The sequence below is a fragment of the Trichomycterus rosablanca genome, chromosome 12, assembly GCF_030014385.1.
Source record: "Trichomycterus rosablanca isolate fTriRos1 chromosome 12, fTriRos1.hap1, whole genome shotgun sequence".
NCBI lineage: Eukaryota > Metazoa > Chordata > Actinopteri > Siluriformes > Trichomycteridae > Trichomycterus > Trichomycterus rosablanca.
The window spans coordinates 38,408,523-38,480,611 of NC_085999.1; the positions used below are offsets into that span (position 1 = coordinate 38,408,523).

General features: G+C 39.7%; 3 protein-coding genes across 5 annotated transcripts in view; 2 read left to right on the top strand and 1 right to left on the bottom strand.

Annotated features, from left to right (window-relative positions):
- The window catches only part of LOC134324073 (cell surface glycoprotein CD200 receptor 1-B-like), a 6,738-nt gene extending 5,799 nt beyond the window's left edge, over positions 1-939 (top strand). The window contains exons 5-6 of the mRNA XM_063005724.1: positions 226-283; positions 854-939. Coding sequence (XP_062861794.1) covers positions 226-283; positions 854-897 — 102 coding nt within the window. The 3' untranslated portion in view covers positions 898-939. The remainder of the gene's footprint in view (positions 1-225; positions 284-853) is intronic.
- Positions 940-17,731: 16,792 nt separating this feature from the next.
- On the top strand, positions 17,732-38,274 carry zgc:113337 (uncharacterized protein LOC503741 homolog). Of its 3 annotated transcripts, none has more exons than XM_063006290.1 (7): positions 17,732-17,891; positions 20,959-21,038; positions 21,120-21,440; positions 25,591-25,920; positions 29,064-29,348; positions 31,606-31,707; positions 37,916-38,274. In XM_063006290.1, exons 2-7 carry the CDS (start codon positions 20,969-20,971, stop codon positions 37,918-37,920), a joined length of 1,113 nt encoding a protein of 370 aa, XP_062862360.1. In that variant the 5' UTR covers positions 17,732-17,891; positions 20,959-20,968; the 3' UTR covers positions 37,921-38,274. The 3 variants fall into 3 exon arrangements, with proteins under 3 accessions (XP_062862360.1, XP_062862359.1, XP_062862358.1); XM_063006289.1 differs by lacking the exon at positions 37,916-38,274 and adding an exon at positions 37,018-37,095; XM_063006288.1 differs by lacking the exon at positions 37,916-38,274 and having other exon boundaries at positions 31,606-31,790.
- Positions 38,275-47,254: 8,980 nt separating this feature from the next.
- On the bottom strand, positions 47,255-56,079 carry si:ch211-214p13.8 (B- and T-lymphocyte attenuator). Its single transcript, XM_063005725.1, has 5 exons — positions 55,998-56,079; positions 49,689-50,024; positions 49,584-49,610; positions 47,813-47,950; positions 47,255-47,717 (listed from the first exon to the last, which is right to left on the bottom strand). Exons 1-5 carry the CDS (start codon positions 56,077-56,079, stop codon positions 47,359-47,361), a joined length of 942 nt encoding a protein of 313 aa, XP_062861795.1. The 3' UTR covers positions 47,255-47,358.
- Positions 56,080-72,089: the final 16,010 nt, after the last annotated feature.

The following is a 72,089-nucleotide window of genomic DNA, read 5'->3' on the forward strand; positions in this document are numbered from 1 at the left end:
CAGGAATAAACAAGAATCTGTCATTTGGTCTTAATTTACCTGAAAAAATATATTAAAAACAACGATTAGATGCTCAACTAATGGTAAATACTGATAAATACATAATGATACACAGATCCAGTCTATTTATTGAACCTAACACACTTCTAATAAAGTGTGTTTTAGCCAAGATGCTTTCTAAGATTTATATTTATTATTTTATAACCTTCTTTATGTGGTTCACAGGTTTTTGGAGTATTGAAAAGAATTTACCGCAAACCCAAAGAAATCGATGCTCCCGCAGGTATTTTCTAACGATCTTTATTTAAAGTTGAATCTTTTATAATCAGGCAATGCGGCTCAGGTGGCGCAGTGGTAAAGTACACCAGCGCACCAGAGTCAGGGTCTCGAATACATCGTATCTAATCTCAACTCTGCCTTTCCGACTGGGCTGGGCGGCAGCATGAACAACGATTGGCTGTTGTTCAGGGTAGGGGGTAAAAAGTCGGATCATAGGTCCTCATAACTGGTGCGACTGCGTCCCTTGCTGGCTGACTGATTGCGCCTGCACAGGGCTGAGGAATGATGCTGATGGGGGTGTGGCCCTCCGTACACGGTGCCCGTCAAGTATATGAACTTGACTCGTGCAAGTGAAAAATGCAGTCTGTACTGACTGTACGTGCTGGAGGGGGCGTATGTCAGTTGAGAGGCGTCCTCAGTCAGCGGTGAAGGGTCGAATCAGTATAGAGGAGCAATCAGAGTAACTGGACACGACTAGATTGGGGTAAAAAAAAGTGGGGGAAAAATATATTGGTAATATTTTAGTTTATTGTATGTAAGTGTTTAACAGTTTGTTGGTGTTGAATATTTTCAGTGCCAGATACACACAGAGAGGAACTACAACTACAGTCCTGTTAAGATCTTCAGAATGGAAAAAGGGATTCGATCATTAATCCTGGTGCTGTTTGAATGGTTTTATCAGATGTATATTTAAAATATGTATGTTTTTAAAATTTGGTATAATAAATCTTATTTTATTTACTATGCCACACAGTCCTTTCTTTGCAAACTACACAGATTAAAAAACGTGTTTAATTTAAGTTCGGCCGGTCACTGATTCTTAAGATAAGGGACAAATATCTTACATCACGTGTCAAACTCAGCGAGAGCTTAAAAGATGTACGATTGTCTTAAAATACGCTGTAAAATCGTACATAAACTGCATCTCTCACAATGCATGTCGATTTTCTGACCTGCATCCCTCATCTAGAGGGATCATCACTAGATGGCAGTGATTCCACATCAGCATTTATCTGAGGTGGTTTTCCATTAAGTGATGTTGAGAAATATTTACAAATAATCCCAAAATGTCCAAGAAGAGAAAATTGAAGCAGAAGGAGGAAATTTAATGAAAGATGTGAAAGTAAAAACAAGTTTGTACTTCAGGAAGAGAAACTGTTGCGTCTCTTGTGTTATGAGGCGTGTCTGTGGTAAAGGAGAACAATATAAATGTAGATATACATTATAAATATACAGAATAAATTTGGCATTTTGACACCAAACACAGAATTCAGCCTCCAAGAGAATCAACCAATTGTCCAGGACTTAAAAGGCAGATTGCAATCACAGCAGGATACGTTACAATCGGCTCTTTGAGGGCCAACATAATGCTGACGTGGCCCTCGGTGAAAATATGTTTGACACCCGTCTTACATCAATAATCTTAAATGCTGGGGGTGGTGGGTGGTGGGTTCTCCTTGAATCTCAGCTATGCTTATAAGCATCCCTATATATATATATATATATATATATATATACTGTATATATACAGTGGGGGAAATAAGTATTTGATCCCCTGCTGATTTTGTAAGTTTACCCCCTTACAAAGACTTGAACAGTCTATAATTTTTATGGAAGGTTTATTTTAACAGAGAGAGACAGAATATCAAAGGTTATAAATTAATTTGTATTTAATTAAGGGAAATAAGTATTTGATCCCCTACCAACCAGCAAGAATTCTGACCACCTCAGACCGGTTATGTGCCCATGAGGCACACAAATTAGTCCTGTCCCTGTATAAAAGACTCCTGTCACAGAATCAGTTTCTTCCATTCAAATATCTCCACCACCATGGGCAAGACCAAAGAGCTATCAAAGGACGTCAGGGACAAGATTGTAGACCTGCACAAGGCTGGAATGGGCTACAAGACCATCAGCAAGAAGCTTGGTGAGAAAGAGACCACTGTTGGTGCGATCATTCGAAAATGGAAGAAATACAAGATCACAGTCAATCACCCTCGCTCTGGAGCTCCATGCAAGATCTCACCTGGTGGGGTAAGAATGATTCTGAGAAAGGTGAGGTCAGTCCAGAATTACACGGGAGGAGCTTGTCAATGATCTCTCTGTTAAAATAAACCTTCCATAAAAATGATAGACTGTTCAAGTGTTTGTAAGGGGGGTAAACTTACAAAATCAGAAGGGGATCAAATACTTATTTTCCCCACTGTATATATATCCAAACCTCTGCAGTCTTCACCTTAAATCGTTTAAATTACATATGATTATATAAGTTAGATGAGCTACAAGCTTGAAGATAGATTATAAACAGCTTTAAAATGAATTACTTCAGATTAATACATTTTAATGCAGCACAATCACCACATTAAACACATTTACACCCACGACACACAGTTATTGCCTTTTTATTTATTATACATTTGAAAACAGAATGAATTTGTAATGGAAAACGCGAATAGATCAATGATCCCACTTAATAAATCATAACTTATTTGGACTTTAATAGCTGCTGTAATTTCTTTAAACCACCAGGTGTCTCGTTTCAGCCTGGAATGCTTCAGGAAACTTTTGTCTATCCCTCACCTCAATGTTCTTTACCTTCTCTGTATCTTTGGATTGGCAAAGTAATTTGTGAATAAAGTATGAGTTTAAATATTTAACAAATGCATTAATAACACAACTAACTATGTTATTGAAGTTTAATAATCAAACATCTACGCTTTATAAAGACAACTAACAATGCATTTATGGTCAGATAATCATCCATACAGCGTTTGGCCCTAAACATTAAAACATCAAATACAATAGTCCATCAGTAGAGCTATTTTGACAAAATGTGGCGCTATCACATCATTGACAAGAACCTCTGTCTTAGTTCACGCATTTGGAAATGTTTACGCTGTTTATGTTTCAGAATCAGGGAATGACTTTATAACAAGGCAGAAGTGCTGCAATCCATCGATCTGTAGCTGTTGATGTTAGTGATGTGAAATGCAAAAACTCCCTCTGCAGCAGTAGCAACATGTTCTGTTTTACCAGATCTCACAAGTTCATTTACCTGCTGATCTCTCTCCTTTAGCTGCAGTTTTGTGTTTTGCTATACTGGCACCTTTATTGGACACTTCTGTAGGGCAGTGATAGCTCAGTGGTTAAGGTTAGGGTACTGGACTAGTAATCAGAAGGTTGCTGGTTCAAGCCCCACCACTGCTAAGTTGCCACTGTTGGGCCGTTGAGCAAGACCCTTAACTGCTCAAAATCATGTTCATGTCATAATTGTAAGTCACTTTGGATAAAAGCGTCTGCTAAATGCCGAAAATGTAAAATGTAAATGTAAATGCTTCGCAAGGATCCCGGCCGAGACGAGAACACAGAATTTTTTTTTGTAAAAGAAGTGAGAGAAACCTAAAGAATAGCGCTGAATAACACTGACTAGAAAAGCTGAATCCTGTATATCTTTGGTGATTTAGAAATCCCGACCAATGCATTTTAGGTCCAAAAAAGGGGAAAAGAAGACGTATGGTCACCCTAGCTTTGCCCAGGTTTATTTTCTATTTTATTAATTAATTTTCTCCCAATTTATCGTAGTCAATCTGTCTTCCGCTGCTGGTGGATCCCCGATTGCAGTTGAGGTGGGTATCTTGCTGCTCACGCCTCCTCTGACTCTTTCACCCATGCATTCTGCACAGACGCCTCTCTATCTGCCAATCAGGGTTCTTACACAGCGTTTGAAGACCCCACCCACATAGTCCGGTCATCCCACCCAGCAGAAACGTGTCTGCTGTATGCACCGCCAATTATGCCAGCTTGATGGTGACCAGCCGACCGGTGGCAACGCCAAGTTTTGAACCGAGAAGATCAGAATCTTGGCGCTGGTGTGGCTTTGTCCAGGTTTTAATGGGTAATTAAATAGTGTAATTTAAAAAATATATAAAAATAGTTTTAGTAGATCATCAGATAGTAGGACTATAGATGCTTAAACCTTGTTTCAAGTCAAATGTGTAGCCTCCTCCTGTCCACTGTTTCTGGGTGACAACACAATGGGACAAATGGTTATTAAAAATGATCGAATGCTAAAGATATCATATTGGATCTTGTTATTTTTTCATTCTGGTTAAATGGTATGTTGTACTGGTCATATTTTAGCAATATTCACCCAAAACAGGTTTAAAAAGCAACAGTCCATTTGTGCTAAAATAATTAGACTGGTGAATAAAGCAGGTCTGAACACCTTCTGTAGGAGGAAGCTGCATATTTCCTTCCAAGTAAACCACTAAACCACATTTCCCTAAAATAGAGATGTGTGTCATTAATGTGTGCTTAATATTACCTTTTTTGTAATTAGTTAAGTTGAGGCAGGGCACGTTTACCACCGTAGTACGTCTTATTTTCTCATTCGTATTATTTTATAACCATTTAAGAACTGAGGACACCAGTTGTGCTAAAATATTTAATAATTATATTATTTCATTGTTAATAAATAGAGTTTTAAACATGCGGAAACTTTTTGGAGAACCCTCGTATTAAACACATCATTACTCACAGCTCATATTTAATGTCACTTTGCGAAGCACCATGGACAAGCAGAAATAGTCCACCAACATTTTTAGAATGATAAATTCAACTAGAATTCAACTGCCTTAAATTAGAAGCTGTCGGATCACAGGCGACTTTATCCACAGTCAAGTCATCTAGTGACTAAAGCTTAAAGGCCACTGCTGGACTAAATGTGGCTACTGATCACATGGACAAAGAAAAAGCTTCAGCAGGAGCTTCTATATTGCACCACTGCCTCTTCATTTAAGGTTATACAAGGATAACATGACTATCAAAAAAGTCATGTGAGGAAATTAAAACTACCCACTGACAGTGTGTCAATAACAGCTTCTGCTTTTCTAGGAGGGGGTTTCCATAAAACTTGGAAGGGGGTTTTGTCTGGGAGGATTTGTGCCTATTCAATCAAAAGAGCATTTGTGATGTTGGAGAAATGGCTGTGGCTAAAACACCTAAAGGGGTGGCACGGTGGCTCAGTGGGTAGCACTGTCGCTGTCACAGCAAGAAGGTCCTGGGTTCGATCCCCAGGCGGGGCGGTCCGTTCCTTTCTGTGCGGAGTCTGCGTGGGTTTCCTCCGGGAGCTCCGGTTTCAACCCACAGTCCAACATGCAGTCAGGTTAATTGGAGACACTGAATTGCCCTATAGGTGAATGTGTGTGAATGTGTGACTGTACGGGGTGTTACTGTGTGCCTTGCGCCCATAGAAATGACCCTAATTTGATAAGCGGTTAAGAAAGTGAGTAAACACTTAAAAGGAATAAAAAGGAGCAGTGTCTACATAGTTTTAGGAATATAGTGTTTTTAATTAAAAAATAAACAATAAAATGTGCTAAGATCTGGTGTGGCAACCCCTAAAGTATGTGAGCAGCCAGAATTAAAAAATACAAACTAATTAACTAAATAAATAACAATAAAAAAACAAAACGACACCCTGTAAACTGCACCTTTGTCTGTTAGCGACTGATGTGGCTGAAATAGACTAATGCTCCCTTTAAAAGTGTGTCCACAGTATTTTTAGTATTTAATGTATACCTAATGTTCCTTTTCTGACCTCCTACTGTACAAACATGCAGTTTTATATGCAGATTGATGCAGAATGAATAAGACATGAGAAATGCGTGCGATTCAGTTTCCTGTATAGGTGACACCCACAGCCCCACACATCACACTTGGAACGAAAATGCCAACACCACAGAACCACAGAGCTTCGTGCTGAACCTAAAAGGACTTGTATTGTTGTAAAATAGTGTAATAAAATAGTGTAATAAAGATGTAAACTGTGCATCAGATAGAATATGAAGATTCAGAACTACACAGTTATCATCTTCATGCTTTTCCTTCATGTTAAAGGTAAGATCATCAAGTTTATTTGCTGTCTTGGATGTTTTTCAACCAAACGTATTTAATGGAACATTGTCATATTTTACAGTGTTTACTGTTGTCTGTACTGCAGTTACAACTTGTCTTTAATCCTGTAAATATAAAACTTTAAATAGCTAAAAATGTGCAGACATTAAATTAGATATTAGAGAATATAAGAATACAAGAATTGTATTAGTAAAGTATTAAAAATCCTTTATTTGTGCAATTGTCAATGGAAAACCTTGTGTACAACCCCAGTCAACACATTTTATATTGATTAGAAAGTCTAATACAATGTCATGTTTGTTTATTAGGATTTTAACGTCATGTTTTACACTTTAGTTACATTCATGACAGGAACGGTAGTTACTCATTACACAAGGTTATATCGAACACAGTCATGGACAATTTTGTGTCTCCAATTCACCTCACTTGCATGTCTTTGGACTGTGGGAGGAAACCGGAGCTCCCGGAGTAAACCCACGCAGACACGGGGAGAACATGCAAACTCCACACAGAAAGGACACGGACCGCCCCACCTGGGGATCGAACCCAGGACCTTCTTGCTGTGAGGCAACAGTGCTACCCACTTAGCCACCGTGCCACCCCAATGTCATGTAAAATGATGTTTGGTTGGCATAGCTGTGTAATGCACTAGTCCACCAGCAGGGAGACCAAGGCTTGAGTTTTGGCATTGCCACCAGTTTAGTCCAGTCCTCCACAGACGCAACTGGTCACGTTGCAGAAGTGATTCCCACTGGTTGTTTGACGAGCTGTTTGGGTGTGTCTTAAACGTCTAACCTCAATAATTAGGAAAAGTATCCACAAACTTTTGGCAACCCTGAATATGATAAAGCGGGTGGTAAGACAGACAATGAATTTTGATCTTTTAATGAAGCGAGACTTTTCTTATTCAGTCTTCTTTATGAGTTAAACCTACAGTTCTGATCTATATCACATAAACAACCATGTGATCATCACAGACCCACAATGTCTCATATACGTAAACAATTTAAAAACCAAGCCATGAAGTCCCAGAAACTGTCTGTGGATAAGCGTGACTGGGGAAAAACATAGATCACTGATATAAGAACATAAAAAAATATCTAAGGCTTTAAGTGTTTTTAGATCAACAGTCTCTCAGCAGTTTAGAAATAGAAGAAGCTTTGTACAACTGGGAACATTCTTAGAATTGGTCAGGCAGGAAGAGGCTTTGGTCAGGAAGGTAAAAAAAGCTCTAAATGTCCTGTGCAGAGAAGAACCGCAATAGTATAATGCTGCCACCACCATGTTTCACTGTGGGTACGGAATTAGCCAAGTGATGTGTGTCATTGTGCTGCTCAAAAAAGTTCAGTTTTCATTACATTAGAGCAGATAATCTTTTTTTCCACATTTCTAAAATCCTTTCTATGCCATTTAGCAAACTCAAAGCACGCTTTTACATTCATTTTACTGATTTATTAGGTGCAGAGGCGGTTGTCTGTCCAACAGACCCTCTTGTCACCGTACAGAACTTTCGGAGCCCCTTTAAAGTGATTGTTGGGTTCTTAGTGGCCAATGCTCTTTTTACCTGGATGGCCAGTTGGACTGAATCGCCAATTCTTGGAAGGTTCAAAGTTGTACTAAGCCCCTTTCATTGTGTTTCTGAGAACACTCAAAGCTTTAGACACTGATCCACAGAGAGTTCATCGGACTTTATGGCTTGTTTTTTGTTATGGGCACTTAGATTAGATTAGATGGATGGATGGATGGATGGATGGAGTCAGTTATTACAGCAGCTCCAGGTACATCAAAGCAGAAAGTATTAAAGTACACAAGTAATGTTATACACACTATGTAATTGAATAAATAGAATAAAAAATTTACTATATCATATAAAAACTTAAGAAGTATCCTAGCAGTAAATATTTTAGATGAGATATGTAATATGTGATATACTAAACTGTTATAGAGTAACAGATATATAGTACAGTTTATAAACAGAGTACTAGAACATGCTCCATGAGTCTGTCCTGATGTCCCGAGCTAGTGAAGCAATATACAGTGAGATCGCTGCTGGTATAAACCATCTCCTGTACCGTTCCTTGTTACAACGAAGTTGGATGAGTCTGTTGCTGAAAGTGCTCCGCTGTCTGAATAACAGGTCATGCAGGGGGTGTGATGGGTTGTCACCCGTATATAGTTATAGACCCGGTATGTGCCTTTCTAAATTATAATTGATCGAATCAAATACAATAAGTGGACTACAGTTGTAGGAATCTCAAATCCATCCTGTCAACAATTGTTGGAACTATAAAATTAGTTCAAGGGTCTGAATTGTGTTAATGATTTAAGTACATAGCTTGTTGCTTCTTTAACACCTATATTTATTATATTGTAGGAATCGGTCAGTCATGCTGGACCTGACCAAAGAAAATACAAACCTCATGTACTGTTCTATCACTCTGTCCTTAAAGGTGTTACAGAATCCCAGGCTGTACAGAAGGGGGACGTGTTCGTCTTTCATCTTCCGGGTGAATTTAATAAATACAGCATCAACTCAGCTGAATGGATACACAAAAGCGCACTGCTCGCCATCATCAATATGAGCAGTAATAATGTTACTAAAATTCACCAGAGGAACAGACTGGAAATTATGGTCAATGGATCGATGTACATCAGAGACTTTCAACAAGAAGACGCCGGGAACTACACGTGCAACGTTATTTTAATAAATGGTACAACTAAAACCCACATCGTCAGTCTGACTCTGAACTCAGGCGAGTTTCACTTTGTTTACTATATATACAAAATGATTCATGAACACTAAAATGTTTGTTTGTTTATTAGGATTTTAACATCATGTTTTACACTTTGGTTACATTCATGACAGGAACGGTAGTTACTCATTACACAAGATTCATCAGTTCACAAGGTTATATTGAACAAATTTAGTGTCTCCAGTTCACCTCACTTGCACGTCTTTGGACTGTAGGAGGAAACCAGAGCACCCGGAGCAGACACGGGGAGAACATGCAAACTCCACACAGAAAGGACCCGGACCGCCCCACCTGAGGATCAAACCCAGGACCTTTTTGCTGTGAGGCGACAGTGCTACCGCTAAACATTAAAATAAAGTGATTTTTTTTTAAAGTAATTGATACACATGCACATAACCTTTTGTCTTTAAACTATATCTAGCTTCATTTTAATACTTTAGGGTAGCATTGTTGCGTCACAGCAGGTAAAGCTTACTGAGTCCTTTCTGTGTGGAGTTTGCATGTTGTATTTGTGTCTGCATGGGTTTTCTTATAGATGTTCCGGTTTCTTCCCACAGTCCAAAGACATGCAGTCAGGTTAATTGTAGATACTAAAACTGTTCTGTGTGTGTGTTTGCCCTATGATGGACTGGCGACCTGTCTGGGGTGTTTTCTACCTTTCGGCAGGGTGTAGCAGCCCGGGTCCTTTCTGTGTGGAGTTTGCATGTTCTCCCTGTGTCTACGTATGTTAGGAAGGAACCACTTAAAAATAGAAAATAGAGCTAGTATGAATAAATAACAAGAACCTTTAGGGTTTTTCCACCTTTTTCAGAGGCCTTATGAAGCATGCAGGTCATTTCTCTATGGAGGGAAACTAATGAACTGATATTTTATGTGACTCTTTGTCCCTGTTTTATTTACAGAAGTGGCAGAACAGAACAGAACTTTAAACTCCACGTCTGATGCATCAGGTGACAGTTTTGAACAGATACATGCAATAATAGATGCTCTGGATTATACTGATCGAGTAATCTAGTGTATCAAGTATCAAGAAGGTCCTTGGTTTGGTTTCCTCCCACAGTTCAAATATATGCAGTCAGGTTAATTGTAGATACTAAAACTGTCCTGTGTGTGTTTTTTACCCTGTGATGGACTGGCGACCTGTCCGGGTGTTTCCTACCTTTCAGCAGGGTGTAGCAGCCCGGGTTCTTTCTGTGTGGAGTTTGCATGTTCTCTTTGTGTCTATGTATGTTAGGAAAGCACTATGAGGCCTCATGAAGCTTGCTTGTCATTTCTCTACAGAGGGAAACTAACAGCACTGATATTTAATGGGACTTTTTGTCCCTGTTTTATTTACAGAAGTGGCAGAACAGAACAGAACTTTAAACTTCACGTCTGATGCATCAGGTAAGAGTTTTGATCAAATACATGCAATAATAAATGCTCTGGATATTACTGATCGAGTAATCTAGTGTGTTAAGTGTCTATTTTAATGCACTCGCTGTTGTTATGTCAATTAAATTAACATAAATAACTCAGGTGGTTTATACAGTAATATAACTACATATGTTTCAGCTTCTCACTTTACATTTTGGATCGTAACTGTGGGAGGATCGGCGTGTTCACTGTTGGTTCTGGTCATCATAGTTATAACCGTTTTAAGGTGCAGAAAGAAATGTATCGTGCAGGGTGAGCATCATTACACTTTTTATCATATTCTAAATTTTTAATTCTTTACATATCCTACATAGCCAAAAATATGTGGCCACATAGTTAAATCCAGAGTGTTCATACACTATTAAGAAACGTGAACATAGGACTATTCTCTCTACACCACTAAATTAATGAATCGAAGAAACTGCGCCATATTTTCAATTCAATTCAATTCAACTTTATTGTCATTATACAATACAGGGTTGTACAGTATAACGGAACACTGTCAGGCTACATCTCCAGTGCAGACAATGAAAGACAATAGTGCAAAGACAATGGGGGAGGGGATGGGGGAAGTTACCAAAAATTTCCATACATAAGGTGCATTGACAAGGTGCAAGAACAAAACAAGGTGCAAGAACAAAACAAGATGCATAGACAGACTGAGGTAGTGGATTTGGATTTAGCAGCTAGGTTTAGGTAAACAAAATTTGAGGTCGAAAAATGGATTTAGCAGCAAAAGTCCAGTAAAAGTGCGAGTGCAACAGTCATAGAGGTAGTAATGTCCTGGTAGTTGTTGTAGGAGTGACCAGTTTAACCGCTCGTGGGTAGAAACTGTTCTTAAGTCTGGTGGTTCTGGCTCGAATGGTCCGGTACCTCTTCCCAGATGGCAGTGGCTGGAACAGGAAGTGGCTGGGGTGTGTGGGGTCAGAGGAAATGTTCCTGGCTTTCCTCAGACATCTTTTATTGTAGATATCCAGTATGGGTGGGAGTGCGGTTGCAGTGATGTGCTGGGCAGTTTTCACCACCTTTTGAAGAGCCTTGTGTTCAGCAGCTGTGGCACTGCCGTACCAGACCGTGATGCAGCTTGTCATGATGCTCTCCACAGTGGATCTGTAGAAGTTACAGAGAAGCTGCTGTGGCAGGTTGACTCTCCTCAGTCATCAAAGGAAGTGGAGACGTTGTTGTGCCTTTTTGATGACATGTGATGTGTTGAGTGACCAGGTGAGATCCTCAGCTAGGTGGACGCCGAGGAACTTGAAGTTGCTCACTCTTTCCACCGTTGTCCCCTTGATGCTCAGTGGTGTGTTCACTCTACTCCCCCGTCTGAAGTCGATGACCATCTCCTTGGTCTTGCTAACATTGAGGGAGAGGTTGTTAGCAGTGCTCCACTCTGTGAGCATCCTCACTTCCTCCCTGTACAGCCTCTCATCATCGTTGGAGATTGATGTCGTCGGCAAACTTGACGACGGTGTTGGAGCTGTGATTTGTGATGCAGTCGTCTGTGTACAGCGTGTACAGCATAGGTGAGAGGACGCAACCTTGTGGGCATCCTGTGCTGAGTGTGAGGACAGGGGAGGTGTGGTCGCCCATCCTAACAGATTGTGGTCTGGAGGTAAGGAAGTCCATAATCCAGCTGCATATTGTGTGACTAATCCCAAGTGTGCTCAGTTTGGAGACCAGTCTAGATGGGATGATGGTGTTAAAGGCAGAACTGAAGTCAATAAACAACATCCTGACGTATGTGTTAACTCCATCCAGGTGACTGAGTGCGGTGTGCATTGCCAGAGAAACTGCATCATCAGTAGATCTGTTGGCGCGGTAGGCAAACTGATGAGTGTCCAGGGTGCTAGGAAGACTGCTCTTTATATTACCCAAGATCAGTCTCTCGAAGCACTTCATCACTATGGGTGTGAGAGCGATGGGGCAGTAGTCATTCATACATGTGATGCTGGACTTCTTTGGGACTGGTATGATGGTGGTGGTCTTGAAACAGGCAGGAACCTTAGACTGTGCCAGGGAAAGGTTAAAGATGTCTGTAAAGGTGGCAGCCAGCTGGTTGGCAAATGCCTTCAGGACCCGTCCTGGAATGCCATCTGGACCTGTTGCTTTCCGGGTTGGCACCCTCATCAGTGCTCTTCTCACCTCGTCTGTAGCTAGAATGAGTGCTGGCTCTTCTGTGGAAAGAGGCACGGCAGACGTGGTTGGTTGAGCCTGAGCAGTGGTCTCAAAGCGGGCATAGAAGGTGTTCAGTTGGGCAGGGAGTGAGGCGTCTGTAGTCTCCGAGTTACTGACTTTGCTCTTGTAGTCGGTGATTACTTGTATCCCTTGCCACATGCGTCGGGGGTCTGAATTGTTGTTGAAGTGGGCTGCAATTTTTGTGCTGTACTTGCGTTTAGCAGCCTTGATGCCGACCCTCAGGTTACGTCTGGCAGTCTTGAGTTCTTCGGGGTTGCCAGATTTAAAAGCTGCATCCCGTTCTTTCAGTAGACTGCGGACTTCGCTGTTCATCCATGGTCTTTGGTTTGGAAATGTGCGGATTTGCTTTGTTTGAGTCACATTATCTACACATTTCTGGATGAAGCCAGTGACAGATGATGCATATTCATTCACATCAGGCAGACAGTCACTGGTGGCTGCAGTTTTAAACATATCCCAGTCCGTGCACTCAAAACAGTCCTGCAATAATGATTCTGCCCCTTCAGGCCACACACGCACAGTTCTCACTGTAGTTTTAACCCGTTTCAGTAGCTGTTGGTATTCACATCAAATTTTTTTAAAAACTCACAATAAACTAAACTCAGATACGTCACTGTTTTTAGACGTGCTCGTGTTCCAATCATTCCATCATCGAATAAAACAATCATTCATTCATTTACAGTCTGTTTTACCACTGTTTTATCCTGGTCAGGGTTGCAGTGGGTCCGATTCACTGGCCAAAAGGCAGGAAACACCATGGACATGTCGCCTGTCCATCACAGTGCACACACACACACACACACAGGTACACACATACACCTCTAATTAACATACATACATCTCTAATTAACCCTGACTGAGAGTCTTTGGACTGTGGGAGGAAACCGGAGCTCCCGGAGGAAAACCACACAGACACAGGGGAGAACATGCAAACTCCACACAGAAACGACCCAGACCGCTCCACCTGGGAATCGAACCCTGGATCTTTTTTATGTGAAGCGACAGTGCTACCCTACATCTAAAATTATTGATTAATTATTAATGAATTGTGATTTATTGTGATTTTCTTTTTCAGATGAAGTTATCTACGAGAACACATTTCATATGCGTAAAGAAGATCCAGAAGCAAATAAGGACACATTAAGATGAGGATTAAATAAGTCGTCTTCTTTTGGACTTTATGGCTCAGATGTCCTCAGCTACTTCTGAACGTTTTACTACAGTAACTGAAATATTTTGAGGTTTACAGGTTATTATTTTAGATACTGTTCAGTTTTTGTGCAATTGCCAGGAAACTGTCTAGCTTGCATCGGTGGTGGGCACGGAAGTGTACCCTGCCTGTGGTTTTACTCTCGGTTGTTTTGTTTTTTCTTTCTTTTTCATTTTTACACTCGTAGAAACAAAGTCGGTTGTTTCCTGATTGTTTTAGAAATGATTTTACGATAAATAACTCTGTATGACTAATTGACCTGGAAGTCACATACCAGATTCAGGTAGGCGTCTGGGGGTGTGAGCTATGTAGGGTTTTTTTTAGAGGATTACAGACTGAGAATAACAGACCCACATAAACATTAGGTATGAAGACTTGAATACTGATTCCTCACTTCTTCTTCTGTGTGATGGAAATAAAGCCCACCTAAGGAGCATTAAAGGAGTTTTCACTTCCCTAAACAATTTAATATCACACCTCTGACTGAACCTTCTAAATATAAATAATAAATAAATAAATAAATAATAAACTGTTTCTCTGAGTGAGCGTTAAACTGAGTGAGCGTTACACTATTCCAGAACTATGAACATAATTAAAAAGTTGCCTCATCACTTCCTTTTGTGGTTATAACAGCCTCTACTCCTCTGGTGGGCATTTGACGAGATTGCTATGTGCCCATTTTGTCAAAAGAGCATTTGCAAGGTCAGGCACTAATGTTGGATAGCCTGAGTCACAGTCCACATTCCAGTTCATCCCGCAGGTTGTTCAGTGGAGTTGAGTCAGGTCAAGTTGATGAACAATAAACACCTCAAAGCAACTTTACAGATTTCAGGATCAACAACCTCTAATGAGCAAGTTGAGGGTAATGGGGGACGGAAGAACTTCCTAAATATTACAAGGAAGAAACCTTGAAAGGAATAAGACTCCACCTTAAGTGACCTGGAGGATCATTTGATTAAATTAGATTTAGAAATGAGATACTAGAAGGTGAAGATAAAATCAATTATGCTAAAAATAAAAGTAACTGGATCATCTTTCATTATCTGGTCAATATTTTTAGCATAAGTTGATGCTCCTTTATCCTGTATTGTCTTCTAGTTCTAATTTATAAAGCTATTTTTTTTTTTTTTTTATCCAGCTAATAAACTTAGTAATGTCAGTAGAACCCCAGTTTACAATACAGTCAAAAGTCTAAATTTGACAAATGTATAGTCATTCTAAATTTGATGGCTGCAACATTATTCATTCATTGTCTGTTTTACCACGACTTTATCCTGTTCAGGGTTGCAGTGGGTCAGACTCACCGGACGAAAGGTAAACCACACACAATTAGAACGAATTTGGTATCACCCTGCATGCCTTTGAAACCCACAGACACGGGGACAAACATGCTAACTCTACACAGAAAGGACCCGGACCTACTTCTGCAACATGACAGCCAGAGAGTTTGCTCTGAGAGCTCACATGGTGCCTAAATACATTAAAAAACAAATGACAGTAAAAAATCCTGCTTCTGTGTGAATCTGTGTTAAGCAGAATGCATGACTTGCAAAGTTGGCATGTGTGTGTGTGTGTTTGTGTGTGTGTGTTAGTGTCAAATAAAGGTGATACTGACCTAGAAGCATCTGTGGGAAACACAAACCTACAGCTAAAAGCACGGTGACCTGATTTTGGTTTCCAAAAAAGAGCACACTGAGAGGAAGATGGGTAGCACAACGTTTTAAAATGCACCATACAAATCAAATATTATAAATTATAATTCACACAGCTTCATTTTTGCATGAGCGTATTATACATTAGTTGCCTTAAAAATTCACCACCACACTACAGTTCAGTCCTATTAAAGCCATAAAGATTCAATTTTATCGAAACGTCCTTAATTTATAGTTAATTAATATTTAAATAAGCATAAAAGTATCCACAAGACATGTTTTAATTTGTATTCTGTACACGGAATCTTAGACGTTACTGAAGGTTTCTGCTTCATGCATTACTGTCACTAACGGGTGCAAATTTAGCAAATTTTTCTTTCAACCAGTAACTGACCATCATTAGTCAATCAGTTAACCATTAGTTAACCATCAGGCATAAACAGTAGTATCCCATCAAAATACTAATATTACTGGAAATGCTTTATAAGCTGCATATCAACAAGTCTATATGCCATACTGATTAATAGAACAGCTGATGAACTTAAAAATATGAGTAGGATTTGTGTAGTTTATTATTCTGAATGTAAAATGTACATAAAGTTGGTAGCGAACATTTCATTACAAGGTGAAGGTAAATATTTACAGCATTTAGAAGATGCTTTTTTGTATGCACACCTGTTTTAGTTTTCTCTTTGCACCCGTTTTCAGTTTCTCCCCAATTAAGTTGATGAGTTTCACCTGAGCCTTGTTTCTCTTCAGGTATTTAAGACTGTTTGTTCCCACAAAATGGGCAGTAATGAAAACTCTACTGTATGTCGTTTTTAAACGATTACTGTGTTTGTATTTTATATGATCTGTATTTTTCTAGATTATTGGAACACAATTGTTCTGTAGCTAGCAAAGATAAACACTAGATGTCAGAGCGGCCTTACAAATCTGTAATTATGTTCAGTATTACTTTACATTTCTCAGTTTTCTTTGCTCTTTGGATACAGAACCTATTATATACTGATACAAAACAAAAGCAAAACACAAACCACATGAGAACTATTTTATTTTACTTTATTTACCTTTATTTACCCAGAAAAGCCATTAAGAACAAGTGCTTGTTTACTATAACAGCCTAGCAAGTACCAAGGAGCATCTGTGGAAAGAAGAAAATAAGGAAAAGAGGGACAAATGGAAACATCACACATTACATAAAACAGTTAAATAAGCCTTTAATTACATCCTTAGAAGAAGCAAATGAAATGAATTTGTCTAGTTTCTTGTAAGAGTTCTTTGTAACATATTCCAATTATTGAAATCACCAAACTGAGATGATGTCTGACTGACACAAGACCAAAGTACATACCACCTAAAAGAAGACATCAGGACCATTCTAATGCATATTATCTGAAACTAAGTTTTTAATGCCATGACAGAACCTACAATTCTTTCCAATAACATAATTAATTTTATACACTACACTTTTATACACACATACTCTTTTGTACAACCATCTCCTACTTTAACATCTTGTTATGCACTAAAACCAAAACCTTTTCTTGTTAGCACAACTCCCAGGGAATAAAGTGAGTCTGATTCTGAAATTACATAAGGGTAGTTGCATAGTTTTGAAGGCATTTATCAACCCTGCCATCCACACACATATGCATTGCCACAGTGGGCTCCTGCCTGAATCACAATGCCCACCTCTCCCTCAGAGTCCTCTTTTAGAAAGACAAAATATTGTCTGTGGGTAGCACTGTTGCCTCACAGCAAGAAGGTCCTGGGTTTGATCCATAGGTGGAGCGGTCTGGATCCTTTCTGTGTGGAGTTTGCATGTTCTCCCCGTGTTCCGTGGGTTTCCTTTGCGTGCTCCAGTTTCCTCCCACAATCCAAAGACATACAGTCAGGTAATTGGAGCTGCTAGTGTGTCACAGTAGCCATACTGTTAATTTATATGCACTGGCTGATATTGTAATGACTCTGGCAGGATTGTGAAAAAAAAACAAAAACAGATTTGACAAATTAGTTCATGTTTATTTTAATAACAACATGTTTGCTTGGCTGCCAAAACTACATATTATGGGATTGTATGTGTGCACATTTCAGGGGACACCAAGGTTAAGGGCCACTGATTTGCACCATGTTGAGGTCTGAGCTCCACCAGTAGTTTTTTTTCCTGTCCTGGAACAAATGAACCTCTGTCCAGATTTTTTAGATGGGCGGGGCAGAAAAGGGCTGTGTTTCAAATTACAAGCATCTTCATCCCAGTACGGTCGAACTGCTTACTGGATAGTCTGACAGGCCCTGTTAGTAAGTGGATTGGCACGGAGCTGGAGCACAGCACACTAACACAGTGAGTTCTGTTGAGATGAACCAGTTAGATCTGTAGATTCCTCAGCTCTGGGAATACTGGGAATGACGGACAGACACACTGGTCAGATTCATGATGGATTAAGGATCTGTAACATTTAATAGAAGGTAAGAAAAGCTTCCAAATTGTCTTTCTGACACATTTTCTGAATCTTGTTTACATAAGTTCTAAGTACTGGAACTTTAAGTGGCTTTAAGTTCAGTTTTTTACCTACATAAGTACGATGAGGTTGGTTGGCACAGTTGATTTTTTAGGACTCGTTTACAAAAGAAAATCATTTATTTTAATACACAAAGGTTTGTTTTTTATACCTATAATAAGCACTACATGGTTAAAAGTATGTGGACACTTGACCATGAACTTGCTGGAGAGACCCCATTCTGAAACATTAGGCATTAATAATAAATATGGGGTCACCAACCTTCACTCTTATTGAAAGGCTTTTTAGGAGATGTACTGTATCTTTGAGAATTTATCCCAAAAGCTTTGAATGGGATTAAAGTCAGGGCTCTGTGCAGTCCTTCAAAGTATAAAATATAATATAATGCACTTTATCTAATTGATTTTATACACCTTGTAGCAATGGGTGAGTCAAAATACTTAAACTAAATAATCAGGAGTGGCAACATCCTGTTGGTCATGTTGTGTAGTTGTTATATATGAAATAAATGCAATGTTATAAAGTCTCAGGACAAAATTGGGGGCAGAATTGGGGGCAGATGTAGCCTAGTGGTTAAGGAACTGGACTAGTAATCAAAAAGTCGCAGGTTCAAGCCCCACCACTGCCAGGTTGCCACTGTTGGACCCTTGAGCAAGGCCCTCAATTGCTTAGACAAGTAATAGTACTGTAAGTTGCTTTGGATAAAAGCGTCACCTATGTGCCTTGCGCCCATTGAAAAGCTGGGATAGGCTCCAGCACCCCCTCCAACTGATCCTGATTGGATAAGCGGTTAAGAAAGTGTAAAAAAGTACCACAGGACAGTGTTGCAGCCATAACAATTACTAACAGGTGTAATAAATCAACTCTATACCAGGAAATTATATACCTCCAACCCCTTGCAGCAACAGTTTAGGGAAGCATTTGGACAACTGACCATGAACTTGTTGAACAATGTGACCTCTGTGTGATCTTTTCAGCTAAAACAACAGCCGCTCTTCTGAGAAGACTTTGTAGTATGTCTGTGTATGGGAATTTGTGCCCATTCAGTTCATATGGCTGGTTACTGATGTTGGTGTTCCAGTTCATCCCAGAGCTGTTGAGTGGGGCTGAGCACAATAGAGTTTCTTGTTTTTTAAACTGAGCTTTTCTTTATGTCTTTATAGATCTTGCTTTGTGCATAGTGGCACAGTCATGCTGGAACAGGAGCGTGCCTTCCCTAAACTGTTGCTGCAGTGTAGAGAATCAAAATAAAATGTTGCAGTTGAGGCTTGTAAGACTTGTATATTTGAAATAAAAGCATTATTGTTTCTCAGCTTAATGTGCGTCGCTTCTGCATTGTATTATTTTTCACTGATAAATATTAATTAGGGAACTGAATACATTAGCAGGAGCAGGAGCGTACTTTCTTTGTGTGAAAACAATCACCAGAATTCGAGCTCCTACACTGAAATAGTTAGTAAATACCAGCCTCAGATTTTGGCCGGTAAAGTGGCACCCGTTGGCAGAGTGGGTGCCACACAGCGATGTGTTCTGAGGACCTGGGATTGACCCTCGCCTCCACCCTCCATCTGTGTGAAGTCTTTCATACTCATTGTTTTGTTGTGGGTTGGCACCCTGTGCCGGGTGTGTTTAGGTGTTCGCCAGGCTCATTGTGATCCTGACCAATATTAGTGAAAATAAGCAGAAGTTTGTGTAGTTTTAAAGTAAATACAGTTTTATTGCATTTCCAAATTCCAGCACGTTGTACTGTTTATGTTCTTTGATTATTTTGGGGTTTGGGTGGTGTGGATTTAGCACCTTTTATGTGGAGTGCCTTTTATCAATAAGCTTTTACTCATGAATTTTGGTCGTGTTTATTATGTGACTGATGCTGTTCTTCATGAAATAACATTCCAGATTTAATCAAGCACCTTCTTAGTGCGGTGTTTCTGTTATTTTGTCCACCACCTACACAAGGTGACCACCCTGAATAAACTAGCTGTCCAAGAGGCGGTGTGATGCCCTATTTTCCGGTCTCATGTTTTCCAGCCTGGGTGCAGGCTACACCAGTTAGTGGGTTGAGGTGCTGCTCGTGCATTGCCACCCCGGCTAGATCTGAATATCTTGCCATATTATGACAACCAGTTTTAAGTTCTGCACTATCCCTGTCCTGTCCTTCTTCATTGCTGTGGGCTATGGATGTTTTTAAATCTTGTTTTGGTTTGTTCACAGCTTTTATTTTCCTGCTACCCTTTTTGTTTGTGGGTTTCCACCACAGTATTCTGCTTTGGTTAGACGTCCTGGAAATTGGGTTAATTTTTAATCCATTTTTCTAACTGAGACCGGAGCTACAGTCTCGAGTGGCACCGCAACCCATTAACTGGTATAGCCCACGGCCAGTGTAGGGCCAAACGTGAGGTGGCTCCGTAAATGAGCCATCACGCCACCACTGGGACAGAGCACTGATCTGCAACACACTGTCAGCTCATAGCAAGAAGGTCCTGGGTTCAATTACCAGGTGAAGTGATCTGGGTCCTTTCTGTGTGGGTTTTCTCCGGGTGCTCCGGTTTCCTCCCCCAGTTCAAAGACGTGCAAGTGAGGTGAATTGGAGCTACTAAATTGCCCCTAGGTGTTTGTGCGTTTGCCGTGTGATGGACTGGCGACCTGTACAGGGTGATTCCTGACCCACTGTGACCCTTAATCGGATAAAGCAGTAACCATGTACCGGATTCTTCTTTATTAATTATAATAATCTACATTCTGACCACTGAAGTGTTTCTACTCTTAGTGTTTGTTTTATTACTGTATCGTCACTATGCTGTGCTCTATTTATTAATTAAAGTATTAATTAAAGACTAAATTAAAGACTTAATTAAATATTAAAATATTTTTGTGTATTTTATTATTATAATTTCAGGCAATATTGTGATATATTCATCATATTTCTCACATGAAACTAAAACGAGCACCTTCGAAGTTAAACTATTTAAATACAATAATAGTTTATATATTGACATTATATTCGTTTCTCAAAGCCAGGTCAAGATGTTTGATGCCGCTCTCCCGAAATGCTTACAGCTCTGTGTGTGTCTGGCGATCGTGTCCAAAATAAACGGTATGGAATTCAAATTTAGAAATCCTCATTTCATGGCGTAAACTCTGTAGTCGTGCTTGATTCTCACGGCGTGATTCTCAGGCAGGGTCGTGTTTGTGAAAAGCGTGGAGGCGTTGGTGGATCTGCCCTTCAACCTGAGCTGCACCTTGGTGAAATCCAGAGGAGAATCTGTGAAACAGGTTCGCTGGCTGGACATGCAGAACCAGACGCTCATCTCATACACGCCGGGTGAGCCGGAGACTGTGAGCGGGCAGCATCACGTGGAGCAGGTCAGTGGCCGACCGGAGGCGAGCAACATCCTCATCAAGCGTGTTAGCCCTCGAGATGAAGGCTGCTACACCTGTATCTTTGACGTGAACCCCACTGGATCCAAGGAAGGACGGACGTGCCTCACGGTCACTGGTAGGTCAAGATGTCTTAAGTCAAATGTTTATATACACACACTCAAGTTTACTTCCAATGGCTTTTTTTAGGATTAAATGACTGCTATTGTAAATCTGTTGTGGGTTTCCTGAAAGCTACTAACCAGGGTCGCTTTCTTTTTTGTCCGGACTTTTCCCACCCAGCAGACTTAGTGGCTAATTTTGGCTGCTGAAGGGCGCCCAGCCAACCGGTAGCAGAGCTAAGATTTGAATTTGGAGGGTAGTTGCCCCTGAAAGCTATTTTTATTGTATTATGGGGGGTTTTTTTTAACCTCCTTCAGGTTTTTAAATAGCTGTTAATTTACATTTTTGGCTTTTAGCAGACACTTTTATCCCAAGCGACTTACAGTCTAAGAAACAGTGGCAACCTGGCAGTGGTGGGGTTTGAACCAGTGACCTTACTAGTCTAGTACCTTAACTGCTAGGCTACAACTGCAGTGTACAACTGTGGTTGGATTTTTGACCACATTAGTTAGCAGAAATCTGTTTCATCTGACCAAAAAACCTAACAGTCCTCCCTTATTGTCTGAGAGCCGCTGTAGGGTGCTGATTTTGGAACGTGGGCATATTGGTGGATTGAGACGAGCCTCATAGTGGTCATCACACTATTTTGATCCAAAATTTTCTGTCTTCAGTTGCAGCAGTACCAACAATCCTCACTCATGAACGACTGTGTCTACAAATCGCACAGAAAGCCTTGAACATTCCTCCTGGTAATCATGTAATAGACCACACCCTAAAGAAACCCGCACTCTAACATAATCTTTACTGCCTACAAATACAAACATTACAGATTCCCTTTCTAATTGTCTAGCATTGTGTAATACTGTGGTTACAAAACATACGTCCAAATTTTACCACATGTACCTTAAGGTATTAGAATAGTGCATTGTAGATAGTTTGTTGGTTTATATAAAAATGAGGAATTTTATGTGGTTGCATGGGTATGACACTCTGGAGGTGCTGCAGTAAAGCATGCTATCCCACGACTGCCGAGATCTCAGCTGTGCTATCAGCCAGTTGGGTGTATTCGTGGACATAAATGGCTTTGTCAAAGGGGAGAATGGGCAAAACCCAAACCCAGATAGAAATAACAGGACTGTATCAGGAACTGATACAACTATCCCAAGTCTGGTGTGTGTGCCCAAGAAAAAAATGTGGTTGCATGAGTAAATATTGAATTTGGGATGTAAATACAATTTTTTTCCTTTTTTAAGTTACACAGTAACACTAAAAACACACAAGAATGCGTGCAGAACGTCCAAAACCTGCTCCCAATAATATGTTTCAGTTTTCCACTGACATGGGTATGCATGGACTGCATGGACTGCATCACATCTGTGTAGAGTTTCTCACTTTATATGTGATGCCAAAGAAATATTCTTTTATAAATCATACAGATGAAAGTGAGCTCTCGTTTTCTGGGAAAACATTCTAATAACATTGAAATATTGTATGTATATCATATAGAGATGTTTGAGATTTATCTAAAGTAATCTGCATTTAAATGCTTGGTGTTTAAACTGTATGTTTATCCTTTAGAAGTGGTAAAATACGTTATTTTCATTCATTAAACACACATATTGCTAACAGATGAATGGATTCAACCATACACTTATACAAATGCAGTAAAATGCATAATTCTTTGTAGGTTAGTGACCGTTTTGCCCTAAATTCCCTAAACTCATTTGTGAATCTTTGCTCTATTAGAGCTGCCTTCAGGTTTTGCCTTTCTGCCATAATGCTGTTATATAATTTTCTGCTTTTTATTTAACAGTTAACTGTCTCATTAACATTTTTACATAAATACAGTTTAAAATGCCCTAATGGAAAAGCCAAGATCCATTAGGACTCCAAATGTTAGGTGTGGTCTAGAAGAACTTGAACCCTGTCCATCATTCGACATCAGTGACCAATCTTTAATGGTCTTGTGTCTTTTTATAAATCAAAATGAAGTAAACAGCAGCTATAAAGCAAACAACAAACCAGCTCTGTGTTAATGGCTGGAGTTATGGGCGTCTTCAAAAATGGCTTTAGACAGACTAGCCTTGTTTATGTAAAAGCAGAATTCACCATCAATTATAATCACTAATGATGAATTAGAAAGTCAAGCCACAAAGTTTAATGATATTACAGCAGTACCTTGTAACTCAACACCCTTCGGCGAGAAACTTGTACCCTTAAACTCAATGTTTCCCTTAAACTCAACATGTGTGCGACTGCTGCTTTGCTCAGCGTTGTGATAAAACATCATGCGAACATGAGACGAATCTGGATTTGTGTGAACTAAGCATCAAATTCACTCTGAAAGCTCCACATGTATCTGTGTTTAAACTTTTAAACTTGTGTTACAGCTCGAGCTTTTGAGAATTTTTAGGAGTCAGCTTTCCCGAGAGAGTCTAAAACGCTTACCGTTAAAAATAATAATGTAACTTAATATTATGTATTAAAAGAACAACATAGAAACACTAAACGTCTGTTAATTATTACTGCTTATTTGTTCTCTCCACTTAATAAGAAGCATAAGGAAACAATAAAGACGTAAAGCTAAAGTGCAGCTTTTATTGTATTTTTGATATATAAAAATATATTAATATATTGTGTTTATACTGTTTATTAAAAATATATACTAAAATATATGCAGTTCCATGGGCCATGGAACACATTAACAGGTTTCCCAAACATCTTTATGGGAAAAAATACCTTAAAACTCAACGTCTTTTAAACTCAACGCCACTCCCAGAGTTTCAAGGTACTGCTGTATTAGAATTTTATACAGCTAAATTAATAATATAAATAATATAAATTCTTGTATGTATGTTTATGACCCAGCATAATTTCTCATATTAAAAACAAACACCTCAGTAAACTTATGAACTGTTTGTTTGTAGAGAAATGTGTGCAAACTTTTGACCTGAGCTGTTTGGCTCACTGCATTCATCTCCATCACAGCTTTAAATGAGCTGTTGAGCTTTAGCAGACCTCTGAGAGAACGGAGATGTAGATGTAGCGATATTAACATGTCTGTTCCAGCATACAGTCAGTAGTTCATGATCCCTCAGTGGAGCGATGGAGAATATGAGTTATTAGAAATAGCTGCTGGGTTTAGGAGGTCCAGATATTCTTGAACATTTGCAGCATTTCAGATGCACTTTATCCAAAGCAACACACAACTGTGACTAAATGAATACACTGCAAGCAATTGATGGTCAAGGTTAATAGCCTTGCACAGGGTGGCCCAACAGGGGCATCTTGGCAGTGGTTGGACTTAAACTAGTGACTTTTTGATTGCCAGTCCAGTACATTGACCACTGAGCTACCTGTCACACACAAGAACAGAAAAGTCAGACGCTTGCAGATAGTGATGAGATGTTTAATAAAACCAAACAGGGTACAAAGGATAATCCAAAGAGTCGTCGGTAACGGGCATAAGGTCAACATGTTAATAAATGACATTCTCAGCACTGCAGTGACACTGACATGGTGCTGGTGTGTTAGTGTGTGTTGTGCTGGTATGAGTGAATCAGACACAGCAGCGCTGCTGGAGTTTTTAAACACCGTGTCCACTCACTGTCCACTCTATTAGACACTCCTACCTAGTCGGTCCACCTTGTAGATGTAAAGTCAGAGACGATCGCTCATCTATTGCTGCTGTTTGAGTCGCTCATCTTCTAGACCTTCATCAGTGGTCACAGGACGCTGCCCACGGGGCGCTGTTGGCTGGATATTTTTGGTTGGTGGACTATTCTCAGTCCAGCAGTGACAGTGAGGTGTTTAAAAACTCCAGCAGCGCTGCTGTGTCTGATCCACTCATACCAGCACAACACACACTAACACACCACCACCATGTCAGTGTCACTGCAGTGCTGAGAATCATCCACCACCTAAATAATACCTGCTCTGTGGGGGTCCTGACCATTAAAGAACAGGGTGAAAGGGGGCTAACAAAGCATGCAGAGAAACAGATGGACTACAGTCAGTAATTGTAGAACTACAAAGTGCTTCTATATGGTAAGTGGAGCTGATAAAATGGACAGTGAGTGTAGAAACAAGGAGGTGGTTTTAATGTTATGTCTGATTGTTGTATGTCTGTCTTTGTGTCTGAACACTTTCTCCATCTCTCCTTTCAGCCAGAGTGACCCATGAAGGTAATAAAACAGTGGTCAGCGGTAAGCAGGGGTCCCTGGCGTGTCACTACGGCCTGCCCGACAAGGTTCAGCAGGTGCTGTGGAAGAAAGTGGTCCAACGTGCCGTATTTCAGGAGGTGGCATCGTACGCCAAGCGCAGTGACCCCATGATCGAGGAGGAGTTCTCCGACAGAGCGAGTCTCACCCGTTCCCTGTCAGACTCAAAGCTTAGCTTCTGGCCCGTGAGGACAGAGGACGAGGGTTGCTACACCTGCCAGTATCACATGTACCCGGAGGGCACCAACAGCGCCACCGCGTGCCTCACTGTGTACGGTGAGTTTTGCAGCATCAACGATGCAAGTGTGTCAGGAAAAAGCAAAGCAGCGGTCAGATCAAACTATGACGCATTGGTTTATGAAGTGGGAAGGGTCGGGCAGGGAATAAGGAACATAAAACTGACATGTGGAACTATTACACAATATGTAAATACTTCTTTGATTTATTTTGGCAGTACGTCTGGTTTTAAAAGCTTTAATTTGGGGATTCAGGAATCACACCCTTTATGTAAGTTTATCAAATCAAATCAAGGTTTATTTGTCACGTACAGAGTCATACAGAGTACAACTGGCAGTGAAATGATTTAGTGACTGCTCGGCCACATTAGTTATAAAATACACAAAGTAGACAAAAATATATATTTATACAAAAAAATAGAAATGTTTTAAAATCTTAAAAGTGTAGAAAAGTTAGGAAATTTAAAAATAGAAATTAAAAAAGAAACTTAAAAATGTAATTTAAGGTGCCCAGGTGGAGCAGCGGGATATTCCGCTTGCACACCAGCACTGAGATTCTGAACTCCTCAGTTTGAAACTCGGTGTTGCCACCGGTCGGCTGGGCACCATCTAGCGGGTACGATTGGCAGTGCCTGCAGCAGATACTAAATGGCCACCGTAATTGCAGGGTGGGGGCCGGACTATGTGTAGGTGGGTGGGTCTTCATATGCTGTGTAAGGACCCTGATTGGCAGAAAGCAGGGGCGAGAAGAGGAGGGCTGGGCACCATCTGGCGGGCACAATTGGCAGTATTAATTGGCCACCGTATCTGCAGGGTGGGGACCGGACTATGTGTGGGTGGGTGGGATGTTCATACGCTGTGTAAAGGACCCTGATTGGCGGAAGAGACGCCTGTGCAGAATGCAGGGGCGAGAAGAGGAGGGCTGTGCACGTGTCGGAAGAGGCGTGTACAGCGACGTGCTCTCCTCGGATGCAATCTGGCATCTCTCAGCAGTGGAAGACAAAATTGAGTGTGCTAAATTGGGAGGAAAATGGGGAGAAAATGTATAAATATATATATATATATAATTTAAAAGTAGAAGCAATTTATTATACTGAATCTATATTGTGCAACAAAATGCAATGAGAGAATATTGCACACAAATACAAATCTATATAAATAAAAAACTGTATACATGCATATACATACTGTATATACACACATACATATACAGTCGAATCCGGTTAATTGGACCACCGGTTAATCGGACCAGCCGCTTATTCGGACCGAATCCTAAAGTACCGAAACAAATCCTCTTATGTACGTGTAATGTTATTCGCTTATTTGGACCAAAATTCCGTTTAATCGGACCAAAGAACGTGAGAGCGAATAAGAAAAAGAAGCCACAAGTCGCCACTTAGAGCGGATGCAAAGCGGGTCAGCGAGATATGGGAGGATTCCTGGGCTCCCCGGGAGAATTTATGCTTTTATCAAAGGTCAGGAAATCCGAAAAGTTGTGTTGACAAGAGCAAAACCAGCGGGAGGTGAACACGCCCACCACTTTCTTTGCCACAACGAAGCACCCAGTAGCCAGCAGCGTGGTTATTGGATCCATCTGCATCTCCGCTTTTCGGCGAAATGAAGTCAAGCGTAAACAAGAGTGTCCGGCAACACGTGCAAGGAATTCCCTCCTGTCAATCACGATTAAAGTCTACACGAGAAAGCTATCATTCCACTATCATTCCTTGTAACATAGGGCATGTTCGTGTAATCGGACCAGCCGGTTATTAGCACCAAAACGATCGCGTCCCGATGTGGTCCGATTAACCGGATTCGACTGTATCTATACATTTAGTCCTGATTGCTATTTTGGTTGAGGACCCGAATAGCTTGGGGGAAAAAGCTCCTTCTCATCCTCTCCGTTTTGGCTTTCAGGGCGTGAAAACGCTTCCCAGACTGCAACAGAGAAAAAAGTCCATTATTGGGGTGACTGGGGTCCTTTACTATCCTCCTGGCCCTTGTCCAGCACCGTTTCTTATATATGAACTGCAGGTCAGGAAGCTCGGTCCGGATGATGCACTCAGCTGAATGCACCACCCTCTGGCACACCGTATCGAATCTCAGCTCTGCCATCCGACTGGGCTGGGAGGCCACATGAACGACAATTGGCTGTTGTTTGGGGATGGGAAAGTCGGACCAGGGTTCCTCATAACTGGTGCAATTACAACCTCTACTGGCTGATTGATGGCGACTGCGCAGAGTTGGGGAATAATGCTGATCAGGGTGTGGCTCTCTGTGCACAAGGCTGATCCGCATATGAACTCGCCTCGTGCAGGTGAAAAGATGCAGTCGGTACTGAGCACGTGTCGGAGGGGGCGTGTGTCAGTTGCGAAGCTTCTCAGTCAGCAGTGGAGGGTTGTATCGTAGAGGTACGGGTAAATTCCAACAGTGTTTTATTGGATTGGACAGAGTAGTGCTGGTTAGCCTGGAAAAGAAATTCGCACTGGAGAGTTACAAGCAGGTCAAGTTTGATGTAGTTTTTTTTACCCCAAAGCACAAATCCACCCTGGTATCTACAACTGGAAGAAAAGGGGACTGGGAAGAATGGACAGTGAGAGAAATGCAGATGTGATGAAATTGAGATAGAAAGACAATGAGAGGCTTGTAAAAGTGAGCGATTGTAAGAAACGGTTGCGTCAGCTGCATTTCAGATCGCAGGCAAAATGCATGATTGTATCACACAATGTTCCACTATGTGCTTCCCACCGCCATCTAGAGCTTTTTCTATTCATCCTTTATTTAAACACACACACACACACACACTGCAAACTGGTGTGTTCAAAAGTGGCAGCTAGTGCCGTTATCGTTAGTGTCCTGATCCGTTCAATGACATGAGGTGCATTAAAAAAATTGGAAGCTAATCAGGACTTTGGTTCAGAAAGTTTCCACTCGTGCATGACTTTATATCATGAGCACAGATGAGGTAACACAGCGCAGGTTTATGATCGACTGTTGGATTCTCTGTGTTGTCAGAATAAACATAAAGCTTTGCTCGCTAACAGATACCAGACATTCCTCCCATCCTCCCTGCAGGGTCAGCCTGTCGAATAAACTGTTTTCTCTTTAAATATCAGCCCTTCAGCCCTTCATGAACTCCTCTTATGACAAGCGTGTGTTCTGTGTTTATTGTTTTATCCACTCTAGTCCTCCCGAAACCTCAAGTAAGCTACAAAACCACGTCCCCGGGTGTGATCGAGGCGAACTGCACCGCGGTGTCTCGTCCCAAGGCGGAGATCGTGTGGAACGTGGAGGGAAATAATAGGACGTTTGGGCCACCAGCGACCACGGAGGTACCGCAGAGCGACGGGACGACCATGGTCATCAGCACTCTCACCGTACAGTCCAGCTTGCTAAAGGACGTGTCCATCAAATGTCTCGTCCACCACAAAGGTCTGGAGTCGGCTATTGCCGTGTCCATGAACACCAAGAGTGAGTGAGCCATGACGCTCCAGTTCATTTATCAATCAACTTCTTAGTGAAATTATTAGGTAATTTCTAAGTGTTTATTGTTTTTTTTATCGTTCCTCCACCTGTACTGGTTATTTGGAAACCCACTTCCATCCACCACCCTCTAAAATAGGGAGAACTTCACAAAGAGAAAATCAAACCCAAGACCTTGCTGGGATTTCGAACACATCGTATCAAATCTCAGCTCTGCCATCCGGCTGGGCTGGGCAGCCACATGAACAACGATTGGCCAGGATTCCTCAAAACTGGTGCAGTTACGACCTCTGCTGGCTGATTGATGGCGCCTGCGCAGAGCTGAGGAATACTGCTGATCAGGGTGTGGCTCTCCGTACACAAAGCTGATCTGCATATGAACTCGCCTCGTGCAGGTGAAAAGAGGCACTCGGTACTGCTCTTGTGTCGGAGGGGGCGTGTGTCAGTTGCAAAGCTCCTCAGTCAGCAGTGGAGGGTTGTATCGTAGAGGTGAAGCGTAACGCAACCAGGGTGATTGGATATGACTAGATTAGGGAAGAAAATTGGGGGGAGAAATCAGAGAAAAAAATTCCCAAGACCTTCTTGCTGGAGGGCGACAGTTCTACCCACTGTTCCACCATGCCATCCTTAATGGATGTAGCCATGAAAATGATTCCTATGTGCCCAGATTTAGCTAAAGTTCTAGTAAACTGTCTGTAGATTCACTTAAATGGCAATATTTTGAATAATCTTGATATAAATAGGAATTTGTTAATAAAATTGTACTATGGTGCTGTTTGCAGCTACTTCATGGAATAAAAAGAACATTAAGTCCAGTAAATATTTTTCTTAGAAGGTCACAGATGAAAGACTTTGTGATATTAAACCCATCTACGTCCAGGAGTCTCAGAGATCATAATTGGGATAGCTGGCCTGGTTTTCGGGTGGGAAGGAAATTCCCTTTTAGCTATCATTTTAAATGAAACAGCTCAGCCTCGCCCAAAACGGCCTAGTCAATGGGAGGAAGCCCGGATAGATATAAGAGGGGTGTGTCAGGAAGGGCATCCGGCGTAAATATTGTGCCCAGTCTTCACTGTGGCAAAGAAATCAATCACTCAGACATTTTACTCAGTAAACATGAAGCTTAGATGCTATTTTGACTTGTATTTTTAATGACAACGTAGGCCTGGCTAAGCAGCTCAAACACAGTTCTCCACCTAGTATAGTCAGGCTTTTTAGTCCAGCCCTGGTCCCAGTACTTCAGATTTTCCTGCCAGCTTTTCCTGGCTCAGAACTATCGAGCTGAGAAACATCCAGAATAAGAACAAATAATGAGGGAATATCATGTGGATCCTACGTGCTGAGAAAGCGTCCAGAATAATTTCTCACACAGAACCGTTGGGTGGAGGGAGGTGGAGCGGTCTAAAGCACCAGCATGAAGACCCCAGATCAAATCTTATTGGTGCAACATGGTCCACCTTTTGATTATTTGTAAATATTAACCAATAATTTAGTTAAATAAAGGCTGGAAACTAGTTTTGTTGCTTTAACTTTAGGTTTGGCAGCACTTTTTCCAGTCAGAACGCTTCATCTACTGTATATCTTTAGCTGTATTGCTGAGAGAAGTTGCCAGTTTTCCATTTATCCTGCAAATTTGGATCAGCTTTTTAATCTGATTTACATTTATATTTTTACGTTTTATCCCTGATGTATCTTGTCAGGATGGACAGGATGCCAATCCATGTCCCAGACAGTGCCAGTCACTTCTTTATGTAGACACCCGATTGGCCGATAGCACCGGTGCAGATTGGAACCCTAGATCCCAGCGGTAAAGGGCTTGAGTAATTTACCTCAACACCACCTGAGTGCCTTAGAGATTTATGTGCATTTATAAATTATTATACAGTTTTAAAATGATAATAATAATAAAGAGAAAGTGTGATTCTAAAACATCTAATGCTTTGGACTGTTTTGGAGGGATTGTCTTGCAAATCTGGCAACAACCCAGAACTCACTACCACAACCTACTTTGTCTCCATGCCATCCTTAATAAATGTAATATAATAATGTAATGAAATATAGGTAAATATATGTGTAAGATATAAAAATAGTTTAGTGACAGCTAATTTGTGTAAAACAATGTGAGGTCATATGACTGGTGGACTGTTATCACAGGCTGACGCATCTGCTGTATGTTCATTCTTAATAAAACACTATTATTATTCAGATAAACATAAATAAGTGATTTATTTTCCGTCTCTTTCAGTTGGAACAGCTCTGGCCATCTTGATCTCAGTGACTGCAGTAGCACTTCTGCTGATCATCTGCATGTGTGTTTGCCTGTGGAAGTGTGTTCTGCGTAATGAGAGTGAGTCTCTGTGTGTGTGTGTCTAAATATCATTCCCTTGTGAGCATCATTCGGATAAAATCCTGTTAGAAATGAATATTTGTAGGGACAAAGTACTTAAAAAGTTTAATGAAAAAAAGTGTGTTTACGGTTGAGTGGTTCAGAAACGTGTATACAATGACTATACAGTGCCCTCTAGTGGCTGGAGCATGTAATGACATGAAGTGCGTCTTTGCTTGAGGTAAATTAGGAAAATAAAACTATTTTTTAATGTTTATGAAGCTGCTGGATTTCTAAAATGGTTTGGGTACCTACAGGTTACGTGGGCGCTCAGGTGAATGGTGTTCCCTAAACCATGACTTAACATTTAGATATACTATGTGTTACTACAAACTGTATAGAAATAACCCAGTTAAAATTTACACTTGTTATGCCTAGTTCACACTACACGATTAATGCCCTGATTTTCGCTCAGCGCTAGATTTGCCGGCTCGGGAGCTCGGCGATCGAAACTCGGTTCTCAATCGCTGTGTGTGAACTACTCAACAACTCGATCTGAGCAGCTTGTGTGCTCGGCGACCGAAGACAGATTTCTAGCTTGTCTAATATCTGGATCTGAGTTGCCCGACTGGCAATGAGTGCTATGTCGAACAGCCAGTGAGAACGCAAGATACGGTGTGAGGGGAAACGCAGGGAAGAAGTTGTAAAAAGGTGGGACAGGGGCGAAATATAGTTTATATCAGAATACACCGGCACACACACAAGCTTTACAGTATTTCTGACCTTATCGTTCTCTACAAACCAAAACACCAACGCTGCACTGCAAAAAATATTTATTAACCTCCAACTCACTACAGAACAATCCATGCTGTTCCTATTTTTTCTCCTTGATTTTACGCTGCACATCAGAGCATTAACAACTTTGATCGCTTGCTACTTGTTGACGTGCATTTTTGGACGTGGTATCATTAACAAATGACAAAACGTAGTTTGGAAGACCAGAGAAGCTCGCTTGCGATTCCAGTTAGATCGTGATTAGGGATGCATCGATACCATTTTTTCCCAACCGAGTACGAGTACAAGTACATGTATTTTTTGCACTCGCCGATACCGATACCTATTTAGAATGATGCAATCTGGAGCATTATGGAATAGTGTAGTTTTTAGTGTAAAATAGTGCAGTGGAACAGACATCATTGAGAAAGCTTCTGACAAGCTAACGTTAACGTTCATTAATAAACGCACGTCATTAACGTTGTGCACATCATACATGTGATGCGATTCTGCTGATTGAAATATTTACTTTAAAAGGATAATACAGTCCGATCCCATCTGAGCCGATTCTATCAGCACATACATTCGTGGTTCACCTCGGTAAATCGTAAACGACTCTTTGTCGGCTCCCGCTCTGTGGTAATAACCAGTATAATTAAGCCTGAGCTTTATAATGTAAGCGAGTCACACAAAATGTTCTGTAGTAGTTGGTGTTTATTTACAACCGCAACATTCATTATAACAGTAAACACGGAGAGATGACTGAGAAAAGAAACTTACGCTGCGCTTAAAATGAGTCGACTCCTGCATCACTTGTATCGATACTGTGAACAGAGTATTGAACACACACACGTCCTATAACAGCGGTCGCTGCTTTTGTAACCGGTTATCTTCGCTGTTAGCTCTATTTTGAAGGGTTTTTTTTGTCAAACGGAACTAAATAACTAAATTAAACGTGCGTGTGAGCGTGGTCAGTGAGAATAATTCAATCTGTCTCCCGTGGGTGAAAAATGAATTGCTTTAGTTTTAGAAGTAAAAAAATCTCGTAATGTCACGTCCCCCCCCCCCCCCCCCCCCCCAGACAAGCACTGCCGCCCCACAGGTTGAAAATCCCTGTGTTAACGCAGCAACGTGCACTAGGCACAAGGTATCGGATGTTTAGTATCGGAGCCTCGTTTGCGAGTACGAGTACGAGTTAATGAGCGCGGTATCGGGCTAATACCCGATACTAGTATCGGTACTCATGCATCTCTAATCGAATCGTGATAGATGGTGTAGTGTGAGACCCCCTATCGCCGATCAGTCGTGTAGTGTGAAAGCCACACCGACTTGAAAGACTCACGATTTTTCCCAATCCGTTTCGGAATTGGAAAAACACGCCATTAAGTAACCGCTGCGTTATTCTGTGTGAACTGAAGTGACCTTTTGTGCTCCGTGGCAAAGAGGACAATTACAGTGATTCTCCACAATTGGACTCATGTCCTGATGTCAGTCACAGACTAAGAACTGGGTTTTTTGTGTGTTTGCCTGTGGTCACCGGGCCTTTATTAAGACTAATACACATAATAATAATAATAATTTTAACTATTTACAAAGTAAAAGGATCTATGCCCCTCAAAAATGAGGTCACATAAGAGGTTTTGTTAAGTATCTGACATAAAATTCATGATGTTGTGCACAGTAGACACTGGAGATTGTCCATGATTTTGCAGGAAGGAATGGGAGTGAACTCCTGTTTATTTATTTCCTGTTTCTTATTAATGCTTATTAATGCCCTGCTAATTTCTCCACGTCCCACCCACAACTGACTTTGTCCAACTGAGTCTCTCATCATGCAGTCAGCTGCACAATCTTTATTATTTTCCTTAGCAAAGACTTATAAGAGAGCAACCCAACCTTTAATTAAAGTAAATTTATAAAGACAATTAACACAATTATTCTGCTACTAGAAATCACTGTGGATGAAGTGTAACTAAGGCATGTTCGTAGTGTTGATCATCATACCGTGCACCTTGGTACCATTTCTTTCCCATGTAAATGACACACACGTACCCGCCTGTCCACATGATCTAGAAGGAAATGGAATCGTCTGACTGGTCGACCACTTTCATTGCTCTGTTGTCCAGTTTCCATGCCTGTGTTCCCATGAAGCGTTAAACACTGAATTATTTAAATGAGTGGATTAAGTGTATGTAAACTTCTGACTTCAGCTGTAGGATACTTGGATGCTTGGATATATCCTAATAAAGAGGTCACTGATATTATGCCCACGTCCTCCTGCCAGCCAAACATCACAGCAAGTAATTTAGAATTTTATAAAGACTAAAAATCTATAGAGGCTTTCGTGACCTCACTGATGCTGTGGTAATGTAAAGTATGTCAGTCACAGGGGGTTGCTGGGAAATCAGGGTTCTACCAAACTGGGGAAGTCACACAAAAACCACAAAGCCCCTTAAACTAAGAGATTAGAGGTAAGAGTAAGTGGAAACTATTCTTAAATTTAATTGTTTAGTTGTTTTAGCCACAACCAAGTGAACTGGTACATTTGCTGTTTATTTATTAAGTATTTTTTAAGCCTTTAAAGCATTCACTGAATCAGGGAGGTGGGATACATCTATAGGTGATAAATGCAGTACTGTGCAAAAATCTTAGGCCACTATTAGATTTGTTGTTTTATCAGTGGTGTTATAAACATATATTATTATTATTATTATTATATAGGCTAAACTGGCGAGTATTTAGTCTGACCCTCCTACGCTTGAGCAATAGCATTATCAAGACTCTCTAAAACCTCCTTGTTTCTACACACATTTCCATTTTATCAGCTCCACTTACCATATTGAAGCACTTTGTAGTTCGACAATTACTGACTGTAGTCCATCTGTTTCTATTCATGCTTTTTTTAACCTGCTTTCATGCTGTTCCTCAATGGTCAGGACCCCCACAGGACCCCCACAGAGCAGGTATTATTTAGGTGGTGGATGATTCTCAGCACTGCAGTGACACTGACATGGTGGTGGTGTGTTAGTGTGTGTTGTGCTGGTATGAGTGGATCGGACACAGCAGCGCTGCTGGAGTTTTTAATCACCTCACTGTCACTGCTGGACTGAGAATCGTCCACCAACCAAAAATATCCAGCCAACAGCGCCCCGTGGGCAGCGTCCTGTGACCACTGATGAAGGTCTAGAAGATGAGCGACTCAAACAGCAGCAATAGATGAGCGATCGTCTCTGACTTTACATCTACAAGGTGGACCGACTAGGTAGGAGTGTCTAATAGAGTGGACAGTGAGTGGACACGGTGTTTAAAAACTCCAGCAGCGCTGCTGTGTCTGATCCACTCATAACAGCACAACACACACTAACACACCACCACCATGTCAGTGTCACGTCAGTGTCACTGCAGTGCTGAGAATCATCCACCACCTAAATAATACCTGCTCTGTGGGGGTCCTGACTATTGAAGAACAGCATGTAGAGAAACAGCTGGACTACAGTCAGTAATTGTAGAACTACAAAGTGCTTCTATATGGTAAGTGGAGCTGATAAAATGGACAGTGAGTATAGAAACAAGGAGGTGGTTTTTATGTCATGGCTGATCAGTGTATGTCACACTGTTCTGAAATGTTCTGTAACTTATAAACATATATTATTATGTTTATAATAACGCTCCGGTTTCCTCCCACAGTCCAAAAACATGCAGTCAGGTTAATTGGAGATACTAAATTGCCCTATAGGTGAATGGGTGTGTGTATGTGTGTGTGTCTGCCCTGCGATGAACTGGCTGTTGGGTGTTGATGTGTGCATACTTTTGCATCAGCAAGGCCTCTTAAACTGGTACTGATAGTCAAGCTGTGGTATTCAAGCTGTTATAAAAAATTTAGAAGAATCAAGAGCGGTCAGGGATAAAAAATCTGATGAGAAGTTTCTCAGAGTTTTTTCTTTGAGAGACCAGAAGAAGGTGATCATTGAAACTTTGCTAAAACAGCAAAGCTAAGAGTGGCCTAAGACTTTTGCACAGTACTGCTTATTAAATAATCTCCTCAATGTTTTTACCTCTAACAACGGTTACGGTTTCATTTCTGTCACTGCAAAGAAGTCTAAATGATTTGCTTATGGTTTTGTCGACAAAATATCAGGATCTGTGCTGATTTATGTTGAAATAAACCTGACTGATCTGTGCGTGCGGAAACGCTGGTGTGATCTGCATGTGACTGAACTTTTTTACCTCACTTGCTGATGTAACAGGAAATCAAGGTGACACACGAAACAATGAACGTCTGTGGTTTGTTCTGTGGAAAAATCAGCTGAACTTGAACAGCGTCTCAGGAGCTGATAGAAACTATAGAAACTATAGAAACTAGACTGTGTGGTGGACTCTCAGCTGACGGTGTGTGTAATGAGGGGGTATGAGGGGGTATGAGGTGGGTTTAAAAGGTTAAATGGAATTGTTTGCTTGTGTTGTTCTCAGGTTTTAATGTTGTAACATGTTATGATGTCAGTAGTGAGGAGTTATGAGCTACATTTGCTTAAATTCCTGTGTGCTTCTGTGCTCCAGTGTGCCACACCCCTCTCTCCTGATTCTCCAGCCAACGCCCCCTTTTTGATTGGTTCCCTCAGTTAATCTGCCCCAGCTGCTCCTAATTTGGGAGCAGTTATAAGGAGAGATGAGGAACAGGTTAGTTGGGAATTATTTGTCCTTATTTGACTTCTGTTTAGGACTCTGTTTTTGGTAGCTTTCTGTACCCTGTTTTGCGCCTTGTTGTCCGTCTCATCCGGTCTGTTGGTCTTGTTTATTTTGTTTGTTATATTAGCCTAGTTAGTCTTTGTTAGCCCTGTTTAGTTCTTGTTTACCCTGGTTAGCTCTTGTTAACCCTGTTTAGTCCTTGTTTACTCTGTTTAGTCCTTGTTTACCCTGTTTAGTCCTTGTTAGCTCTGTTTAGTCACTGTTAGCTCTGTTTAGTCCTTGTTTGCTCTGTTTAGTCCTTGTTTGCTCTGTTTAGTCCTTGTTTGCTCTGTTTAGTCCTTGTTTACCATGTTTAGTTAGTTAGTTAGCTTAGCTTAGGTCGTGTGTTCATTTGTCTTGTTAGTGTTATCTGTCTTGTCTTTGTAATTTTTAATAAATACTCCTTTGGTTTTGCACATCTCTGTGTCCGCCCTCCTTGGTCTCCGCTTTAGCCCCACCGTGACACTTTTTTAATAGTTTTAATAAAACTGCTCGGCTGCCTGGTGGCCTAAAAACACTGAGAACACAAAACAGTATAAATTAAATGAATAAAATAAAACATAAGCTTTGTTTCTCACAGTTTTTCTTTTACATAAATACATTTTAATGTAAATTAGTTGTACGTCATTAATATGACCACTTGTTCTGAAATAAGATCATGTATAATATGTTTTATTATAATTAGATACTAATTTTAATTAATTTTATTGTCTCTTATTTGTATTTACAGAGTGACACACCTCACAGTGATGAGTTCGGATATGGACAAGCAATCCTGTACCCATAATTCCTTCGGCTCACCAACCACCGGTTTACATGTAACCTGGTAGATTATATAGGAGTGACTCCGACCAAACACGGTCCAGAGATTTTGACCGAGGGGAACACTATCAGCATGAATCTTTACCAACACCTATTTTTACACTTTCATCGTCTGCTTTTTTTTTATGGGTGTCTTTTGTCTTACAGCTTCTGTTTCCAATTGCATAGACTACCCAAAATCCTATAAGGTGTCAACATGAGGTGCAGAATTAATGTACATATGACCTACACAGTTCAGTTAACAGAGTATAATATAATACAATACAATTTACCCTTTGATCCATATTATTGTTCGTATTTGGTCTGATTAATTACAATCAATGTTATGTACATTTTAGTTTTGTGAACGCACCCCAACCAACAGTATTTTATTCTTTGCATTTGATTGGCTATTTTGTAACACCCTGAGCTCTGCTGAACTTTAGCCTTGCCAGCTTTGGCCACGGTTCACCACCCTGCAACCGTTATGAACCACACATCTCTAGGTCGGCTCTTCATTGATCTAAATAAGGTGCAACCCACAAGCCATTCAGCATCGGAATACGTTCCGGCTTTTTATATGAGTGTGTAAAGTCTGCGTACAAAAACGTGTGTAATGTACAAACAAAACTGATTTGCACCTTTTGCATAATAGTGTGTTTGAGAAAAAAAGCCAAACCGATTGTGTTGTAGTGTGGTCTTGGTGTGGTTTCAACAATACCAAGTCCTGAAAATTGGGCCACTGGCCAAAATAGGTTTAAACACCTTTAAGAAACTTGACATGCAGTTTTTTTTTATATATTTTAAGTGTTTTTAACTAACACACGTGGGATTTTGTGCCAACTTAAGGTTTCTTTACACTAGTGAGTAGCTACCTCAGAAAAAGAGACCAATAAGTAAACACTAGTTGTGACTCCAACTAACGACGTTTGATTGTGATTGTTAGTTTAGCTTAAATTAACTTAATGACAAATCTCACGAACACAAAACAGTGCAAGAAACGTCAGAATGTAACATGCAGAGTGTAAACAGTTCTAAATAATGTATTTTCTATACAGTATTAGTTTTATTATCAGTATTCGAACATGCGCTGTGGTGCCTTTTGAAGATTTTGGCAGCGGGCCTTGATGCATTCCGGCCACATCTGATCTGATTTAAAGCAGAACATAGTTTAGGATTTTACAGATTCCAGACATTCAGGCTTCGCGCCCGCTGCTTTCTGCCCTGTTTGAAATTAACGTGCTCTGAAAACCACAATATGCCAAACATCCACCTCAAAGCTTCTGTAAGAGCCGAGTATTCTGAAGGACGTGGTACAAAATAGGCATTTCGTAAACAAATGATCCAGCTTTATTTATGTGATATAACTATATTTCCTCGGCTGCTCCCGTTAGGGGTCGCCGGCGGATCGTGACCTGCATTATTGATCTAGCACAGTTTTTACGCCGGATGCCCTTCCTGACACGACCCTCCCTATTTATCCGGGCGCGGGACCTGCACTACAATACACTGGTTTATGCATCCTAATATGCATCCAATTCAGTGTCTTCAATTAGCCTGGCTGCATGTTTTTGGACTGTGGGAGGAAACCGGAGCACCCGGAGCAAACCCACGCAGACACAGGGAGAACATGCAAACTCCACACAGAAAGGACCCGGACCGCCCCCCCTGGGGATCGAACCCAGGACCTTCTTGCTGTTAGCCACCGTGCTGCCCATTTATGTGATATATGTGAGTGTTAAAAAGTATTTGTCACCTTTTACGAATTTCTGAAGGTAGGTACTGTATACCCGACTATATATTTGTATATGTGAGCACACAGACAACCAAAATTACTAAGATTAAGTTGGCACCCCCCGTGATGATGAAGTGGTCACGGTCCTGATTTTATGGAAACACGGCCTATAAAGTAGGAACACGCCGCAGACAGGGTGCGAATTCAATAGCGGGGCTTTGACCATATATCTCACCCCACCCTCACCCCAATTTCACACCTAGCCTGTAATGTCTGTGTAGGCATCCGGCTGGTCGATAGGACTCGCAGAGATTCAAACCCAGATCGCAGCAGTAGTGGACTGGCATAATTTACCCCTGTGCCACTAGAACACCTGCTTCACATGATTATAAAATAGTAAATCGCTTAATAAATGCGTTTATTTGTGCATGTAAATGTATAGAATCCGACTGAGTGACTTATGTTCACTGATATTGTGATATTTTAATAGCATGTTTAGGTTCAAATGTTTCCGTCCCTCTTTCCATTACCTTGCTTTTATTTTTTATTTAAAATGGGGGAAACTGGTTGTTCTTGACTGCAGATCTTGACCAATACAACACATTCTGTTACAGTTCCAGTGTAGAAATGTGGGAATGTAAACTTCTGTCCAGGTTTAATCATAATAACACTGCCCCCCACACTCTCTCATCTCACCCTTCACCCAAACAGTTCAACCCCTCTTTCTCATTTCTTTCCATTCGCTTCAACAATAAGATGACATTTAATAAAAGAAACCAGCTTAAGAAAAAATCCCTGTATGTGGCAAATAAGCGATCTCTGTAGGCAGTCATTTACATGCTGAGTTTAACAGAACATCTAAAATCATCTCAAATTAATCATCTGTGTACTAGAAATATTAAAATAATTTAGCATGTACAATAATACTAATTTAACTGCTGCTACAGCAAAAACACAAACACCATATTCATAAAGAGGAGTTTATTTACTCAAATGTTCAGATTTGGAGCCTGTATACATGAATATATGAATATATTTGACTCATTAAGGCCTTTTATAAATAAATAATTTATTATTAATTAGTACTGACTGCAGTTTCTGTAAAGTGGGATTCTGCCGGGGAGTGGGAACACCGAGCTAGTTAAATTGGGAGTGATGATATATTATAAACACACATTTTCAAATGTTTAAAATGTAAATATCACATATTCTGACAGAATGGTGATAATAAAATGCCTTCTCTTGTTTAAACACATTATTGTGCTGTTGTTTTAGAAATATGCATGCAGAGCTTAACATTAATGATCATATTATTTATTACATTTATACTATTTATTATATTATTTATTGTACAGTATTATTTATTATATGTACAGAGGAGACCAGAAAAAGTCAATCTCATCCCGAAGCCTCACCGGTGTCGCTGATCCTCTACAATACACCACATCCTTTAGGGTCCACCATATAGGCCCAGGGGTATTAAATAAGAGAATGTGGTTTAATAAATGATTGTGGCCTCTTCTGTATGTTACACACTGTGTAAACATTTATTAGTTGTATTTTTGAGGATGAATTTTATTTTATTATTGAACAACTACCAATTCAAAATGTTAATAAACCTCAAACCTGAATATTTAAGAAAGTGAAAGTGAGGTTTTGGCTTTCTTAGGGAAATTAGTGTGCAGAATTATTATGCAACTAAATAAAAAACTAACATTTTCCCATCTCACTTGTTTATTTTTATCTGTTAAAGTGAGAATAATAAACAAACAACTTTAAATTTACAAATAAACATTTCTGACATTTAAAAAAGTGACCAATATAGTCACCCTTCTTTCGAATAACAGCCACTCCATTCATGGAGTCTGTCAGTTTCTTGATCTGTTGATGATCAGCTTTTTTTGTGCAGCAGAAACCACATCCTCCCCGACACTGTTCAGAGAGGTGTACTGTTTTCCTTCACCGTAAGTCTCCTGTTTAAGAAGGGCCCACAAGTTCTCAATAGGGTTTAGGTCAGGTGAAGAAGGGGGCCATGTCATTATTCTTTCATATTTAAGGCCTTTACTGGCTAGCCACTCAGTGGAGTACTTCCATGCATGCGATTGAGCATTATCCTGCATAAAAATCATGGTCTTCTTGAAAGACTTCCTGTACCACTGCTTGAAGAAAGTGTCTTCTAAAAACTGGCAGTAGGTTTGGGACTTGATTTTGACTCCATCTTCAAACCGAAAAGGTCCAACTAGCTCATCTTTAATAATATCAGCCCATAGCAGAACCCCACCTCCACCGTGCTGGCGTCTGAGTCGAAGAGGAGCTCTGAGCCCGTTACTGATCCACCCACGGGCCCGTCCATCTGGTCCGTCAAGAGTCACTCTCATCTCTGTCTTCAGATATTTCTTGGCCCAGTCTTATGTGTCTTGTTCATTGGTGGTCTGATTTCAGCCTTCCTTACCTTGGCCATGTCTCTGAGCACTGAACATCTTGTACTTCTGGGCACTCCAAATAGGTTTCAGTTCTGGAATATGACAGCACTGGAGGATAATGGTTCCTGGTAGCTTCACGTTTGATTCTTCCCAAATCTTTGACAGTTAATTTGCATCTTTTTTTCTTAACACGTTTCTTTTGACCCTCTTGACTATTTGCAACAAAATGTTTGATGGTTGTGTGATCACGGCCCAATATCTTAGCAATTTCCAGAATTCTGCATCCCTCTGAAAGACATTTTACAATTTTTGACTTTTCAGAGTCACTTAAATCTCTTTTTTTGGCCCATTTAGCCTGAGAAAAAGAAGCTGCCTAATAATTATGCACATCTTGATATAGGGTGTTGATCTCCTTAGGCCACACCCTCCCTCATTACACAAATACACATCACCTGATATGCTTAAATACAATAAGCATTCAAGTTTATACAGCTTGGAGTTGGAAAAGATGCATAAAAATTATGATGTGGTCAAAATACTCACTTGCCTAATAATTGTGCACACAGTGTAAATGTATTTGGGCACCAAAATAATACAGTCTTCTAAAATACATTCTACTTTATTTTATTTTTTATGCTATTTTAATTTGCTTACTTCTGTGTGTACTTGTGTTATGTGTCTGTAAGCTGCTGGAACACTCTAATTTCCCCTCTGGGATTAAAAAAAGTGTTATTTATTATCACAGATTTATCAACACTGGTCTTGGTTAGTTTCTAAACTCATGGTTAAGTGTGAGAATCTTATTCTTTAATTATTTAACCACTACCACAGCTGTACTGGCCTGTCTGGACCTTTATTCAGTGGCTGGTAAATATTCTTGTAATCATTTTAAAGCAAGACATCAATTCTGCCCAGTTACACCCAGTCCACCATATATCAGATTTTTCTCTCTGATTTTTGAGTGACTGATGTGAAAAGTTAAATAAACCATAATTGTTGCCAAACAGAATGCAGAAAAAACGTTCATCATCAGGGCTTTATCACAAGACAGGCAGACACAAGTGGTACCAAGACCAAGTGGGTACAAGTGAAACTATTATTATTAGTCACTGCTGGAATGAGAATAGTCCACCAACCAAAAACATCCAGCCAACAGCGCCCCGTGGGCAGCGTCCTGTGACCACTGATGAAGGTCTAGAAGATGACCGACTCAAACAGCAGCAATAGATGAGCGATCGTCTCTGACTTTACATCTACAAGGTGGACCAACTAGGTAGGAGTGTCTAATAGAGTGGACAGTGAGCGGACACGGTAATTAAAAACTCCAGCAGCACTGCTGTGTCTGATCCACTCATACCAGCACAACACAAACTAACACACCACCACCATGTCAGTGTCACTGCAGTGCTGAGAATCATCCAGCACCTAAATAATACCTGCTCTGTGGGGGTAACAAAGTATGCAGAGAAGCAGATGGACTACAGTCAGTAACTGTAGAACTACAAAGTGGAGCTGATAAAATGGACAGTGAGTGTAGAAACAAGGAGGTGGTTTTAATGTTATGGCTGATCATTTGTATGTATATACAAATATATTACAGTAAAAAGGAGTGATTTTCTAAATCAGTTCATTATTTTATTTTTGTTTTGTAAACGAGTGATTTTTTCTTCCATGCAGAACCGTGAGCTCACAGATCTTCTCATCAGTTAGTGATTGTATTGTAATCTTGCTCTGCAACAACTTGCACAACCTGGAAACTTTTGCATCAGTCGGTACGTGAACCTGCTGTATATTTTAAATGAGATCTGAACCATGCTGGGCTGCTTTCTCTTTCACTGTGTAATGGTGTGAAGAGAGAGGGGGTGAAAGTCACTCTGATGTGTTTTACAAAAGACCCCGACTGCAGCCCAAATGACTAAAATTAGAGAAGTGGTGACATTACTCAGTGTTTCCATGATGCTGGTACGTCTCACACACCATCTAGTTCATTATTTAGTCCTGGTCTTTTTTATATATTGTTCTTAATGCTTATAGGTACAATTATTTTGGTTTAGATTTATACATAATAAATTACAAGGTGTAAATTATGTGAGTAAATATATGGAACACTCTAATTTCTCTTCTGGGATTAGTGTTATTTATTATCACAGATTTATGAACACTGGTCTTAGTTTCTAAACTCAAGCTTAAGTGTAAGAATATGATTGTATTGATTTATATTTTAACCACTAACACAGTTGTACTGGACTTTTTTTTTTTAATGATCCCTAATTTCCTGGCTATTAAAGTATTATTTTTTAAAAAGAACATGTAGGTTTACAGTTGCTAAATGTATAGCCCGTTTATTCCTATACAGGGCAGCATGTTGGTGCAGTGGGTAGCACTGTTTCCTTTTTCTTTGTGGAGTTTGCATGTTCTCCCTGTGTCTGGGTGCTCTGGTTTTCTACCACAAGTCCAAAGACGTGCAGTCAGGTCAACTGGAGCTACTTAAAATCACCCTGGGTTTGTGTGTTTGCCCTGTGATGGACTGGCAACCTGTCTGGGGTGTTTCCTGTTTTTCACCCAGTAAACCAGACCCACCATGACCCTAAATAAAATAAAAAGGTGGTAAAAACAGACAGTGAATGAATATATTTTCATATGCACACTTTGTTAGCCCATAGTTGCATCACTGAGCTCACATTGTTTAAGTGATAGACCATAATCTTCAGATCAGACATCAACCACAGACCACCGCTGGCCTTTTGTAAACTGTTCACAAAACCCAAAGAACAGTGCTGTTGCTGACACACCATTACAGATACCACACACTTGCTGTGCTGAGAACGTTCCAGCATCTGAATCAAATCTGCTAGCTACATGAGAATAAAATCACACTGGGTTCACACTGTCAGCCTAGGACAGAAATATGATGTTACGATGGGAATCCAGACAAATAGAGGAAAATTCTGACTGCAGAACTGCCGCTTACTGGATGTTTTGTTACGTGCTATAAAGCAAACTGGTTTCTGACATAATAAAACCAGTTTGTCTGGCCTCAACAACAATGCCATGGATGATCAAGATCACGATTGGTGCGATTTTATGCATCATTTATTACATAATTGCTTAAATAAGCAGGTAAATGGCTTTTGAGTTTATTTTTCCTGATAAACCCGAAACACACACCGATCAGTCATAACATTAAAACCACCTCCTTGTTTCTACACTCACTGTCCATTTTATCAGCTCCACTCACCATATAGAAGCACTTTGTAGTTCTACAATTACTGACTGTAGTCCATCTGTTTCTTTGCATGCTTTGTTACCCCCTTTCATGCTGTTCTTCAATGGTCAGGACCCCCACAGGACCACCACAGAGCAGGTATTATTTAGGTGGTGGATCATTCTCAGCACTGCAGCGCTGCTGGAGTTTTTAAACACCGTGTCCACTCACTGTCCACTCTATTAGACACTCCTACCTAGTCGGTCCACCTTGTAGATGTAAAGTCAGAGACGATCGCTCATCTATTGCTGCTGTTTGAGTCGGTCATCTTCTAGACCTTCTTCAGTGGTCACAGGACGCTGCCCACGGGGCGCTGTTGGCTGGATGTTTTTGGTTGATGGACTATTCTCAGTCCAGCAGTGACAGTGAGGTGTTTAAAAACTCCAGCAGCGATGCTGTGTCTGATCCAATCATACCAGCACAACACACACTAACATACCACCACCATGTCAGTGTCACTGCAGTGCTGAGAATGATCCACCACCTAAATAATACCTGCTCTGTGGGGGTCCTGTGGGGGTCCTGACCATTGAAGAACAGGGTGAAAGGGGGTAACAAAGCATGCAGAGAAACAGATGGACTACAGTCAGTAATTGTAGAACTAGAAAGTGCTTCTATATGGTAAGTGGAGCTGATCAAATGGACAGTGAGTGTAGAAACAAAGAGGTGGTTTTAATGTTATGGCTGATCGGTGTATTTTAAGAGAACACATTTTATTCAATATTAAGTTTAATTACAGAAGAAAATCATAAAATCGTATTTTTAGAAGTATTAAAACTGGAAACACCGCTTACACATCTTTAATCGTTTACCCTTTTCCACCCGGTAGCCTCGTCTGTACTGTGTAAGGTCTGATTACGCAAGGTGGAAATTACTTGACTTTTCTACTCGTGATTTTATGATACAAGAACATCCGTCGTACATTTTACTAACTCAGATTTTTTCAATCAGATTAACAGCTTTTACTTTTTCTTGAAATCCCCTGTGATTTATATATATCAAAACTTTCTTGTATGACTCATTCCTATTGTGGGAGGTTTCAAAAGGCTGTAACTTTAATATTCTATTCTATTAAAATGTTCTGTCCCAACTTTTTGAGTGTGTTGAAGGCATTAAATTCTAAATATGTTTAAATTTACAAGCTACAATGAAGTTTTAATTCAACTTTTATCAGTTGAATTAAGTTTCAAAAGAATTAACAAATTAAGGGCACTTTTATTAATGCGAAATGTCCCAACTTTTTAGGAAATGAGGTTTGTAAAACATGTAATTTACCAAACTTTTTAAACGTTACTTTTATTTTCATTTAAATATAAAAAACAAAACGACTGCTAACCCAAGAGTCTGAGCTTTATACCCAACGCGGACAATTAAACATCTTTTAAAAGGGAAGGAATCTAAACAAACAAGCTGCCGCAATAATTAAAGACACTGAGTTAAAAAGACATATTTATATTAGTTTATACTAAATTTTATAGTAAATTATTTGAGACAGGACATACTTTACAGTCAAATCCATCTAATTTTATCAGCATGCTCCTAGAACAGCCTCAGGTCTTTGTGTTTGGATTCCACAAGGTGTTTAGGATTTCAGTCGATGCTGTCATGCTCCATTCCCCCTTTCTACCACATTCCAAAGGTGGGCTATTGGATTTAGATCTGGTGAAGTGGAAATACCAAGCGTGTAGCTGGAGTCTTTATGGAACCATATTTGCTTTGTGTCATGGTCCATTATCATGCCAAATATAGCCAACTGGACTTTGGTCAATAGTGGATATAAAGAGATCCACATGGTCACCAACAATACTCAGATTGGCTTTGGTGTTTAAACAGTGCTTGATGATTTTTAAGGAGCCCGATGCTCCAACACCCTTGACAAAAACACATCCAGTTAGACTTCAGGAGCAGGAAACACTGTAGAAATGTTCATAAACCATTCCTAGATTCATTCAGCTTATCCGGATGGCAGCATACTCCGTCAGATCTTCTCTCGATGGCTGGCGGAGTGCAGAAGGTTCTCTCGGTGTGAGATGTTCTAGTGTTGCGTACACAATCTGCTGTGAACAACCGCCACTGTTCCTGTTATTTGCTGGATAAAGTGAGTCCTGGTCAGACTGAAGTAAATCCATGGACGCATTGTGGTTGGTCAGTCTCTGTTTGGACATTTTCTGGGCGCTGGGACATTCGTGAAACTCTGATATGTTGGAGCTTGGAGGTGTCTGACAGGATGTCACACACTGTAAGGTAGAATCAGCCAGTGCATTTGTGTGCCTTACTTTCTTCTTGCAGGTCTTAGATCTTCTTGAACCTGAGAAAAAAACATTTAAAACACATTTTAATAATAGGAGTTATAAAATAAAATAGTATAACTTTTTAAGATCAGATGAGTGATTTGATACGTACAGCCGAATATGAACAGGAACGAGACTGACATCACAATGCCAACCAGACCGAGAATCCCTAAACAGATGAAGATGTAGGAAGCATGGTCTGGAAAGCTCGGCTGATGTTTCGGTGCAGTGACCAAGGAGCTAGCTGTGACTAAAATAAGAAAGAAAATAATAGAAGATAAGGAAACATTGCACCAGGGTCCCAGAGACTGATAAGATAAATTTAGGAAAAAAGCTTTTAATAAAATAAATAAGTAGAAAGATGACTTATAGTTTAAAAGCCTTTATGATACTGTTAAACCTAGAATAGAAACATCCTGAAGCCTTAGCTCTTATGGCCTTGAGTCCCAGAAGATGTCCAGCATCATTTTAGAAGATTACAATGAACCAGAAGATGTCCAGCGTAAAAGATTAGAATTTGCTAACATGATTATTGTATTTTTAACTAAATAAAACTGTTGGTTGGAGATAAAGGTGGTCAAACTGGTCAGGGTGATGATGTCTAAAAATAGTTTTATAAATTTAATGGTACTCAGATTTCAAGATGAGATAAAGACAAAGGCCAGGGGATTAACTTCCCAGTGTTGAAAAAGGAAACATATAAAAATATTTGGGTCATTCCTACAATTCTGTGCTTTTTGTGTCCCCAGTACTGATCAGTGCATTTATTAAGTAAATTTTAAACGATACAATTTCTAAACATCTTACTGTAATAATTAAAACTTTTAAATACTAAACACAATGTTTTCTACCCCCCCCCCCCCCCCCCCCCAAAATACAATGACTGTATACACACTGTTTTTATCTCTTAGATAGCAGAGGTTTTCCCATGATCCCCAGTGCTGTACATTCTGATTTAGTGATGATATATGAGGTTTAATCATGAAAATATCTCAGTCTTTCAGAACTGTTTAAAAGCTTTGATTAAGTCCCTCTAAACCCTGGATTTATTTTCTTTATGAGTTTGATTTTATTGCTGATTATGAGGGTTTTTCCACTCGTGCCTCAGGTTTCTGTCCACCCTGTTATTTCTTACTACTGTCTCTTATAATGAAGAGCTGTTTTACATACTGACATCATTTCCTGGAGCTCACATGATCTTTTTAGAAAGAAAACAACAGTGGAAGATGAGCTGCTTATTAAACTCCTCATTTTAATGTTGTTTTTTCCACATTTTATACTACAAGCCTTATATGGTCAACCATAACATGTCCACCCTGTTATGGGATATATGAGAAAAAGCAATACGATTTGATTATTTTAAAAATTATCACACTAAAAAGCAGATAATTCTGTGTCTGAATTCACTTTTATGCTAGCATGGTTTTGCTCACTCACTAGCTAATGGCTAATTTTAAGTCAGAATGTCCACCCTGTTATGGTCCACCCTGTTACAGCCTGATACGTAACAGGCTGGACGTCACAGTGTATATGAGGTGCGTGTGTAATTTAGCTTGACCAATATTAGTTTGGAAAAGTAGAACACGTCCTTTTTATAATAAAACATGAAAAACAAATTAAAACAGTGTTTCATTTTCAAAAAGTTTTAAGGTCCAAAAGGCACCGAATCCCAGGAACGACCCTTTTATTTCAGATGGAGCGTAGATCGCAAGCCAGACTTTTTCACTCCACATCAGTTCTCATCCTCACAAAGCCTGTTTTGACTGAATATGTGCAAATTCCACCAACTGAACATCTTGTTGAGCACATTATGAGCTTTATACACAAAACAAACATTATAAAACATCCAAAAATGATCAAAATGATAAAAAAAGTTGTCTTACTTCCATCCGCAGAATCCATGAAAGAATCTGTAAAAGAAGGAACAATTCAAATACAAAAATAACTAAATAATACGAGTTAAAATTGTTTCTGACTCCTTTTCTTACCTGAAACAGTGACATTAATGCTGTGGCTTTCAAGTGAAAAGTTTGATACAGAAATCCCACATCTGTAGAGTCCATCATCATCTGCTGATATGTTCTTAAAGATCAGATATGCAATGACATGATTGAATCCTATCTTAAATTCTTCCTGTGTGATTATTTGATTTGTTGGCTCGACTGGTACCATCTTGTTCGTCTCATCAATTTTAGTCCATTTAATTACTGGTATCTCTTTACAGAACACCACAGGGCAGGAAATATTTAACAAGCGTTTACTGGACGTTCTGTATAAAGTGTTTTTCCGAAGCTTTACTATTGGTTCACATGATGAAGTAAAACCTGCAGAAAAAACAGAGAATTTCAGTTTACATTTCATGGGCCAAGAAAAATGCACAAAACTAAAGCAAATATGACGAGGACTGCAAAGTCAAATAGTTTATTTCTTTTTACTTATACATTACCACATATATGACCAAATATTGCATTTTTTGCTTTATAATCTTTATGTTAAATGCTTTTTATGGAAATTATACACTATTCCATGTGCACACTTAATACTTTACTAATAGTTTCATTTAAAAGTTGATTTGTTTTTGAAAGCAACACACGTATGAATTACATTCTTTTAAGTTTGGTTCATCATTTTCTATACAGATGAACCAGACAGCCACATTAACATAAAATATGTTCAAATTATCATTTTATTTAGTAAAGAAAAACATTCATTACCAGCTGATCGATTTAATAGATTTAGAAAATGTGATTTAAATTGAACAGTTTCAACAATGTAAAGTAGGTTAAACAGTTTTAATTAGCACGATGCAGCTATTAAAATGAATTTCAGCAGAAGTACTGGAGCAGATCGGTCTAAAAAGCCATAAGGCCATTATGAAGCCAAGGTTATGAAGCCATAAGGCTGAAGGAGTTCACTTTAATAAGAGACTAAGCAGAAGTGCTTTCTACAAGAGCTGTAAATAAAGACCACTGCTAACAAGATAAACATAAAGTCGTCTTATATAGTAGACCCTTGAGTTATGAATGGTTTACCATACAAACATTTCGGGTTACGAGCGATCTTTTTCAACTTAACGTACAAACAAATTTTGGATTACAAACAGAAATTCACAAAACACGTGACGTCACGACCAAGTTGACTCTGACCGTCTCTCTCTCTCTCTCTCTCTCTCTATATATATATATATTCAGTAAGCGAACATTCGGACAGTGGACGGTGTTTTTCCGGTGTTTTCTTTATATTTTGTAAAATTCAATATTGAAATGACCTCAAAGAAGCTGCAGAGAAAGCGTAGTGGTGAGAAATTAAAAATTCTATTACATTTGTTGTATAATTACTCCTACCAGTAAGTGTTACTGTGTATCAGACAGAGGGGACAGTGAGTGAGCGAGAAGAAGGAAATCGGCTGAGTAAAGTATTCTTTCTTTCGTGCAATTACACCTACAAAATACAACACTACTGAAATAAAGAAGGAAATAATAGAGAAATATGAGAGTTATTGTTGTTTCTGGTAGATACATTTTATATAAAAGAAGGAAATGCATTATGGTGTATGATACAGCACACGTACTGTACTGAAATGTGATGTGGTGTTTATGTGCAGTACAGTACTACTGTGTATTGTTGTTTATTATTGTTTATTACAGGAATGTATATTCTATTATTTAAGATTAAGGGAAAATATACGTGTATTTATAACAAAAAAGAGCATTTAAGACATTAGAGAGGTTAGGTAAGGGGAGGTTTGGGAGGTCTGGCACAGATTAATTCTGTTTACGTTATTTCTTATGGGAAAAATAGGTTTAACTAACGAACATTCTGACTTCAGAACAGAACTTTGGAACCAATTAAATTCGTAAGTCAAGGGTCTACTGTACTAATCTTATAAAGAGCCCAAAAAGCCCTTGGTTATTAAAATTTCTTTCTGTTTTACCATATATTTTGACAACCTAGTGAAAGAAACATATGCCGACTTCAGGATTTCACAATATTAACATCAAACATGGTGTTAGTGTATTAACATTGGGGATGCTTCACTTCTAATCTTTGCCATAAATAGCAAAACCATTAATTTTGCTCTCTGCCAAAAAATACTTCAGTTTGTTAGGTTGTCAGGGTCAGTCGATGGTGCGAAGTGCAAACCCGAATTCACATCAAGTCAAGTTTATTTACATAGCGCTTTTTACAATAGACATTGTCTCAAAGCAACTTTACAGAATCCAGGACCAACAGACACAAAAACAAAAAACCCCTGTTGAGCAAGCCGAGGGCGACAGTGGCAAGGAAAAACTCCCTTAAAATTACAGGAAAAAACTTTGAGAGGAACCAGACTCAGCAGGGCCCGTCCTTCTTGGGTGGCCTGGAGGATACTTTAAATAAATAGGACACATCAGAATATTTACTCAGAGGAAATAAAATAAACTGGGCTTCTTCAGAACTCTGATGCTGTGGTTGTTTGTGATCGAAAACCCTCCACTGTGGTTAAATCAAAGCAATGCTGCAAAGATGAGGTGGTCAAAAATTTCCAGCATCTGGTGCTAAATGTAATTGTAACCGTTATTGAGTTTTATTGAGGCTGTGTTTTAAAATGCTAAAACCGACAACAAACAAATTAAAATTGCATATAAATTAGATTTCAGTCTTCTGGGAAGTGATCACCATTTGTGTGCAGCCAGAACACTTATTATCACATTTGTTAAACATAAAGAACAATAATATTTCCTAATGTAATACATTATGAAAATAAATCTTGTCTTGTGCATCTCAGTGTAAGACTGATAAGATTAGTCTCATTATTGTGTGCTAGACCAACCAAATTACTCCTTGATTAATCACTAACTGGAGTGACATTACTAATCACAATACACTGATCACTCCCATCACTCAGGGTTGTGTACCTTATGATTATCAAGCTAATTTATTCTAATAATACAAAAGTACTAGTGTTTTATCATCTTGGTATTATACGTATATGTAACATTTCCAAAGCTACATGTTTTATTAAAAAAAACAGCTAAATAAAACATTATTCCTTCATTATGCTTACAAACCTCTGGATGTTTTGTTACCTTTTAATTACATTATAGAAATGCAGTGCTAGATTTTTTTCTTCAGATCTTTGTTGTTGTTAAGCCTTGGAGAATCAAGCTGGACCACTTCTGGGTAGATTTACCACCGTTTCGACTATGTTTATTATTTGGTGATATTATATTTATTGTGTTTTGTGGATTCCTTATTTAAATATAAATCTAAACAATCTCCTTTCTCTTTTTACCACTTTATCTTGGTCAGAGTCGTGGTGGGTCTGGTTTCCCCTGCACTCGTACCCAAGATTCCAGCGGTGGTTGGGTTTATTATTAGATTATTGTTCCAGTAAAGACTTCAAGCTGACTGCATTCTTAACTCTGATGATCTAGAATCAATAGGATTTTTTCTACACAGCTGCTAAAATCAAATCTGTCTGCATTTTATTGGTTTAACTGGCTGATTGAGCAACCAAATGTGAGGTTTACTTTTTACATGGGTGTCATTAGTTTTTACTTAAATATAACTACTTCTCTTACACTTAGTGACTATATTATCAATCGTATTTTTTATGGCAGCTATGGTATTTTATTATCCAATATATCTGCTTCTATACAAACCCTACTCACCTTCCCTTACTTTATATTTACTCAGTTACATGTACTGGCTAGCATCACACTTATATTTTGGACCCCTTTACTTTTTAGGTCTGAAAATATCCCCTATATTTATATTTATCTGTATAGGTCTTTGTTTTTGTCTGTACTCATATTGTGTTGTTTTTACTTAAGTTCTGTGTTGCACCCTGGTCCTGGTCCTGGAGGAACGCTGTTTATTTTTAATATGTACTTGTATAGAGCCAAAATGACAATAAATCCTCTTGAATCTTGAAAACAATTAGTTTTTTTTTAAATCACATGTTCTGTTGACAACATTTCTAACTAGATTTCTAACTAATGAAATATCACATTTAATTTATGGACAAAAGTATTGAGACCCCTTTAAATATTTTAGTTTGTGAATAAACAGTTGCTAACAGGTGTAATGAATTATATAAAGGAAATGATAAGCTTTCAGCTTTGTTTAAAACAACTCCAGCTTGCACTGGAGCCCTGACCTACTTGGAGATTCACTAAACAGCTCTGGGATGAACTGGCGTTCTTGACCAGCCATACAAATGCTGTCATCTTTTGACTGAATAGGCACAAATTCCCACAGACTGGGACTTCAAAATCTGGTGAGAAGCCTTCTCAGAAGAGTGGAAGAGTACAAATGTACTTGTATAGAGCCAAAATGACAATAAATCCTCTTGAATCTTGAAAACAATTAGGTTTTCTTTAATCTAAGTTAATTCCCTTTGGGTTTTTTTTATCAAGTTTTGTTTAATAATCCAAAGTCATTTAGTCATTAATACACAATAATATTGAATAATTAGAAAATGCCCAGTTGCATTTTCACTTCACTGTAAAAAGCTTTAAAAGTTATAGGTATTTTTTTGTTTGTGTTTTGTCTCTCTGTGGTTTAACACATTTATTTTTCACACATGTAAAGATGTATAATAGAAACAGACAGCAACATAAACTCTGAATATATGTTCATTTAAAAACTCAAGACTCCGACAGTACACATGCTTTACATGTAAAATGTGTTTTCAGGTTATTATATTATAGCACGTTTTACTACAGTTAATGTATCACATCGATAAACAAGATGTAAATGAATTGTTTAAAACACAAGAGCTGTTAGAATAAATGTAATTCTCAGCTTTGAACTGCACTTGAAAATAAATCAGAACATGAAGAATCACAAGTAATAAAACACGAGTTTCATTTTCAGTTTTGGATCCTGAACAAACTGCAAATGTAAAGCTCACTGACAGGGGTGGGTATCAGTTTACAGACTAACTGCTAAATGAGCCAAAATAAATACTAAAATAACCACAGAATGAAATAAGAACCTTAGACACAGATTACAAATGTAGGGTGTAAGTTTTACTGAGCTGTTATTGATGACAGCACTGGCAGTAAGAAACAGTCCTGTATTCGAGAATTAAAGATAATCTGGAAGCACAACACGGCTTTTCTTTTTATTATTGTTTTGTTTTTATTTACTGTTTCTTCTATTTTGTCCAACACATTTTAAGGATTTTCATGTCAGTCAATCATCATGCTGTAGATGTTTGTATCTAAAAAATGTTTCCACCTTTTCTTATTATGAAATGCAGATGATTACACAACATATGCATTATCACCCAATACAGATGATTTCATCTTTAATAACTGCTTCATCCTGATCAGGATCAAGGTGGGTCCATTGTTAATAAACACTGGGCATGTAGCAAGGAGTGCCAATCTATCACAAGGCAATTAATATTAAGAGCGGCCGGTCGACATGTAAATTAATCTGCCTGAATCTGCTATAATTTTTTTACCATAATCATATTTATCTATTACTAGATAAACTATATGGTCAAAAGTATTTGGACACCTGACCATGAACTAGTTGTACGTCCTATTTAAAAAATAAACAGTATTAAATCAGAGTGACAGTGTGAACGCTATAACTTCCACATTTCTAAGAAGGTTTCTCACCAGATTTTGAAGTCCCAGTCTGTGGGAATTTGTGCCTATTTAGTCAAAAGATGACAGAATTTGTATTGCTGATCATAAACATCAGTTCATCCCAGAGCTGTTGAGTGAGGCTGAGGTCAGGACTCCAGTGCAGGCCACTGGAGTTGTTTTAAAGAGCTTTTCCTTATTTTCCTATGTCCTCATACAACTTGCTTTGTGCACAGGGACACAGTTATGCTAGAATAGGAAAGGGCCTTCCCTAAACTGTTGCAGCAAAGTTGGAAGCACATCATTTTGTTATATATCATTGATTTATTGCATTTGTTAGCAACTATTGTGGCTGAAACACATGAATTCAAACATTAAAAAGGGTGTCCCAATACTTTGGTCCATATACTGTAACACTAGGCAAGGTTAATTCTGGCTAATATTCTTTTCTAATTTAAATTAAATTTGATTAGTTAGAAATCTAGTTAGAAATGTTGTCAACAGAACATGTGATGGAACTAAGGGTGTTGTAACAGGTGATTTGCTCGCCGTGCGTAGATCCACTATGTACATTTTATATTTGTGTATATAATAATCAGTTTGCGCTTTTGAATCTGTTTCCATGAGAAAAAAGCATTAAAATTCATTTCTATTCCCCAAAGAACATTTACAGTGTGTTGTTTAAAATTAAATCATGATTTGACGTCGACTTACCTTGTGCGTCTACAGTAACAGACAGAATCAGAATCATGACTAAACCCTTCATCACTGAGGTAACGTCCAGCTCTCCACACATGGTACAGGAGGTAAACATTCACTGAAGGTTCATGAGCAGGTCGGGTTCATCTTGAGTAATTTATTCTGGAGTCAGAAACCTCACGTAGAACTGTGATGAGATCCTCCACGTTCACACTCTCCTACTCTCTCTACTCTCACACAAGTGTGGTTTCCATTTCCTCTGTCTTCACTCCAGGCTTTGTTTGATGTCCTCCATGTCACTCAATGCAACACTGCAACAAGTCTTCTCTCTGTCACGTTAGTTTAAACATTCTGATTCCATTTTGCTGAAATTCTAAATAACTAAATAAACATCTTGTCTGTACAGGTGAGGAAACGATTGTTTGACCCCCTCCCCAATTTCACCTATTTTTTGCTTATTTGTTACACTACTTTTAATATATTAATAATAGACAAAGGCCCAGGTAAACACACACAGTTTTTAAAATGATTATTTTAATTATTGAAATAAAACTTACCAGGTTCTATGTGAAAAAGTCAGTGCCCCCTTAGCCAAATTCAGTTGACAATTGGGTTCAGTTTCACTAGCCACACCCAGGCATGATCACTGCCTGACCTGTTGAGTCTTATTTATTTATGTATTTATTTGTTAGGATTTTAAGGTCATTTTACGGTCACTTTGGTTACATTCATGACAGGACAGGTAGTAACTTTTAATGTCAAACACAGTCGTGGACAATTTTGTATCTCCAGTTCACCTCACTTGCATGTCTTGGGACTGTGGGAGGAAACCGGAGCTCCCGAAGGAACCCCACGCAGACCCAGGGAGAACATGCAAACTCCACACATAAAGGACACAGACCGCTCCACCTGGGAATGGAACCCAGGACCTTCTTGCTGTGAGGAGACAGTGCTACCCATCAATCCACCATGCCATCCCCTGTTGAGGCTAAACATGGTAAAGTAAAATAGAACCTAAATGGATCAAAAGAAACTAAATGAAGGTTTTGGAATGAATGGTCAAGTCAAAGTCTTGATTTGAATCCCATTGAGATGCTGTGGCAGGACCTTAAACAAGCGGTTCATGCTGAAAACCCTCCAATGTAGTCGAATTAAAACAATTCTGTAAAGAATAGGAGGACAAAATGTCATGACATAAAAGACATCATAAGTTAGCACATTTTTCATAAATCACACCCACTTTGGATGGCACACTGAACATTTTCCAAACCTTGGTTCAGTGAGGTGCCCTTTTCCAAAACAGGCCACACATCAGGACCAGTTGTTGGTTGGCATCTGATCATGCATTGCAGTCCCCAGTTTGTTCTGGTGCTCTGAGTAGTCATGGTGTGACAACCAGTGTTCAGTTCTGTGCTTTCTCTTCTCCTTCCACTTTCTCAGTTACGAGCTGAGAATGTTTTTGTGGTGTAGCCAGTGGTGTAGGTCCTTCACAGCTCCAAACGGTCCAATCCTGCCCTCTTGTGACATAATGTTTAAAACGCCTTGAAAAAGTAATGTAACCCTCACTCACTCACCTGCTTATCCTATAGACGTGGGTACTGGGACCTGGACGAGGCACAGAGGCAGAGGCAGAGGCAGAGGCACACACACACACACACACACACACACACACACACTCAAACTCAAACGAAGCTTTATTGGCATGACAAATAAGGACATTCGTATTGCCAAAGCAAGTTACAGGGAAATATAAACAATAAAAATAAGAAAGAACAAAAATATACAGAACAGTTACATGTGCAAAAAATATAGAATAGAATAAAATATTAATAAAAACAGTGCAAAATAATAACAATAAAAAGTATAATATTTACAATAATGAGGTAGTAAAACAATCAGTTTGTGCGTGCGTGTGTGTGTGTGTGTGTGTGTGTGTGTGTGTATGTGTGTATGAGACATGGTCACCCACTGTCCCTCACTTGGTGGCAGGTGTGTGTATAGAGTGCTGCTAGTGTGCAGCTCTCTCTGTGCTCCCCCAGTATGTGGGGCAGTTTGTCGAGGTCTGGGAGGGAGGTGAAGTTGGGGATGATGTTATTAAATTTAGGGAAGAATTGGGAGCGGACGTGGTGGTACTTGGTACACCGGGTGAGGAAGTGCAGCTCCGTCTCTACTGTACTGAGAGTGCAGTGCTGGCACAACCTCTCCTCCCGGGGCAGCCAGGACCGGGTGTGTCGCCCCGTCTCCACGGCCAGGCCGTGTGCGCTCAGTCTGTACCTCGTCAGGGTGTTTCTTAATTTATGGTCGGATACTGTGCTCAGATAATCTGCTGCACTGTAGTGTCTGTTTAGGGTCAAATAGCACTGCATTTTACTTTGAGTTTTAGTTTCAGTTTCCCAATAATTCAGATATTTAGTTCTGAGTTTTTGTGTAATTTGGTTTATTTTAATTGGGTTTGCAGATTTCTTCTGTTCCTGAGTCTTTATTGTGTTAGTGTGTGTTAGTGGTGTGGCGGCGTGTGTTAGTAATGTGTTTGTGTGTGTTATTAGGGTGTCTGTGTGTGTTAGTGCTGTGTGGGTGCAGTGACTCAGGACCAGTTGGATTAGGGGACTGGTATGTTTGCTCAGCTCTTGGTGTTTCAGGGCTTTATAATGATAAGTTTGGGGGTCGCTCTCATTTAGATGTTTCCAGAAGTTGATTGCTCTTCTCTGTATGTTTATAATTAGTGGAAATCGGCCTAATTCTGCCCTGCACGCATTGTTCGTGGTGTGTCTGTGCACCTTTAGGATGCTTTTACAGAACTCTGTGTGCAGGGTCTCTAATGGATGTTTGTCCCAATTATGGAATTGATGGTGTGTAAGCGAACCCCAAACTTCACTGCCATATAGAGCAATCGGTTCAATTATTGATTCAAAAATTTTAAGCCAGATTCGAACTGGAATTTCCACGAATGTTTGACGTTTTATGGCGTAGAAGGCCCTGCGAGCTTTTTCTCTCAGTTCATTTACTGCCGGGTTAAAGTTTCCTGTGGAACTGATGTTCAGTCCGAGGTAAGTATAATCTTTAGTGTGCTCAATTTCATGGTGTCCTAATTTATATGTGTGTTTGGTTCCCTGAGATCTGGCTCTTTTCTGGAAGGTCATAATTTTGGTCTTTTTGAGGTTGACTGTCAGGGCCCAGGTCTGACAGTACTGCTGCAGCAGGTCCAGTTTGTGCTGGAGACCCTGAGCGCTGGGGGACAGCAGGACCAGATCATCTGCATATAGCAGGAGTTTAATCTCTGAGTCGTGTAGAGTGAGACCGGGCGTGGCTGAGTGCTCTAACATGGAGGCCAATTCATTAATATAGATGTTAAATAGAGTTGGACTTAAACAGCAGCCCTGTCTCACACCACGCTCCTGAGAGATGAGATGTTTCTCTTACTGCCGATTCTTATTCCACACTGGTTTTCTGTGTACATGGATTTAATAAGATCGTATGTTTTACCCCCTACACCACTCTCCAACATTTTATAAAACAATCCTTCGTGCCAAATGGAATCAAAAGCTTTTTTAAAATCAATAAAACATGCAAATATTTTAGAGTTATTTTGAACTACATATTTTTCGATCAGGGTGTGTAGGGTGTAAATATGATCGGTAGTACGGTAATTTGGTAGAAAACCAATCTGACTTTTACTCAGGACGTTGTGTTGGGTAAGGAAGTGTAATAATCGTGAGTTAATTATACTACAGAATAACTTCCCCAGGTTACTGCTCACACAGATGCCCCGGTAATTATTAGGGTGGAATTTATCTCCACTTTTGTGGATCGGTGTTATGAGACCTTGATTCCAGATTTCAGGGAAGGAACCGACACTCAGAACCAGGTTAAAGACTTTTAACATCGCCAGGTGAAATTTGGAGCTGCTGTGTTTAATCATTTCATTTAGGATCCTGTCAGGTCCTGATGATTTCTTTGTTTTTAGTTTTTTAATGTTGTCTTTAAGTTCCTGCTCAGTAATGAGAGAGTCTAGAGGATTCTGGTGGTTTTTAACAGCCCGTTCCAGTTCCTCTAACTTACTAATAATTTGAATTTGTTCAGGATTTGAATCTAATTCTATATTTTTAAAGAGTGATTGGAAATGGGTTGTCCAGATATCCCCATCCTGAATGGTCAATTCTTCCTGTTCTCTATGTTTTAATTTGTTCCAATTGTCCCAGAATTGATGTGTGTTGATCGATTGTTCAATAATTGTTAGTTGTTTTTGGGTGTACTGAGCTTTTTTGGTTCTGAGTGTACGTTTATATTGTTTGAGGGTTTCACAGTAAAGAAGTCGTGTGTTACTGTTGTTTGGGTCTCTGTGTTTTTGGTTTGATATTTTACGGAGTTCTGTTCTTAACATTTGACAGTCTTTGTCGAACCAGCTGTCATCTTTTGTAGATTTAGGTTTTGATTTAGATTTAATTTTTAATTGAGCTTTATTTGCTGTATTTTTAAAGATCTGATTAATATTTTTAACTGCCTGATTTACTCCTTCTTTACTGTGAATGTACGCAGTGTCCAGAAAGTTATCTAAGCTAATTTGGATTTCTGTGCTGCTAATTGCTTTCTGGAACTCCTCTGCGCTGTTCTCAGCCCATCTGTAGGATCTGGAGATGTTGTACAGCTTACTGGGCCGTGTGTGTGTGGTGGGGTTAGTTTCTGTCTTTTTGATGAACACAGTAATTTGGCTGTGATCAGACAGAGGGGTTAGAGGTTTAACAGTAAATGCACTGAGAGAGAAAGGGTCTAAATCTGTTATTGCATAATCTACTGTACTATTACCAAGAGGTGAGCAGAACGTGAACCTTCCTAATGAGTCCCCTCGAGTTCTACCGTTGACGATGTACAGACCTAAAGTTCGACAGAGCTGCAGGAGGTCTTTACCATTTTTGTTAGTAACATGATCATAATTGTTTCTGTGGTTTAGGGTGGAATTGGTATTATGAATTTGGTTGTTATTGATGAATCTGTTTCCCTGTTCATTTATAATATCAGGTTGGGTTCCTGTTCTGGCGTTCAGGTCTCCACAGATGAGCACGTTTCCCTGGGCTTGGAAATGGCATGTCTCTCTCTCCAGCTCTGAGAACATGTCTTCAGAGTAGTATGGAGACTCTGACGGAGGGATATAAATGGCACAGAGAAACAGATCCTTCTGTGATGATAGTATAGTTTTGTTTATTTTCAGCCAAATGTGGAATTTTCCAATTTTCATGGTGTTTATTAGCGTGTGTAGGTGTGATTTGTACCAGATTATCAGACCTCCTGAATCTCTGCCTTGGCGCACTGTGCTAAGTTTTTGGGAGGGTAGTATAATTTCTCTGTAGTCACGGGGACAGTGAGTGACCGTGTCGGCCTTGCACCATGTTTGCACACACACTTGCACACACACACACACACACACACACACACACACACACACACACACACACACACACACACACACTAAAACAAACAAATCAATTGACATCAGAAAGAAATTGTATAAATAATTATGTTAAAAACACATACTTTTAGATTTCAGCACCAAAGGGGCTTTAAAGAACCAAAATGATTCTGCTGTGGCATATTCTGACTTCTTTATTTTATTATACATCTAATGATATTGATCAGGTGATAAAATCAGAATAAATTCCTTCTAAGCTGCATCTAACACAAGTAAACACAAAATGCAGCTTTTAAATCATCATAAATTAAATCATTCAATCAATTTAGTGAAGAAAAATGAATTGTTTCCTAAATCGAATAGTTTATTCTGCCACCCTAACAACTGCAATTAAATGGTTGGAATACCTTACGATGCATCTTTTACTTCACTGTAGAGGAATTTAGCTTATTAATGTTTTAAATCAGCTACAGTGGAGGGTTTTCAGGTATTCGCTCGTCTGCCTTCACACACATATGAACTTGAGTGACTCCCATTCTTAATCCATAGGGTTTAATATGATGTTGCCTCCCTTTGCAGCTATAACAGCTTCAACTCTTCTGGGAAGGCTTTCCACAAGGTTTAGGAGTGTGTTTATGGGAGTTTTTGACCATTCTTCCAGAAGCGCATTTGTGAGGTCAGACACTGATGTTGGATGAGAAGGCCTGGCTCACAGTCTCCACTCTAATTCATCCCAAAGGTGTTCTATCAGGTTGAGGTCAGGACTTTGTGCAGGCCAGTTAAGTTCTTCCAGCGTCATTGTACATGGCTACCACTTGGTGGCTGAGTTGCTGTCGTTCCCAATCGCTTCCACTTTGTTATAATAGCACTGACAGTCGACTGTGGAATATTTAGTAGTGAGGAAATTTCATGACTGGACTTGTTGCACAGTTGGCATCACGGTACCACGCTGGAATTCACTGAGCTCCTGAGAGCGACCCATTCTTTCAATAATGTGTGTAGAAGCAGTCTGCATGCCGAGGTGCTCGGTTTTATACACCTGTGGCCATGGAAGTGATCGGAACACCTGAATACAATCATTGGTATGGGTGAGTGAATACTTTTGGCAATATAGTGTATATATTTAAACCCATTCTATGTGGAATTGACTGTGTATACATATCAGTTCAGAACAAATCTAAGTGACGGTTCAAAGCCTTGAAAAAAATAGGAGGGTTGCATCAGGATTCAGGAATGGCATAATAACTGTGCCAAGTCTGGTCAGATTTGCTGTGGTGATGGCTATGAAAGATAAAAATAACAACTTTATGTCAAATCCACAATGCAAAGTGTGCAAAAAGTCACAGGGGTTTGAATAAAAGCCAACAAGTAGCTTCAGTATTTTGATGCACTGAGGTTTATGTTTGCATAAAGGGTGTACAACTAAACAATGTTATGTCATTTTTATTTCTATTGTTAAAGGGAAATAAGAGGATTTCACACCAAAACTACTTTATTCACCAACTACAACCTATTTATTTATTTATTTATTATTTTTTAACAGTATGGTTGAGCTGAATTACACAGGAGACAGGAACACTCTTAGATAACTAACTGCATCTCTCCCCTGAGTATACACAAAGATCACTGTATGATTAGTATGATACACATCCGTTTGTAACAGAGACAAGTGTAATACGGATGTTTGCACACTTTATTACAGATTGTTACCCTGTAAAACGTTTCAGTAGAAAAATAATTCAACACCTCACAGAAATACTGATAGGCCTAGTCCTTATTCTGCATAGATTAAGAATAATTCAATGCAGAATAAACCAGATAAAACCAAATAAACACCCCAATACATTTATCAGCTCCACATACCATATATAAGCACTTTGTAGTTCTACAATTACTGACTGTAGTCCATCTGTTTCTCTACTGCTTTCACCCTGTTCTTCAATGGTCAGGACCCCCACAGAGCAGGTATTATTTAGATGGTGGATTATTCTCAGCACTGCAGTGACACTGACATGGTGGTGGTGTGTTAGTGTGTGTTGTGCTGGTATGAGTGGATCAGACACAGTAGCGCTGCTGGAGTTTTTAAACACTGTGTCCACTCACTGTCCACTCTATTAGACACTCCTATCTAGTCGGTCCACCTTGTAGATGTCAAGTCAGAGATGATCGCTCATCTATTGCTGCTGTTTGAGTCGGTCATCTTCTAGACCTGCATCAGTGGTCACAGGACGCTGCCCACGGGGCGCTGTTGGCTGGATGTTTTTGGTTGGTGGATGATTCTCAGTCCAGCAGTGACAGTGAGGTGTTTAAAAACTCTAGCAGCGCTGCTGTGTCTGGTCCACTCATACCAGCACAACACACACTAACACACCACCACCATGTCAGTGTCACTGCAGTGCTGAGAATCATCCACCACCTAAATAATACCTGCTCTGTGGGGGTCCTGTGGGGGTCCTGACCATTGAAGAACAGGGTGAAAGGGGGTAACAAAGCATGCAGAGAAACAGATGGACTACAGTCAGTAATTGTAGAACTACAAAGAAACAAGGAGGTGGTTTTAATGTTATGGCTGATGAGTGTATATTTATGTTTCTGTATTAAGTGAGCTGTATTTGTCACTTGATAAGATGCAGCCAGTGAAACCACAGTAACCAGTAGCTGGGGAGCTTTCAGAAAATTACGCAGGAGACAGAAAGTCTCTGGTCGGAGCTTAACGCACCTGAGTTTGAGACCATGATTCTGCATGAACAGCACTGCATGTAAACATCCATGTAGAGGACTTAAAGGTGATCACCAAGCTTTATTACAGATCGTTCATCTCACTCTGTAAGAGTAAATTATTAATCCAATTAAAATGATTCATTTTCAACATCTTGTCTATAGTAAACTATAATTACAATATACTTGTTTTACAGAGGCTGTACGCAGTGTTATTTAATACATGAAGTAAAGTATCTGATACAGTATATTCACTACTATTGTACTACTTTATACAAGCCCGGACATGTCCGATTGTGTCATGTTTGCACAGTCTGCAGAATAACGTGGGTGTTTGTAAGCAACACGAAGCAGAAATGGGCATTAATTGAGACTGACAAACCTAGTGCTCTTATATTTGGTTGTTTGTTTATTAGGATTTTAATGTCATGTTTTACACTCTGGTTACAATTATTCTGGTTACGTGGGTGTTTGTAAGCAACACAAAGCAGAATTTGACATTGATAGGGACTAGATTAGACACAAAACTAGTGCTCTTATATTTAACTGTACACCTGCAAACATAGTTTGTGTTACAAGTGACAAGTAAGTGTGCACAGTTTTGAATCCCCCACCAACACTGCTGCACCTAATCAGAATCAGATTTATTGGCCAAGTATGTGGATACACACAAGGAATTTGGTTCCGGTTGATGGTATCTCTCCAGTACAAATACAGTATACAAGCAATGTACAAGTTGCAGACAATACACAAGGACATTAAACATTAAACACAAAAATATACAAACTATAAGACTATACAGGCAATATATAGAAAATGTATGGACATGTGCATGTATGTATGTACAGTATTAAGTGACCAATGTATGTATGTGCATATAAGCAGAGGTACACAGTAAATGGTAACATACCGATGGTATGTTAAAAATAACATTAAAGTGCACAGCATGTAGGATGAGTACTACAATATTTCATTTATTTATTTAGGGGGGAGAAGGTCTGTGGGAAGAAACTGCTCTTGAATCTGGAAGTTTTAGTGTGGATGGATCTATAGCGCCTGTCGGTCCGGAGGGGAGGGGTTGAATGAAGTTATGGCCAGGGTGTGAGGAGTCAGTAGTAATTTTCTCTGCCTGTTTCTTGGTTCTTGAAGAATACAAGTCCAGGTGGGAGGGCAGAGGAGCGCCGATGATTTTCTCAGCTGACTTTACCAGTCGCTGCAGTCCGTTCCCGTGTTGTACTGTGGCTGCTCCGAATACCAACAGCAGACACACTTTATGGTTTCACACTATTACAAATCTCGAATCTCAGCTCTGCTAACAGCCGGGGGGTGATTTAAAGTCATTAAAGGCAATGCAGTCATCTCTGTTTATTTGTGTACTTCACACAAAGCTACCCTTGTGTTAAAAACTACAGTGGTGCACGTCTAAAACGTGCACAAAAACATTTAGGCCATAAAAAATTGGCCTTGTCAGAATGATGTTGCACAAATGATTCTGATAACACAATTTTTTACATTCAAATTATGAAAGCAGTAGTTTTACAGGGCTAAATAAAAAGATAGGACAGGTCATTGAATTAAATATGCAGTGTATGACATTCTAGAAAGCTAACTAGTCCCAAAAGAGCAGCATCAGTTTACTATGAGCCTTGTACTCTTTTTATAGTCACACTTTTTAGGTTAGGTAGGGCGGCACAGTGGCTAGGTGGGTAGCACTGCTGCCTCACAGCACAAAGGTCCTGGGTTTGATCCCCAAGTAGGGAGGTCCAGGTCCTTCCTGTGTGGAGTTTGCATGTTCTCCCCGTGTCTGTGTGGTTTTCCTCCAGATGCTCTGGTTTTCTCCCACAGTCCAAAAACATGCAGCCAGGCTAATTGGAGACACTTAGGATGCATAAACCAGTGCATTGTAGTGCCGGTCCCAAGCCCGGATGAATAGGGAGGGTCGTGTCAGGAAGGGCATCCGGCGTAAAACCTGTGCCAAATTAATAATGCGGATCACGATCCGCCCGTGACCCCTAACGGGAGCAGCCGAGGAAATAGAGTTTTTACGTTGGGTCACCCCACTACATAAAGGTCAACAAACTAGAATAGCAAGGCACTCGGGTGTAGCAGTAAAACACATCGACCCACCAGTACTGAGATCTCAAGCTCATGAGTTTTAATCTCAGTTTGGCTATCAGCCAGCCGGGCGCCTCCACAGACTCATGATTGGCTGCGTGGCTGTGTGTCTGTATGGAGTGGAACAATGGCTGAACAGGATTGTGTAATAACTGCTGACCTCTGCTGGCTGATCAGTGATTGGCTTTTATCAGTTAACACATCCCAAATTCTTCTTTTTATTGTATTTTACAAAATGTCCCAACTTTTCTGGAAATGGGGTTTGTACATTTCATTTAAGGCATTTAACAGATGATTTTATCCAAAGTGTTTTACCACTACATTAGATTCAGTGAAAGTGATTGTCTTGCTTGGGGGTCCAAGATTGGCAACTTGTCAGTGGTGGGGATTGAACCAGCAACCTTTTGATCAGCAGTCTAATACATTAAACACTAAGCTTACTGCCCTATTCCTAATTTAAACCGGTTTCTTTGCCATTGCCAATGCCAAAAGCTTGGCCTGTGTCAACAGAGCACACCCTGTTTATTAACATGCACCGAATTCATCCTGCTTTATACTGGATTATACTTCATACTGCATACAGGGCACCAGTTAATAACAGGCCAACTCACACATTTATTTATTTACTTATACACTTATACATATGGACATTTTGCATGTTTGAGGCTGTGGCAGGAAACCAAAGTAAACACAGAACAAGCAAAACTGGTGTTATCAGGGTCTTAACTGGTGTTATCAGGGTCTTAACTGGTGATATCAGGGTCTTAACTGGTGATATCAGGGTCTTTGTGGCAACCAGCTGTGTCACTGTGCCACCCTATTTTGTCTAGACAAACTTTCTCTTTTAGATGACAATAGAGATATTAAACCACCACAACACAACATTTGTGCTTCTATCTTAAAGCACTTTCAATATGCACTGCTTAGACCTAAAACGACCCATTGTTTGACTGGTAAATTACGATGCCAACAAGCAGAGCCGACAAACAAAGCATGTAATGCATGAGTGACTGTGCCAGAATGCAAAAAACAACACAAAACTCTAAGCCAGCTTTCAAGCGGGGTGTTGGGAAACAATAAAGCAATCAGAGAAGAAACCTGAAGTGAATATAAAAGAGAGCAGCCGAAGAGGAAGTTTCACACAAAAACTGTGCCTGTCTTTATTACCTTCCTTACATCCAGTAAATATACTGTATTTTACAGTTATAATTTTGATTTATTTTGATTATGAGGGTTGTAGCTGCTGGTGGCTGCTGGTTTACATCAGGGGTCCTGGTGGGCTGCTACATTTCCAGTTTGGAACAGTTTGCCACTTTTTATTAAGGCGTCCCCTACAATCGATCATTTTAAATCCAGCTTGAAGACCTATTTATTTTCACAAGCTTTTGGGTTTAGCATGGCTTTATTCTGTGCCAACTGTTTGATTTACCATTGATTTGATATGTAATTGATTTGCTTTATTGTTGTTCTGGTTTTATTGTACAGCGTTTTGGATGGCACTTGAGGTCTTAAAAGGCGCTGGGGACAGTGATAGCCTAGTGGTAGAGCTTTGGGCTATCAACCAGAAGATTGGCGGTTCAAATCCAGGCTCTGCTATGCAGCCACTGTTGGGTCCTTGAGGCCCTTAATCCTATCTGCCCCAGGGGCGCCGTACGATGGCTGACCCTGCACTCTGACCCCAGCTTCCAAACAAGCTGGGATATGTGAAGAAAGAATTGTATGTAAATGTATATGTATACATGACAAATAAAGGATATCTTATCTTATGAATAAACCTGAGTTGACTTGCTGGGGGTGAATGCATTAAATAATAGCAAAACAACACATCCATCTTTATTCAAATGTATTTTATACATGCAAATTTGTTAAGCTTTATTGGCATAATATTTTAGCATACATTTACAGTAAACAGAGAAAGAACATTTATATATGATACATACAAGCAATTTTAAAAACATAATTTAACACCACTGAGTTTAAATAAAAAGCATCTAGTCCCAGTACTTATTGGAACATCCTTTTGCCTTAATAACCACTAATAAGTGATTTAAGTAAATGCTCACAAGCTTCTCATTCTTCTCATAAAAAAGCTTGCAGCTCTTTGATATTTTATGGCTTTTATGCTGCAGCTGCTTATACTTTAAATCCCACCAAAGTTTTTCTGGACACTGAGGAGGTCACTCCAGGAAATTTCAGCACTGATTCCTTAACCAAGCTTTGGTTGACATGGAAGTTGTTGTGGAAAGAAAGGTGATAAATGATAAATGAATAAAGGTGACTGGATTGGAGAATATGTTGGCACGATTGTGGGTTCTTACAGCAGTGGAATAGCTGAAGAACAAGGAACAGATGTGTCCCTCCCTTTATACTACTCTAGTCATATCACCTTGGGTGTTGGACATTGGAACCTCCATTCTGTGCTAACTGTTGTTTCTTATCCGCTTACAACAGACATGTTGCTTATCTCCCAGCCACATATCAAGCACAACATAACTAAGAATTTAATGCACATGCAGCATAAAACTAATATTCAGGCAACATTATTAAGCATAAAATCTATTATATTTAAAGTGTACTGGGAATCATTATCTTGCTGGCAAGTCCAATCGTCAACAAGGTTCAGTTTTACCACAGAATGCAGATAATTCGTTGCTGGTTCCTGCTGCAGAATACCATCCCCACATCATCCCTGACCCCCTACATGCTTGACCATGGGGATGAAATTCTTTCTGTCTTCGACTTCGCGTTCTTGCGCCAGACAAACGGCTGATTCATGCGGCCAAACAGTTCCAGTTTTCATCCGTTCTTCTATAGAAGTGTGTCTCAGAACTCTCATCAAATTCCTTCAAGCGTATTCTAGTAAATCTTTCTTGTGCTTCTTGGTCAAGAGTAGCGTGAGTCAAGTAGTCCAACCATGAAGTCTTTGGTTGTTAGGTGATCTTCTTATGGTTGGCACCATCACATTTGTTCCAGACCAGCCTTCATCATGTTGTCTTTTGAAATGGGAGAAACGTAAACTGAAACTAAAGTATCGGTCGCATCACGATAGTTTCAATACCGACGTTGGTTTCGATACTATTGATAGTTGGATCGCGTCCTAAATCGAACCCACCCTTACTAAACCGTTATACTGTAGAGCAGGGTGACACGGTGGCTCGGTGGGTAGCCTCACAGCAAGAAGGTCCTGGGTTCGATCCCCAGGTGGGGCGGTCCGGGTCCTTTCTGTGTGGAGTTTGCATGTTTTCCCTGTGTCCGAATGGGTTTCCTCTGGGATGTGCAAGTGAGGTGAATTGGAGACGCTAAATTGTCCATGACTGTGTTCGATATCATCTTGTGTAATGAGTAACTACCGTTCCTGTCATGAATGTAACCAAAGTGTAAAACATGACATTAAAATCCTAATAAATAAACAAACAAACGCATTATAGAGTGCTGTGTGTCCGAAGTGTGCAGGTCATCAGTCAGTTATGGATTCTGTTTTCTCAGTAGACTATTTTAGCAGATCTGAACAAATGCCACAGATTTGGAAATGGGTTGTTTTGATAGTTAAGTTGTGGTATTTTGTTGTTTATTTGACTCATACAGGCTGTATAATCTGGTGTTGTTTTGTTGTTGTTGCTGCAGTAGGCAAATAAACCTTTATTTAATACGATATTTAATAATTGTATATAGATTACATAAAGAAGAATGTTGTTTGCACAACAGTATCCATGTTGTTCTGATTTAACCCACTTGATCAGATCAGTGAGTTTGTGTGAATCAGGATTTCCGAGGTGAATTTGAACACTTGAGGAGCACTAATCTCATCTCAGTTCGCGTTACACGCTGGTTTGTGAGGGTGACAGACGATTAAAAACTCCAAACCAGACTTTAAAATCGAGATTTGGATCCGATTATTCTGTATTAGTATCAGTTCTGATTAAAACAGCACATGTGTTGCTAGTTAGAGCGGTGTAGATCACCGGGACACCGGAGGTTAAAGAGACTTTACTACAGAACTACACGGACTTTAAACTGTTCCTGCAGGATTTGTTTACCATGTTTTACACTCAAAGTTTAGTTCTTCTGACGCTTATCTGCTTCACCAGGGCTCAGGGTAAGAAACATTCTCCTTTTTAAAACGTGTCACGCTTGTTTTGAGATCAAATGTGCGCTGGTTAAACAGTTTAGATTATTAGATCTGTTATTAGATCTGCGTGTGCTTATCGGTTATGTACAGGTCCTTCTCAAAAAATTAGCATATTGTGATAAAGTTCATTATTTTCCATAATGTAATGATAAAAAATTAAACTTTCATATATTTTAGATTCATTGCACACCAACTGAAATATTTCAGGTCTTTTATTGTTTTAATACTGATGATTTTGGCATACAGCTCATGAAAACCCAAAATTCCTATCTCAAAAAATTAGCATATCATGAAAAGGTTCTCTAAACGAGCTATTAACCTAATCATCTGAATCAACGAATTAACTCTAAACACCTGCAAAAGATTCCTGAGGCTTTTAAAAACTCCCAGCCTGGTTCATTACTCAAAACTGCAATCATGGGTAAGACTGCCGACCTGACTGCTGTCCAGAAGGCCATCATTGACACCCTCAAGCAAGAGGGTAAGACACAGAAAGAAATTTCTGAACGAATAGGCTGTTCCCAGAGTGCTGTATCAAGGCACCTCAGTGGGAAGTCTGTGGGAAGGAAAAAGTGTGGCAGAAAACGCTGCACAACGAGAAGAGGTGACCGGACCCTGAGGAAGATTGTGGAGAAGGGCCGATTCCAGACCTTGGGGGACCTGCGGAAGCAGTGGACTGAGTCTGGAGTAGAAACATCCAGAGCCACCGTGCACAGGCGTGTGCAGGAAATGGGCTACAGGTGCCGCATTCCCCAGGTCAAGCCACTTTTGCTCAGTGGTCCAAAGTACTGTTTTCGGATGAAAGCAAATTTTGCATGTCATTCGGAAATCAAGGTGCCAGAGTCTGGAGGAAGACTGGGGAGAAGGAAATGCCAAAATGCCTGAAGTCCAGTGTCAAGTACCCACAGTCAGTGATGGTCTGGGGTGCCATGTCAGCTGCTGGTGTTGGTCCACTGTGTTTTATCAAGGGCAGGGTCAATGCAGCTAGCTATCAGGAGATTTTGGAGCACTTCATGCTTCCATCTGCTGAAAAGCTTTATGGAGATGAAGATTTCATTTTTCAGCACGACCTGGCACCTGCTTACAGTGCCAAAACCACTGGTGAATGGTTTACTGACCATGGTATTACTGTGCTCAATTGGCCTGCCAACTCTCCTGACCTGAACCCCATAGAGAATCTGTGGGATATTGTGAAGAGAAAGTTGAGAGACACAAGACCCAACACTCTGGATGAGCTTAAGGCCGCTATCGAAGCATCCTGGGCCTCCATAACACCTCAGCAGTGCCACAGGCTGATTGCCTCCATGCCACGCCGCATTGAAGCAGTCATTTCTGCAAAAGGATTCCCGACCAAGTATTGAGTGCATAACTGAACATAATTATTTGAAGGTTGACTTTTTTTGTATTAAAAACACTTTTCTTTTATTGGTCGGATGAAATATGCTAATTTTTTGAGATAGGAATTTTGGGTTTTCATGAGCTGTATGCCAAAATCATCAGTATTAAAACAATAAAAGACCTGAAATATTTCAGTTGGTGTGCAATGAATCTAAAATATATGAAAGTTTAATTTTTATCATTACATTATGGAAAATAATGAACTTTATCACAATATGCTAATTTTTTGAGAAGGACCTGTATATTTATCAATCAACTAAAGCTATAAAAATTACCATTTATGCACAAAACAACAAAATAACACCAGAATATGGTCTGTTATAGTGTTAATACTGGTAAAAAG

Excerpts from the sequence above, each read along its gene's own strand:
- si:ch211-214p13.8 (XM_063005725.1), bottom strand. The coding sequence starts at position 56,079 with ATGTGTGGAGAGCTGGACGTTACCTCAGTGATGAAGGGTTTAGTCATG. Across the intron at positions 49,611-49,688 it reads CATTAATGTCACTGTTTCAG|ATTCTTTCATGGATTCTGCG; the intron begins GTAAGAAAAGGA and ends CTTCTTTTACAG. Across the intron at positions 47,951-49,583 it reads CATGGATTCTGCGGATGGAA|TCACAGCTAGCTCCTTGGTC; the intron begins GTAAGACAACTT and ends TTCTTATTTTAG.
- zgc:113337 (XM_063006288.1), top strand. The coding sequence starts at position 20,969 with ATGTTTGATGCCGCTCTCCCGAAATGCTTACAGCTCTGTGTGTGTCTG. Across the intron at positions 21,039-21,119 it reads GATCGTGTCCAAAATAAACG|GCAGGGTCGTGTTTGTGAAA; the intron begins GTATGGAATTCA and ends CGTGATTCTCAG. Across the intron at positions 21,441-25,590 it reads GACGTGCCTCACGGTCACTG|CCAGAGTGACCCATGAAGGT; the intron begins GTAGGTCAAGAT and ends CTCTCCTTTCAG.